Raw genomic sequence first — 72,089 nt, 5'->3', positions numbered from 1 at the left:
CTTATCCTACCATTCGGCTAACGACCCTCCTCCAATCTAGGAAGTGGTGGTGAGAGTGGACACCCATTAAACTGCTATTTTATAGGTAGCAACCTTATAACCCCCCCCCCCCCCCCCCCCCCCGCCCCGCCTCTTATAGATCGACTTCGTGAATGAGGCCTACTAATGGTTAAGACTAGCTTAATCTTATACATACATATTATTAATATTATAATAGTATAATACTATAAGGTTGAATTTTAAACTTGTAAAATTCTAGGGTTTAGAATTTAAATATTTCAAAATTAAACTTTTAATAAAAAATTTAAATTCCAAAACTTGAGGGAAAGTTTTGAAACTTTTCAAAAATAACTAGATCAAATTACAAATAATTTAACAAAACAATTAATTAGTGATTAACTAAATTTGACCTAATCCAATTACATAGCAAGATAATTTAAACAAATAATTCAAATAATTAGGGTTATCATATAAGGCAATAATTATCTAATTAATTTGCAATTATCTACTATTTTGATAGGGATAATCATATAAGTTTATTAAAAATCGAATTTTATTAATCAAAAACATTTTTGGTAATTATCCCAATCCAAAATAGGCCAAAATCCCGAGATTTGCACTCTGGCCCGCCACCACGTCGTGCCAATCTATGCCACGTCGTGGTCACCAAGCAGAAGCTAAAAACGAAAACCTTTTGCTTTGAACGATTAAGATATGCATCAAATACAAAAGAAAAACAACCTAAGCTCTAATACCACTGATAGGTTTTGAGTAAAACAACATTCATATGGTGTTCATGCAAACCTTAATGCTTGGATCTATGTTTTTCTACTTGTACATGCATAATTGTCCAAGACTCGCATAAACCCTAATCTAGCATATCATAAAAATAGAAATCATATGTAATAAACTAGTTAGAACATTACCTTTGATTGTAGCTTGAAGAACTTGAGCCTTTGAGAACCTTAGCACCTCAAATGTTGTGCCTCTAATAGATCACACACACCAAAACAATTGGATAAGGCAAGAGAGAGAGAGAGAGAGAGAAGGGAAGGCTAAAAATCGGCTCCTGGAACTCTTAGGGTTATGTGTAGCTAAAAATCGGTAGCCGGAAGGGTCCTTATATATGTGAGCAGTTGGGGTTTCAATCATACACTTATCCGGCTGCTTAAGCTCTAAGCAGCCCATAAGAATCTTATGGAATCCCTACCTTGGACGAATTCTTAAGGCCGTATCCCCAAGAATTCGTCCACCCTATCTCTAGGGTTTCCTTACCCTATTTTGCAAATATCCAATAATTACAATATCAGTCCCCTAGGTTTTAATTAATATCTTTTGATCACAAAATTAATTCCTAATTAATTATTGACCAATATTAATTAAAAAGTATGATTTATTTTTTAATACATTATTGATATAATATATTAGTAAACCATAATAACCTCTTTCTTTATTATTTATCTAGTCAAGTTGCTTTGGTGAAGGCAACCCAAAAGGACCATACTACAACCGGGTCAAGTACATACCAAATATAGTTATGGGATTAGACACCTACTCCAACATGATTAGCATACACGAGTGCTGCAAGGTTGGTGGAAGTTTAATGAGCGAGTTCAGTTCTTGGTCGGGATGACACCTGGGATGGTTGGCCACTCTTGAGAGAGTGTGGTCTGGGCGAAGGTGTATCTGAGATGTTGGGAGATAGATATCGAGGATTTCGAATGAGGATATGTTTGATTTTTTTTTTTTTGCATTTTAGTGCCAGTCGACTCCACCGCTCGAATATTGCTCGCTTTGTGCTTTGTGGGACTCACATTGATGGGAGCTAACTATCTAATGAATACATTAAATTACATGCTATGGAGATTAAATAATCCTAAAGTGAAGGATTTGGCCCTATTACGCACCTCTCGTCTGAGTCTAACCGTTGTAGCGTTGGGTCCTTTAGTCAAAAGACTATTTAAGTTTTGTTGCATGTAACTGTATTCATGAAGTGGTTGGTTGGCATTGATCGAAGCCCATCCGCAGTTGATGGCTGGGAGATGGGGGAATCTAGGAGAGCCTAGGAAGTATTTTAGCACAATTTTCTGCTGTTGAGCTAGTATCGAAAGTATTATTATGAGTAGGTCTCAGAGGACCCGAGTTGATTCTTGAGGAAAGTATGGATAGGTGTGGAAGTTTATTGGGCCCGTACTACTGGAAGCACATGATCCATACTCGAATCAAGGAAATTTTTAGGGATTTTAAGGACTGGTCGGGAGAAAATGGAATGGTTGGATACCATAATTCGTGGCAGTAGCTCTGTATTTGTCGATCTTGGTTTTGGTTGCTCGGGCATGGGGTTGGGTTGGTAATGGTTCGACCCCAGTGATGATGTTTTTTTTTGTTAATTTGGATTGTTTGGTGCAGACATAGATGAGCTTGTTGGTTTTGAGGTCTCGAGGGTTTTTCTCAAGACCGTACATTCGAGTCGTGGGACTTAATGATGGATCGACCATTATGATTGGATTGGGGATTTTAATGGGAAGTAGAATGGTTGACTTGTGGTTTGGTATGTCGCTATATATAGAAGAAATTTTGCTCTTTCAGTCTTCCGGGTTCAGAGGAGGAGTAATCAGGCTTGTGAATTGCAATGTTGGGATGTAACCCAGTATGGGGACTGTTGGTCGTGGTGTTTAGAGGCAGGTTGCCAGCTCGGTAGTGCGCATGTGGGTGTATGTAATTTGGATGTTGGTGATGTGATCAAGGGTCCATGTTCTTAGGTGATAGGCAGACCAGGTACCTATTTAGCGGTTAGGATTGCATGCAAGGAGTGTATGTTTTAGGATCATAAGTCTGTATCAGGTTATGATCTTGTAAGGGAACCTAAATATTAAGTGGTCATGACTGGGAATTTCAGAGGCCTTCAGCTAAAATTCCGAATTCTCTTTGGATTTGTTTGATTCTTATCTGGAAGATCATCCTGTGTATATTATTCACTCTCGGGGTCAAATATGGTGGTACCTGGTTGAGCCGATTTGAGTTAAGGTTTGGTTTCAACACCCGTAGGCTGGTAGTTTGGACCCTAAGTGGGGGAGAACTGGGTATTATGCTTGGTGGATCATCGTTCTGTTTGGATTCGTGGTATTGGAGAATGTCCTTTTTGGGTTCTACGGTGCGAGTGTGTGGGGTCTTGATTCAGGGTTTGGCCAAGGAAGAGGTATATAGAGGTGGGTATTCTAGGAGCTCGCTGCAGCTATTGGTCCCTTTTGGGGGTGCTAATGAATAAATAAGGAGCCGCTGGGATTACTCAGGATGAAAACCGGTGACGGAAGGAAATTGTCATCTAGTGGTGTGAATTTCTAATTATAATCTAGACTGGGCATTGATCGATTAAAGAATCAATTTCAGAAATTGGTACGATCACAATTTTTGGTCGCGTCGTTTGTCTTTTAGCAGAGGTTCTCTAAAGGATTGGAGTAGTGGCAGTTGAAGTTCTATGGATGTGTCCACCTATCACCAAATTTGGTATGTTCTATGCTCCTTTGGTCTTTGGGTATGCTTACCCTCAATGATGGTGTGGAATTTTGATTCATAGCAGGCTTGGATTGGGTGGTATTCATGATTAGTTTAGAAGTCTTCTCGTGTTTGTTGCGTATTGGTGGAACCTGTTCAGTCTCAATCAAGTATGGAATTTTGTTTCCATCGATCATGAGGATGTCTTCTGTTAATGTTTTAGGTTCGTCATTCGATAGAGCTTTGATATCTCTACTCTTTTTGATGAGGTTATGGGTTTCTTAAGGGTGTGCATTGTGTTAATTTAGTGTGTGTATGTAGGCTGGACAAGACAGATTTGGGGCTTGGTTCGAATTATGTGCATGGTTCCTTTGGGTGGTAGCCTTTGAATTGGATCAAGGGTGCAACCGTTATCCTGTTCTCGAGTCGTGGGAGACCATGATTTTGTTAGGCTTTACATTGGTTGTAACTGGTTTTGTGAAACGGATTGGACGTTGCTTTGTTGTGCGGTTAGTGTTGAGAGGATATTGTTTAGGTCCCTACAAGGAAGTGGAAAGAGTTAAGAGCCCTTTCGGCCGTGGTGTGAGTCGCGAATTCCAAATATAGGTTGTGGGATCAGTAATTTATTGCTTGATTGATGGATTTCTTCTGATTATGGTGCTTTCGATATTGGTGCACTGATGGAAACCGGGAGGCTCAAAATTAGCAAGTTTGGATAAAGGGAACAATTAAGGGTTGTTAGGAGTATCGGTCGTGTATCAGAAAGTCTCTCAGAATGTTTGCATTATAATCACGATTGCTCACAAGCTGTTATTAGGGGTTGAGAAGATTTGGAAACCGGTTATGAAGTCTCAAATCAAAGTTCTTCGTTAATGTATCAGGTGTTTTTCTTGATAGGGGTACATTTGAATTGTGAAGGATTGGAGGTAATGTGGGATTCCTGGAATTCTCTTCTTTGCTCCTAGGATCAGTGGGTGGAGTGGCGTGTCAAGGAGTCACAGGTTAATTAAAGGGTTTTGGTACATCTTATGGACTTGGGATTAGTGGGAAATTTGTGATTTACGTGTCTGGGTTATTCCAGATAAGGTATTGAATTCCTGGTATTGAGATGGTTAGTGATGGTGTCTTTTATCACGGATCTGGTATGTGGTTGGGGTTATGTGTTCTCGGGTATCTATAAATTCTTTCAGGCTGGATAGGTTGTTTGGTTCGGGTTGTGAAGTTGAGTCCTCATGGGGGCAGTTTTGATTGGTGCTGTCTATCATGGAGTCTGACATTGTTCAGGGTTCTTAGTTTCAGGTATAGCAGTTGGGTATCTTCTATTTTGGATTCGACATCAGTAAGGGTGGGCAGTCATCAGAGCGGGGTGACTTCCCCAGTCATTTTTTTTGGAATTCAGGGATTTCAATCAAGATCGGCAGTTCAATAGTGGAGATTGTAAGGGATGATTTCAAGGACGAAATCTAATTTAAGTGGGGGAGAGTTGTAACACCCGAAATTTTGAGGAGCAACTTTGGGTATAACCACCTTCTGAGGATTTGACACAACATGTTGGAGGCACCAACACAGTGTGTCTAAATAAGAAAAACACGACTTTCATTATGGCCAACACGACGTGTTTATGCCATAACACAGCATGTTGGCGGCTAGTGAAGAAAACGCTAATTTTTAGGGTGTTGCACCCTATTTAATCTCCTTAAGCCCCAAGGGTTGGTCTCCTTACCATCCTCCATTGCCACTAAAACCATAAAATTGATCTTTAAGTCTCTTGGTGGTGTTCTTGAGCTAGTAAGAAGTTCTTGGTGCTCATTTATGGTCTTTGTGAAGGAAGGGGAGATCTTGAAGTTTCTTTCCTTAGGGAAAAGGCTTTAGATCCAGAATCATCATCTTGTGGGGAAGCTTTCTAAGGTATCAAGTTTGCATTTTGTATTGTATATGTTTAGATTTCTTCATATTTAGATTGTTGTTTATTTGATCCATTTTTGGGTTGTTGGATGAGTTAGGTCGTTTCAGGGCATGTTCTTTCAGATCTTGGTTTGTTTTGGTATCCTTAAGCATAAAGGTGCAAACTTTATGAGAGTTTTGGTGTCATGCATGCCTTAAGTCAATTATTAAGTCCTTTTATGCTTAAGAGCTTCATTTAGACATGCATGAACGTAACCTTGGCAACTTTACATGGTTTTCTAGCTCAAGGAAGTCAGATCTATGTTTTGGGGCTATGTCTTTATGGACTAAGTGCTTATTGGTTAAGCCCTCGCACTATTAAGCTTATGGATTGAGTTGTTGGAAACTTTATCCTTTTGGACCACATAGGGCTAGATCTAAGCTTTAGAGCTCTTGGTATCGGAGAAAACAACTTATTGTATTAAGCTATTGAGTCTCGGGAAAACACAACTTGTTTGCAAGCCAACACGACGTGTTGGTTGGGGTTTTCCCGATTATCTGAATGATGGAAGAACATGGCGTGTCCAAGGGGCAACACATCATGTTTGGTCAACATTGGGTTGTTGTCTTTGACTATGACCAAGCACTACTAGAAAAAAGGCCTTTTACGACGCTCATTGCGCGTCATAAACCGCTCAGATGACGCGCAAATGCGTGTCAAGGAAGGCCCTGTCATAAAGAGAGACGACGCGCTTTTGCGCATCGTCTATAGACGACGCGCATTTACGACGCGCATTTATGACGCGCATTTACGACGCGCGGTTATGACACGCAATGCGTATCAAGGAAGGCCCTGTCATAAAGGAAGACGACACGCATTTGCGTGTCGTAACCTTACGACGCGCATGTTTATGACACGCAATGCGTATCAAGGAAGCCCCTGTCAAGAAAGACCATGTCATAAATAAAGATGACACACAATTTTGCGTATCATAATTTTAAATGTTTAAAAAAAATATTATTTATAGATTTACTAATTTTTCATATTAAATAATACATTAGAAATCTCATAATAATAAATAAAATACCATAAATAACAAAGATAATTCATTTCACTAATATGTCAAATACAAATAATTATTCCAATAGTGAGTAAATGTTATAAAAAAATGAACTCATTTATATACAATTGCATTATCTAGCTTACTATGTGCCAACAACTTCTATCTTTTTCCTTCTCTGCATAAACTTCATTAGCAGCATCCTAAAGAACTTCTATCTTTTTCATCAGCAACATCCTCATAAACTTCTATCTTTTTCCTTCTCTGTATAAACTTCTATCTCACACTCAATGTAGTTTTAAACATCAGGTTTAAAAAATCAACTTTAAGGTTGTCTTGTTAAAGAGAATGACTAGAATAGATTTCCCTTTTTCACAAGGCATGTGCTTGCTTGCACATATATATGGAATCATTCTAACAAAAAAAAACTGTTCATGTCAACTACTCCAAGGACTATTACGTAATTTAACATGAAGAATTTTGTCCAGATGAAAGGATTGACTTTAAACTTTATAAAAATCATTTAACAGAACTTACCTGACCATGAAGCGTGTTGATCCAGGATCTCCTTGCCTTCCTGCTCTGCCACGAAGCTTTGTAAAGCAAGAAATAAATTAAAAAAGTGATTCTGAAAGTATATGCTAAATTTATGTAAAACCTTAAAACACAATACTGATGCAAAGTTACCTGATTATCAATTCTTCGGGACTCATGCAAAGATGTCCCAATGACATGGAGACCACCAAGTCGTTTGACTTCCAATCCTTCATGAAAGCAATGAATCTCACAGTCCTTTAGAACTGATAAATAGGCAATTGCAATGCAAGGACCAAGAGGGTACATCTCTGCCTGTTCTTCCACAAGCCTTTGCAGTTCATCTAAACCCATTGACTGGCTCATTTCAATTGACTCTGAAATTATAGATTTTGCCTTCTCATATGTCCAACTCTAGTTCTCACTTTTGCCCACGTATTTAGCTGCGTTATTTACCCAAAACCATATACCATTCACATTAACGTTAGGGCCAAATGAAAGAATAGCTACCTATTTCTAATTACCAGCATCCTACTCTCAGTTTTTTTTCGTATCAAGACATTGTACTTTATACTTTAAAAAATCTACCCATACTCCAAATTTTTCTTATTAGGACATTATAACTCAAAAAATCTACTACCTAAAATCATATAGCAGTGAGAATTGCTTTGTATTTGAATGAAATTTCTATAACTGGGTAGATTTTTGAAAGTAGAATGTTGTAAGAGGAAGAAATGAGGGTGGGATGCTATAATAAACAAATCAAGCTACATGAAGTCATAGATTACTAACCCATTAGAGCCGTCTTGGCTAGCAAAGCTAATGATGATGGTCCAATTTTCATTTTTGATAACACCTACACAACCGGAAGATAACTGATTACTAGGGGCTAAGGAGGGCACAACAATAATACTTGAGAAATTACCTTTTGTGACTTTGGGTCCTCAACCTCAACATCAGGAGTATCATGACTCATATGTGAAAGTATGCTTTCCTCTATAACTTCCTTTGCAAGCATCTGAAATTAACAATATTAACATAACGTTAACCTATTATTCGGTGCGCCTTGCATTATAATAATATGACATTTGCCAATTTGGGATTGAGAGCTACAATTATTAAATGAAAATTAACTCCATCTACAAGAAAGATATTGATTATCGGACCCACCTTGGGGTTACCTCCCAATATAATGTTTGTGCCCCTTCCAGTCATATTTGTAGATATGGTGATAGCATATTTTCGTCCAGCTTGGGCCACAGTTTGAGCCTCTCTTGCAGCATACTGAAAACAATAATCAAGTTGCCATGTTACATACATGGTTAACCCAAAATCCTATCTATTTTCATTGATAAATCCTACAAAAAGTAGACAACAAACCTCTGGTCGTGCATTGAGGACATTGTGGGGAATCTTGCTAGCCCTCAACAAAGCAGACAAATATTCTGAGTTCTCGACACTGCACCAATAAATAAATAAATAAATAAAGATAAGAAAATATATTCACACTTGGTTGCATGCATAAAGATGCAGAATGAATACCACAAAATCACAAGTGAAGAATGAATTTCATTGAAGTAGTAGTACCTAGTGGTCCCCACTAAAACAGGACGACCAACTCTGAACATGCTTTCAACTTCTGCACGAACATATTCCCATTTACCACGAGCATTCTATTTGCAAAACAATTAGAAGCACTGTTAAAGATGATAAAAGGGTAGAATGGTTATTGAACAGAATAATAATTTCTTACTGCAAAAGCTTGGATAGGTAAATCATGACGAATATTTGCCATATTTGTGGGAACTTCAATAACAGGCATCTGGAACATTTTCAAGAACTCCTTTTCCTGTAAATATTGACAATGCATCATAAGTCGAGAAAGATATCCTGTAGTTGATTCAGCTCGAGAACAATATGTAATTCGAGGATAAATGAAATAAATAACAACGTACTTTCATATATCTGTTTACAATAGAATCCTACTTTCATCCTTTTCATATTACAGCAATGGATTTGAAAAATCTAAACAATAATAGCAATGTCTTTCAAAATGAACAGCACTTTTCACGGCTATAATTTGATAGAATTTTTAAAGTACAACATCCTAAGAAGAAAAAAAAATGAAAGTATACAGCTATAACCATAAGTGGTATAGTTTTCAAAGTACAGTGCCTTATGAAAGATATCTTTTTTAAAGAGTATGCTAGTATGGTAGAAAGCAATGAAAGTAGGATGCTATAACACACAAATAGATGAAAACAAGTAGTTATTGTTACTTGTTATATTTTTAGCCCATATAGAAAGTGAATACTTACTTCAGTTTTTGCAGTTCCTGTCATCCCTGAAAGCTTTGGATAAAGCTTAAACATTGATTGGTATGTCATTTGTGCCACTACAACTGAATCAGCCTGCAAAGCCCAAGAGGAATACAAGGTAATAGCTTTAAACAAGAGTTGTCAAAAAGAATGATGATGTGGCAGGCAATCACAATATATACCTGGATTGGTAACCCTTCTTTTGCCTCCACAGCCTGGTGAATCCCCTCTGACCATCGTCTGTTTTCTTCCACTCTCCCTGTCAACTTCAAATGAACATTAATTTACAGCAATATAACTAGTTTTTTCTCCTAAAATAAAAATACGATGTTTTTAATACCTCGTTTATTATAAGAGCTTTCCCATTTTTAACAATGTACTGGACATCTTGGCGATAGAACTCCTTGGCTTTCAAAGCATTCATGACAAATCTACATTATACTAATGATAAGAGTCCAAACAATAACATATGAAAATAAGAATATAAAGTTACCTAGCCCAAGGGTCATTCTCGTCCCATAGATCTTTTGTTTCTAGAGCCATCTCAACTAGGGCTATTCCTTCTTCTGTCAACTCCACTGAATTATATAAATTTGATATTGAAATGAAGCTTAAGTTCATGACTAATTTACCTTTCAAAGTTATATAAATGTGAGTGAATTTGATATTAATGTCTCGAACTTGATATTACTGTCTCCAATCTATCTAGAAATTTACCTTACTATCTCCACCTGGCACCAGACCCTGAAAAATAACAGTTCAGGGTACCAACCTCTGTCATTTATTTTGCAGTTTGTATATCCCTAAAGATGCAGCAAGCAATCCGTGTACTATCACATTTGTTGCAACCAATTTTATAATTTAAAAAAATCAGACTCAAAACAAGAAATAATTATATATTTTGAATTTTATAATAATTATCTGCATATCTTCTAATTGGTGAGGTGAAATGTGTATAAAATAATAAAGAGGTGCAACAAGCCCATAATGGTGAAACTTCGGGGGGCTAAGATCCCCACTACAGAAGTAAACAACCTTAAGTGGAAATTAGTTTATTTTGTTCGCTTTATTTAAAAAAATAAGATTAAGCCAATTATGATTTAAGAATAGTAGAATACCAACCTGTGTCATACATCTAGTTGCTAGGATACAGATCAATTTATTGAAGTATGGGTCATCACCCTGCTTTTTATTTTTTATTTTTTTATAAGATAAAATTTAATAAAAAATTAGTTAGAGACTTTTATAATGATCAGTGAATGAAATTGGAAAGTCAAACTAACCACAGCCCAGTCAAGTGAGTCAGCAAGTGATTTGGATGATGACACATCAAGGTCAAGGCCAACAAAAGCAAAAATGTGTAATAAAGGTTCAAGCATTTCTTTTGTTGGACTAGGATGTCGCTTGTAAACAATATTTATTTACTTAATCAAAATATAATATATCCATCAATGTGATTAGCTTAAATAGTTAGCAACTCTACAGTAACAGATCACAGTTGTGACCGTATTGTTGGATTCTCATATTGAGATAGTAAAGGGAATCAAATCAGTTTAGAAATTGTAAGTAAGTGAGATTCAATTCCTATTACATAAATTAAATTCCAACTCCTAAACACTAAATTAATTTTTTTTATCATTATCAAAACACAATTGGCTGATTACTACTCATGTGTATGTATAATAATAGTAAATTGAATCTAATAGGAATACATAAATTTTTATTTACCTGTGAGGTTGTCACTGTGGTAGGTTGCTTTGAACCTTGTTCATTAATCTTTGGACAATCCCCTTTTGGTTCAAACATTTAGTCAAACACCTAGTGTGCATAAAAAAGTCAGGTACTTATATCATAAAATATTAACAATTCCATGAAAATATATGAGAGAAGGTAAAAAGGCACAAAAAATCGTCCAAAAAGAAGGACCAGTGGGACATGAAACAGGTAACTATGGTTGAAAAAGGAAGAATTACCTTTGAAATAGGCCTACTACGCAGATGAAATAGGCAACAGTGGTGGTATAGTGGTGGTTCTGGGCTGTTGCGAAGGCAGTGTGGTGGTGGCTCAGGGCTGGTGTTGTGGTGCGATGTTGTAACGGTGGAGTCTGAAAGCAAACACAAATTGTGATGGAAGCTATTGTTGTTGGTGATGTCCGATTCATCAAAAGAAAATCATTCTTCGATCAATCTTCTATTTTGTGAAAGAAGATATTACTATTTCAAATGTGTTATGTTTGATTAGGGTTTGCACATAGAAGGAAGTGAAAGTCGATCAGAGAGGAAGGGGTTTGCAGAGAGAAAGAAGGGAGAGAATGAAGTCGATTTTGGTGGGTGTAGAGAGCAGAGAGGAAGAGGAAGCGGGTGTTCAAAATTTTGGGGGATTTAGTTTCCCCCCTTACCTATCAAGGAGTCCCAGAAACGCGCGTTTATTAAAATTATAAAGCGACATTTGTAGAGGACGCCCTTTTTATTATAGGTGCCCTCCGTGTTTTTAATATTTTTACATGAGACACTAATTTAAGGGCACTCAGTAATGCACGACCTAAATCCTTAAATTTTTTGAAGAGATGACACTTTTTTAATGTCGCTCTCTAATGCGTAACATAAATCAAAGAGCGTCGTGTTTTGCGCGTCGTAAAAGGGTCTTTTTCTTGTAGTGAAGTTGGACGGTGTGTGTCGAAATACACCTAATTTTACCTCCTATCTAACTAGCTATTCGACTAAAGACAGTGTACCTTTTCGCAAATCATATAGCACAAATAGTCGTGTATCGAACAAAGGGAACGGTTTTAATCAACTAATGTATCTACTAAATATTAATGTAATAAAAGAAAAAGTTAATTTGGTTTTTATATGATTTTGCAAGTTCAGACAAACTTATTCGCTTAACTATCAAATTCGATCAATTACTAAGAACACTTATGTTTAGTTTGAATCCACTTCTCCTCAATGGTTAGCTACTAATTATGGATAACCATTGTTGGCTTCAAATTATTATATTATTAGTAATTTAAGTCCAAATTTACTAATGTTTAAATAATTCATGTAGAACCATGCATGGTCACACATAATTAATTATGAAGTATGAATGGAGCTATGTAAGATTTATTAAACAAACACAATTAAGGTCATAATTTATGTTCTCCATCATAGCTAAATTTAATTACTTCAATTACTTATCTAAGATTTTGTCGATCCTAGCTCAAGCAATTTAATGATCACTAAATCACTAGGTGTGTCAAGTTCATGTAGTTTAATAGTCACTAAGCTACACAGAACATGAATTCAAGAAATTTATGTATCAAATATTAGCATGTTAGGTATTAACAATCAAATACAAGCATATAACCAACAAGTAAATTCATAATTAATGAACTAATCCATGAGTTGAATCATCATCTAGCTAAACAGAAGTAGCTACATTCGGCCACTCATGGCTGATAAAATAAATCCAAATTCAATAATTAAAGGAATGTTCAACGTGTACCAAATCAAAGTAATGATTATGATCTTCAATTACTTGTTCTTCCATGGATGCATAACACTTGAATTCTCTTACTTGTTTTTCTCTAGAATTCATCTTCTAAACCCCCAAAAATCTCCACCCGAACTCCCAAATTCGTAAGTGCCAAGGAGATATATTTTTCGAAATTATTGCACTTCACGTCGTGAATTAGGACTTCACGTCGTGAATTAAGGGGATTCCTTATCGGACAAGGATTCTGACTTCCCGTGCAGTTATCTTCTAGAAACACCCACTCCACGTCATGTAAGAGAAGTCCACCTCGTGTGTTGATCTTTTCACTGAGTTTTCCTTCTTTTAGTTCTTTAAACCTCCAAAGTTCCGCTTCTTGTTGCTTTTGGTCCTTATTCTTCAAGAGTGCTCATTTTGGCTGAAAAATACAATTCAATCTTATAAGTACCATTTATCTTTGCAAATAACCAAAATATGTATAATGTATTCAAATATTGCCTAAAAATGGGTTTAAATATAGCAATATCAAATACCTCACACTTATCTATTGGTTGCCCTCAAGCAAAACTAATTAACTTTAAGTCAAACTCTCATCACAACATCACATAAGACAATCCATTTTGAACTCAACCATTTTACCAAGAACTCAATGCACATATTTGTGTCTAAAATCCTAACAACTTCCCCAATCCTAGCTACTCACAATCCTTATAAACCTTCACCCCTTAGCTTATACAACACTCATTTCTGCAAGCCTCTGAATCAATCCTCATAAATCTTTCTTAAGCTCAAGGTATTTTGGTTAAGCTACCCAAGCATACATAATCTAGAAAAATTACAACTCTTGATACCAGGAGCGGAGCTAGGATTTACGAATAAGGGGGGCTGACAGCTTCATATCGTAGTATTATATGAAAATATATCACAAAGAAATTTTTGTTTCCATTAATCTCAATCTTCAAAAAATTTCAATTAACTATAAACATCAACTCGTATTCATCCGTTAACCTGTAATTTTGGGTCACACACACCTTGTATTCGTTTGAAAAAAGAATCGGTAGTTCTTTTTTCTCATAATTTACCCAATGATTATAATAAATTAATTAACTAAATTATGAAACCATAATTAAGTTATTAATGACAAGTAACAGTAAATAAAAGTATGCAAAAGATATAAAATTTACCTTAAAAATGAAATCATGTTGATGAATCTGTTTAGCCGGAAACGAATTTTTAATTGCCAATTAACCTCTTTGAATAAAAATAGCCACATTGCCTTTGTTGAATCGTCGAAACAAACGCTGCTTATAAACAAATAGGGATTATAATGAGATAGCTACGGATGAATTGACATAGTTGGGAGTATAAATCAATGGCTAATTAAAATAAAATAGATAGGGATGGAGGCGGTGGTGTTTAGATGTGGGCCTCAACTTTTTTAGTGATAATACCCTCATTGTTTTTATGTATAGCAATTGTTTTCTTTTAAAATAATTGGGAAGGGTCGGACATTGTTAAGTAAACGATGTGGGTTAGAAGTTTAATGGTTAGATTAATTTATTTATAATATAACTAAAGTTTGAAAAATGATTGAGGGGGGCAAAGCATCCGACAGCCCCCTACTGCCTCCGCCTCTACTTGATACCACAATGGAGCTCTTGGAATTCTTTACTTCTTTGATTTTGATCTTTGATTTCATTGAATTCACCATTTATATTGTTTGATTTATTTTGTATCTTCTACTTTTGGATTCTTCAGATTTTTTGATCTTTTGATCTTTATACTTTGATAGATCCAAAAATTCTTGCAACTTTTTAGTAATTTCTCTTTATTTTATAACTCACTTTTTCCTCTCAAATCCTACATGCTTAAGCAAGGGAGCTTAACTTCAACTTTTATTGATTAGTGTAACATTCCTTTGAAATTAAAGTAAATAAATAATAAACCCTAAAACCCCGAGATGTAAATATATCATTTTCTTATGATTTTATTGTAGCCCTAAATTTAGAATAATTTAGCAAGGCGTTGGTTTTGGGGGTTAAATGTCATAAATTTTGGAATATTGGGGGTTAATTGTAATTTCCGTATTGGCATGTAAAGATTTTCAGAAGTCAAGGGGTGTTTGGTAAAGTATTGGACTTAAATTGAAAGGATTTTGGAATGCTGAGGGCTAAATGGTAACTTATGAATTTGTTTTGAAAAGATTCTGAGTGGAAGGGACCGGTTGTGTCAAATTCGTATGAAGTTTGAATGGAACATGGGATTAAACTCGATGCCTTATTTTCCCTCTCGTTGCATCACTGAACCCTAACCCTAGGCAGAAGATAGCCGCCATGTGTAACCCTTTCAGCCGCCACCACCAATCTCGCTCGTTTTTCCGATCAGTCAAGCTGCCGAGATCGCAATTGCCTTCCCTTCCAGCAAGATCGAGCGGCCACTGTGAGTACGTCCGCTGCCACCATTCATCTATTGTCTTCTTCTTCTTCTTCTTCTTCTTCTTCTTCTTGCGCGATCCATAATTGCATCACGTTAGTTACCGGTGCTACTCCGATCGCCCTTCGCTATGTTTCTGTCCAGTAATCGCCGACGTCGCCACTATAGCTATTTCCTCCGTCGACATCCTCCTCCAAGTCCAATGTGTAGCTATGTGGTGGGTGTTCTTCCCGTGTGTGTGTGTGTGGGTGCATGTTTCAATATCTTTGGCAGGTGTTTTTTGGCCGGAGAACGAGAAAATCACCATGGCTGCCAACCATGGTGACTTCCGCCACTTTTTCTTTTCTATCGCCACCAACCACCATGGAAGGTGGCTGTGCATGTGTGATTTATGGTGTATCTATGCGTTTTTTATGGTGTGTTGTTATATGAGCAATTTATGGCCAGAAAACCAAGGAAAACCCACCATCACCACCATAAGGTGGTGGCTGCCACCTCATACTGCCATTATGTCGCCATCAGCCGCAACCTTGTGTGGCTATGGGCTTATGTATGTGTTTGTGTTGATGAGTGAGAAGCGTGTGATGTTTTTGGGCCTAATACCGTAACCACCACCACCGTAAGGTAGTGACGGCCCGCGAACCACCACCAACCACCACTACTCGAGGTAACAGTGAGTGGTGTCTAGCCTAGTGAAACCCTAATTGACCTAAAAACCTAACCATTAGATTAATTGGCTTGTGACTGGGTTGGAAACCCTAATTAGGGTTTAGAAAACCCTAATTTTGGAGATGTTAGTTTTTGATTTGTCGGGACCCGCGTTTGGAGCAGTGGATTGAAGTTATGACTTATGCCTGATTAGATTATATGTTTGGCCTAATGGAGTGATGGACTTAATGGATTAAGTCCATAATGGGTTAAGTAAGAAAACTTAACCCTAATCAGCATTTTATGTGAAAACCCTAATTATGTTGGGCTTCGAGTTGGGCATTTTCTTTTGGGCTTAGGTGTTTGGGTTCTTAGTAGGCCATCCAAGAACAAGTATATGGACTTGAATGTTTGGATGGGCTTTAGGGTAAGGACCATGTGAGGGGTTTGGGCCTAATTTGGAAAATTGGGCCATAATTAGGCCTTGGTTAATTGTTTTGCTTTTGGGCCTTCGGAGTGTGAGTTTGGGCCTTGGTATTGGACCAAGCTAGGTTAGGGGTGAAATGTGCTTTTCACCCCAAGTGTGGGCTTATGGTTATGGATTGAAACTCAAATGCTAATTGGGTTTTGTATTGACGATTGACAGTTCGGGGATTTGTCACCCAATAGCTAGAGAATTATTCGCGACACTTGAGCAGTGCGAGGTGCGTTTTCCTCTTGTTTGAACAGGTCGAAGGCACCGATGTCGGCCTATATTTATGATTGTATGTATTCTGGACTAAGGTCCAATGTCAGGCGGTGCTCGGTGTATGTTTGTTTTTCGGATTACAATCTGATGTCGTGCGGTGCCCGAGGAATGTTTGTATGCTTGATGTCTTTGTGATTCTTGCATGTGTCTGTATTTGTATGTTTCCGAATTAGGGTTTGATGTTGGGAGATGCCCGATGAATGTTTATATGCTTTCCGGATTACGGACCGATGTCGGGCGGGGCTCGAGGAATATTTATATGCTTATGTTATGCGATTATTCTATGTGTATTTGTTGATATGTTTATATGTATACCGAGCTTTGCTCGATGCCGGGCGAGGCCCGATGTCGGAAAATGTCTGATGTTGGGCGGGGCCCGATAAAGGAGTGGGGCCCACAATATGTTTATATGTGATTATGTGTATGGTATGTGGTAGTTTGGGGAAACTCACTAAGCTTTGTGCTTACGGTTTTCAATTTTGGTTTTGGTACTTCTGGTAGTAAAGGGAAAAGCTCGGGATGACTACATTGCACACACCATGATGTTTTAGTTTGGGATGTTTACTCTAATGTTTTTGATATGGATACAATGATTGTAATGTTTTGGATACTTTGACTTATGTTTTTGACGGATGTTTTTATAACTATGTTTTTATTTAATAATTAAAAATGAAATTTTCGGGACCATATTTTATGTATGTTACAGTTAGAGGCATTAGTCTAAGTGTAGTGACTACATAAGCTCTACTGGATAGATTTCAGGGTTAGGCTGCAAAACACATTATGCCATATAAACTACCAGATTACCTTTCATATCTCATGGCTTTTCACAAGGAAATGGGAAGCCATAAATACAATATAACATATGTTGGCTCAATTAAACATTTGAGCTCGTATTGGATCATCCCACATAAAAATAGCAACTTAAGTTTAAACTAGATTCAATTTTTAGATTATTATTATTTCAAATTTTAAAATTTCCTAGCAATTTACTTTTTTCGACCCCTTACCCCACACATATTACATACAATGCCCTCATTATATGCATAAAATAATTTAAATGCAGGAAAATGGAGAAAAAAGAACAGACTCCCCTGGGGTAGTAGTGGCGAGATCGATTATGAAAGTATGGATAACTTCGAACATCTTGAATATGTGAATGTGGATCATCTGAGATATGTGAATGTGCCGACGAAATGTGAATCTGAGACTTGAAAGTTCAACAATGTAGTGTAGAAAATCTTCAAAGCATAGTTGATCAATGTGGGAAAGCATACGCCACATTTTATGGTTTAGAGAAAAAGGAACATCCCAATTATGTAGATCACGTTGTGGTATTAGAATCTACGATGTGTTATCGATTGAAATTGTCTTTGATAGCACGATAGGTTCTAGCTCACGACGTGGAGTTATGGTCCACGTCGTGTAAATTCGGTTTCACAGAATGTATTTGCACAATGATTCTTCGATGCAACTAAATATATAAATGCTTTTAGGCCCTTCCAAATCTCTATGATTTCTTTGACTCTTCCCTTTTCTCTTTATTTTCTTATGAAATTAACCCCATACTCATTAAAAATCATGGGTCTCGAATCTTGAATCTAAACGACACGGCTTTACTCGAACTCTCCAAACTCTATTCTCTCATCATCCTGCTCACGATAACTCACCAAATCTGCAACAAAGTAAGTAATATTGGAAAGAAGAAAATAACCATCCCATAGTAAGTAATAGTGGAAAGAAGAAAACAACCATCCTGTCTCTATTCTCTATTCTCTCAACAAACCCGATAAAGTTGATATCGATATGTTATATCTATGTTCATCTGTTATGTGTATGTCGACATGGTTTATGTGTGGTTTGGTTGAGGCAGTCCTACTTTGTGCTAAAGGTCAACAGACCCATGGCAACCTGGATAGACTGAAGGCCTGTAGGGCAGACCAGTTAGGCCGAAGGCCCATAGAATGGTCCAGATAGGCTGAAGGCCCGATGAGGTAGTCCAGTCATGTTGAAGGTTCTGTGAGCGGTCCAGATAGTCTTCAGGCCTGCGAGGTGGTCCAGTTAGGCTGAAGGCTCTGTATGCATGTTGTTTGTTAATATATGTTATATGTTTGTGTGATGGTATTTTAGGGGGAAACTCACTAAGCTTCATACTTACAGTTTTGGTTTATGGTTTCAGGTACTTCAGTGGAGCGTAGCAAGGCGAATGCGTGACCATACACATCGTTGGTTTTACAACTAATAAGATCTTGGGAGACTCTCATTTTAAATAACATTGAAAACAATGTGTTTTGTAATACTTCTAATAAAAAAAGAGGTCATTTTGAAAATTTTAAATTTGTTGAATTTTTAGGATGTTACAACCTGCGATGGATTTAAGAGTCTATGTTTGATGAATTTAAGAGTCTGACAAAATAAAATATGGTCTTTGATGAGGATCGATCTTTAGAGCATCTCCAATGGGGACATATTTTAGAGCTTTTTATTATTAATTGATAACTTATTTTCATTTAATACCATTGTAATTGATTTTTTTTGTATATTTATATTGATCGCTCAATATATATCGAGTGGTTAATATACTATAAAGCTTTGGACATCTAACCCCTTCTACTTCTATTATATTTTATTTTTACCCCCTTGATTATATCCTAGTTTTATATATTTTCCATTTATTTAACTATTTATTTAATTATTCCTATCATATTTTTTCATTTATAAAATGTTTATATACTAAATTCTAATGATAATGTAATTCAAAATACTTTATATTAACTCATTTTATGTTTAAAAAACAACTAATTAAATATGGAGATTTTATAAAATATTTTAAATAGATGAGGATAAATTAGTTATATTTAAAAAAAAAGCTCTTTAAATAAGCTTTGACATTTAGAAGTCAAGATTAATTATATAATGATATGACATTTACTTAAGTGATAAGATAGTGCAACCATTGAAGATATGCTTAGACCTCAATGTTTAGCATCAACAACCTTAGCCACCCAACCACCATGTTGTTTATGTTTTTTTTAGGTAGATGATTTGTACACAACAATTTTTCTCCATACACAACAATTGATGCTTTAAAATGTTCTACTGTACAACTATATAATACATAAATTGTTGTGTATGGCAAAAAACTGTTGTGTACAAATCACTTCCCTTTTCTTTAACATATAATGAATATAATGTGTTTCATAAGTACACATGTAGGAAAAGACAAAGATTTGCTAATTGATCAATACGGTATGTATTTATATATTTGCTTCTTTTTTTTTGGAACGGCAGAAAAATATTATTAAAAAACAAAAACTAGCAAGAAGCCAGAAAAGTTAAATGAGAGAAGTAGCAAGATAGGGATTATGAAGCCACTCTGTCCAATTTAACATAACCCTACTACATCTATTAGAAATCCAAAAGAAGGATTTCTCAACAACGTCATCAAAAATACACGATTTTTTTGGTAAGACTGTTCCAAAAAACAGACATATTACGAAAACTCCATAGGCACCAAAGGAAGTAATGATGACCGCATCAAAAGCCTTTCGTTGACCTCATCTGAAATTCACATCATCCTCCCAATGAAGAAGAGCATGCACCGAAAACTGGGATGGAGTAGAAATCCCCCACCAAATTGCGACCCTGCCCCAAATATCTCTAAGGTCATGACAACCAAAGAAAATATGGTCTATAGTCTCAACTGCAACCATGCAAATAGGGCACATAATATACGGGACCGGTATACCTCTACTCGACAACCTCTCCCTTGTAGGGATACTAGAAAGCTTAATTCTCCAAACTAGAATATTAAGCTTAATAGGAACCTAATTATTCCATCTCGTGCCCGTGTCTCCCGAAGGCGCCAGAGTAGTATCCAAAGCATACCTAACCTAAGAAATAGAGAAAGAATCATCACCATCCAGAGACCAACCCAGCCTATCCAGGACCTCCTGAAGATGTATCCCCTGCACCACTTCCAAGAACGAAGTCTACTGCGTTTCTTCAATCCCGCCTCTAGGCATTCGCCTAAGATTGTCCGTATTCCACCCAATTAAATAACGATCCCTGACATTAGCTGATCAGTGGATATCCAAAGCAAAAACTCGATGAAATGAAATCGAAAGAGGATTATTGCCTTGCCACTTATCATGCCAAAAGGAAGTAAAATCCCCATCACCAATTCTAATCGGAGAAAGGTTATGGAAATCAAATCCATTATCCTTAAGATCATTGACAATCCTTGTAATACCATTCCAAGGTCCCTTCAACTGACTTCTAGGAATCAGCGGAATATTAGAATTCCCCAAACCATATATACTTTTGACCACTTTCACCCATAATAAATTAGGTTTATGAAAAAACCTCCACTTCTAGCATAATAATAAAGCCCTGTTAAAGGAAAACAAACTGCCAACCACCAAACCTCCAACATCTTTAGGGGCAAACACTTTATCCCACCTAACCCAATGCATACTACGATTACCCAAATCAGCTCCCCAAAAAAACACTGATCTCAATCTCTCCAACTCCTTTATCACAGTAAGAGGCACCAGATAAATAGACATCAAATAACTCGCAACAACCCCAAAACTGCTTTAGTAAGAGTGAATCTCCCGCCAACAGACATACACTTGGCTTTCCACCCCGCTAATCTTTTCCGGAAAGTATCAACCACCGGACCCCAGGATACAATTCTGCTCATATTTTGCCCAACCGGAACCCCGAGACGCGAAAACGGGAAACAACCCGATGAACACCCCATACAATTAGCCATATAAGTAACCTGAGCATCCGTGACCCCCACACCATATAACTTGCTTTTTAGCAGACTGATTTTTAGACCTGATGCTAGGAAGAAACATCTAAGAACACGAACAATATGTAAGGCATTTTCCTGATTCCAATAAGCTAAGAGAACAACATCGTCTGCATAGAGAAGATGGGAAATAGTATTTCCTCCAATGTTGATTCCCCTATAAACATTGGCCAACTGGGCCCTAGTAATGGCCACATGCAAGCCCTCCATAGCCAACACAAAAGAAAAGGAGATAAAGGATCCCCATGTATCAAACCTCTAAACATATGTAATTCCTTAGAGGGAAATCCATTCACCATGACAGACACTGTAGCCGAAGATAGCATCTCCAAAATCCACTTGCACCACAAAGAACCGAACCCCATTATTTTCATGATGTCAATCAGGTATTCCCAAGAAAGAGAATCATACGCCTTTTCAAAATCCACTTTAAAAACTAAAAGAGGATTTTTATAGGCTTTACTCCAAGCTACATTTGTTGGATTAGTGTCTAAGTCCATAACTATTTTGGTATGTACTTGACCCGATGGTGCATGGTCCTTTTGGGTTGCCTTCACCAAAGCAACTTGATTGGAGAAATAAATAAAGAGAGAGGTTATTATGATTTATTAATATGTTATAAGAATAATATATTAAAGGAGAAATCATATTTGTTTAATTAATATTGGTTAATAATTAATTAAGAATTAATTTTGTGATCAAGTGTAATTAATTAAACTAGAGGGGCTGAATTGTAATTATGTGATAGTTGCAAAATAGGGCAATGGTTATCCTTGTTAAAGGATGGACGAATTCAAGGATAAGGATATCCTTGAAACGTTCAAGGCTTAAGAGATAAGGGTTTTTCAAGGCTTATCTTATGGTTGCTTGATGGGCAAGTAACTAGATAAGGATAAGGACTGAAACCCTAATCCCAACCCTATATAAAGACCCCTAAGGCTCATGAATTCGTCTAAGCCTTCCCTAGAAGTCCTAAGGACGAATTCAATACCTCCCCTCTCTCCTCATTTCTTCTCCACTTGTTCTTGGTGTTTGTAAGCCATTAGAGGAGTGACACTTGTGACTCTAAGCCTTCCAAAGTCAATTCAAGGAGGAATTGGGATTGTTATTGCTACATAACAATCAAGGTAATATCATAAACCTAATTTTATGTTAATATGATTATTTGAATGCTAGAATTAGGGTTTATAGTCTTGGATTCAATGCATGTACAATATAGAAACCTACATCCAAGCATTAGGGTTTGTATGAGCACATAGGATGTCTTATGACCAAAACCCATCAGTGGTATCAAAGCCTTGATTGGTTTCTATTGTATTGATGCTTGATATATCTGAAAAATTCTTTTTTTTGGTGTTTTGGAGGCTGGACTCGCCGAGTCTATAGCTGAACTTGCCGAGTCCAAGGTGACTCGACGAGTCAACTCGTCAGATAGAGCTTATCTCGGGATTTCTTGCTGTTTTTGCATTGGGATAGTTACCTTATCATGTTAGATCAATATTAATCCGATTATATGATATATTTGATAATATTTTTGATCTAATTGAAGATATTTATCAATTAATAAGATAATTGTTTCCTTATAAGATAATTAATTAATTATTTTGAGTAAATTGATAAATTGTTTTGCAAGAAATCATTAAATAAATCAAATATGGATAATTATGTGATTAAATGTTAATTTGAATTATTTGTTATTTGATCCTTGTTGTTATGAAAAGTTTCATATTTTTCCCTTTAGGTTTTATAGTTTAAATTTGAACCCAATAGTTTTGTAGTTTTGAAATTTAAATAGTTGAAACCCTAATGTGTTGAAATGTTTCAAAACTTGCCCTCAAGTTTTGGAATTTAAAAGTTGATTAAAAGTTTAATTAGGAATGTTAAATTCTAAAACTCTAGTATTGTTTTGAAAAAGTTCAAATCACACCCTTATGGTTTTGTTAATTAATTAAGGTGTATAATTAAAGAAGTTTAATAAATCCATAAAAGTTTAGGTTTACAATTTAATTGAATTAAAGGTATAATTGTTAAATTAGACCACCTAGTATTTTGAAAGTATAAAATACACCCTATACTATATATAACATCAAAAGTCTAACATTATATATATATATATATATATATATATATATATATATATATGTATGAGTAAAAGTCAGTCTTACCGTTAGTAGGCCTCATTCACGAAGCTGGTCTATAAGGGGTGTTTAAGGAAATTGCCTATAAAATGGCGATTGAATGGGTATCCACTCTTACCCACCGCACTCTTGACTAGTGGAGGGTCGTTAGCCGAACGGGTAGGATAGGACAAAAACCTTCCATTATAAGTATAATGAAATATAAAAGTAACTAAATGTTTTCATAAAATTCCCAATCTTAGCTACTTAGGCAAAAGTGAATTGATGCAATTCCATGAAATTACACTTTGTGCCCTTACGAAGACGTTAGTGGAGCGTGTGTGGTTTACCGGCACACTAAATGGTTCTAAGCAAAGGTAGCAAAGGGTGACTCAATGTTTGTCATAGTTCGGTGGGGCGTGTGTGGTTTACCGGCACATCGAATAGGTGACTGTAACATGTAAGGGCACCATGTAAGTTTGCATGGTTATTCACACCCGCTTTGTGATCCTCGGTATCCCAGTCACAAACAAGAGGGGCATATCGAGATTTAAACATGCCATTGAAATGTTCAATGAATCTCATAGAATCTAGGAGTTTTCATAGATTTAAAACTTAAATTTCTTTTTCGTTTTTCATGGTGGAAATTAGTGAATCGTCGTTCACTTACCTTCAAATATTCTGCAATTAGGGTTACAGCATCCCTCTCCCGAGTTGTAGAATATTGTGTTGGGTCCTAGACTCAGTATTTCATTTGGGTGATCTACTAAGGACTCAATCAATCAACTAACTTGAATTTGTTTTTCTCCCGTTTTGTAGATGTCAAAGTTCGACAACTATGGTCTTCCCAAATCCCGTGGAACAAGCATTCCACATGAAGATGGTATTCCATGATTCAATCGAGGAACGAGAAATCATGCTTCACTTCCTCCTCCTCCTATTGTTCTCCCCAACCCACAAGATCGAAGAATTGAAAGGTTCAATATCACTAAAGCCCTATTGGAAATGAAACATGAAGATGGTAAACCCGTGTGTGCCCACGTTCTAGGAATGAAATCACACATTGATAGGTTGATAATGTTGGGTGTGTCATTCCCGGATGAGTTGGCTGTTAATTGGGTTTTGCAGTCACTTCCTGGATCATATAATGAGTTCAAAAGAAAGTATTATATGATGAATCATGACGAAAACCTCATTGACCTAACTTACATGCTCATTGCTGCTGAATTAGAAATGATTTGGCGAAGCAATGGAGCGTATTTGTTGGAAAAGTCAACCGACCATGCTTCCGAGGACGTTCTAGGAGAACCGACATACGTTTACTGCCAAAAGAAAGGGCGTTGGATACAAGTCTTCCCAAAGAGCCTGAAGAGTCCAGAAGATGGGAGAGTCAAAGATTATGGCTGCGCTTCAGGTAAAATCCACTATCTAACTCCATTAAGTTCCTATTCAATAATTCTTAATACATAATGTAATAAGATTGCATTTGAATGTTTTACAGGATCGGTGAAAAGAAAGGAAGCTTGGTGAAAGAGCAAGATGAATCTAATCACAAGGAATAGATCTTGATCGCATGGACTTGAAGATTAGAATTTGATCTTAGATAGTTATGATAGAGTTGTTAGAAAATTTTCTTTTGAAATACATAGTTTTCAATGGATTTTGCATTGTAAGGACATATGTTTTCCGCTGCTTTTATAAATAAAATAAATTTTCGTTTGACTTATTTATTTATTTGTTTATTTCCTTGCAACGAAATCGTTATGAAAATTGGTGTTTGCATATTTCTACAACAAATGGATATGATTCTTATTTATGGTGTTTATGGAAAAGTCGAGAATTTACCAAATAGGGAGAGTTTCTCATCGCCCAAGTTTCAATTGGACAGAAACTTGGAATCATGCAACGTGGATGCACGATGAATGAGAAATTTCGTATTTGGAAATTAGACTAATTCATTGACAAAGTGTCAAGTGAAGGACTAGGAGATCTAGTACACAAAGTTGTGTGTTGATCAAAGTCCACCATAAGAGTGACAAAATATTCGTCATGATTTACTAAAGGTTTAGTAAATATGATTATACTTATAAAATTAAGTGTAATTCTGAATTGATTGAAAAAGTTTAAATCAATAGTAGAACGAATAACAAGAATCAAGTAGGCAGAAAGATAAAAGTTTCTCCATTCTAAGAAGAAGGGAGAGTACCTTTTATGCTTTATGATAGGTCTTAATGATTAAGAACCATATATCAATTGATCCTCTAAGTGACTCTTAGTACAATTGTATGTCTAAGAAGAGGAATCAAGAATTGAAGAAATGGTTAAATCAAAAAGTCAATCATACTTCGTTCCAAATCAAGTCTTAGAGTTAAGATTATGACATTGAGTGAAAAGTATTAAGAAGGTTTATAACATTCATCAATTGTGGAAAGTTGTGATGTCTTGGATAAGACAAAGAACAACTAATACCAAAATTATGAAGTGTTTTGTTTTGATAAAAGCTACACTAACTCTTGAATAATTGTTTGTCAAGAAATGTTTTGACAAGAGAATCGTATATGTCAAGGAGTCAGTGGGAGTCTTTATAGTCTTGAAAAGTTTCAAGAACAAATCAAATAAACCTTATCGATCATCACTAGCACACGAGTTGAGGTTTACAACCTATCGTAATGACATTATTTGGTTTTTGTGCCAATCTAATCGAGTTAATTATGCATGTGAGTTCTATGAGTTCTCATTTTGAACGCATAAAAGGCAAAGCACCTTAATCAATGAAAGGTACATTGATAGGAAAGGGTGAGCTGCTTAACTACTTGGAAGACGTGGTGGGAAGCTGTGCTACCATAAGGCAAGAAATCAAGATTAAGAAAGTTCGGTCCATATGAGTTTGAATTTGTCGTAAACCTTGGTTTTAACAAATTCACATGGATAGGAACACATACACCATTTAAATCTAAGTGTCATAAGATTTCCTCCTTCATGAAAATGATTGTGAGGAAATGCTTTCACTAAGAAAGATTTTAAGAAGATAGTGATTGTAAAATTGCATTCTCGAATTCAATTATGGTTACGGTATCCCTTTCCATAATTTGAATTGTGAGGTTTGGCAATTAGTCTTAAGTGTTTAGACACACATATAAACTATCGAAGGCAAAGGTGTATAAGTTCAAAAAGCCTTGATAAAAGATTATCAAAGCATTAAGTATTAGAAACATGAACATAAAAAAATTCAATAAGTATTGATTTTTGAAAGTTAAGATGTTTATGAATACATATCAAAGCTAGTGGGAGCATAAGTGTTATGTTTTATAATAATCATCATGATAGTGGGAGCATAAATGTTATGATTGTATGATTATTAAGGCACGTATTGCAAAGTTGGCAATATTAATTATAGAAAACAAGAGTCATACTTTGCAAAGTTGTAAGAGTTGAAAGGTTGTTTTGCTATAATTAAGGGAGAGAATATTATGCTTCATTTCAAATCTAAAGGATTAGGTTGAGAAATGTTAATAAACTTAGTCAAGGGTACATAGTGTGTTCTTAAAATTTCGATTATGATTACGACATTCCTCTTCACAATTCGAATTTTGAGAACATAGCAAATAAAACATTATGCGTCGTGTCCCATACGCTTCGGGTATAGGATCGATTGCAAATGCTTTAATGTTTGACCATTCTAAATTTTTCCAAATGTCTAGCGCATTTAGAGGGAAAAGGACTAGAATCGGTTTTGACTAAAATAATTAAACAACTATCAAAGGACAATCCAAAGTTCGACGAGGATTGGTCGCTTGTGAGTAGTTGGAAGCATGGTGTTGGATGGACCATATTGACATTATTATGAATAGAAAAGATTCTATTAAGAATGAGTTGTCATATGGAAAATATGGAAATGTGTCCATATTGGATGGACCATATCGACATCATTACGAATAGATGAGATTCTATTAAGAATGAGTTGTCATATGGAAAATATGGAAATGTATCCATATTGGGAATTGAATATTAAAAAATCTATGACTAGATTAGAAACTTTTATGCAAAAGGATGTTCATGTTGGAATTTTGAGCAATCTAACACTTCCTAAGTGTGCATGCAACCCTAATAAACCTTGGATCTATGTTTGTCTAAATACATGCAAAATATTAATTTTCCAACGTTCATAACCTATCTAACATGGCATGGGGTACTTTTAAACATAAAAGAATTAGATGAGATTACTTACCTTTTGATGATGAGTTTGATTCCTAAGGAGTTTGAGGGCCAAGCACCAATAGTGTGAATGCCTCAAATGGAATCACAAATCACCACAAACTCTTGGAAAACTTTGAGAGAGTATACACACTTGTATTTTCGGCCACACACAAAGTCACACACACTAGTTCACTAGTTGCCATTTCATGCTCCATAAGCACGCTTATATAGTGTGCATGGTTAGGGTGAAACCCTAATAACCCATGACCTTTCCTTTTCCAAGGATCCATGGGTTAAAAGCTCCATGGACTTCCATCCAAGCCTAGCCCATCAACAAATGAGTGTTAGCCCACACCATATAAAATAAATAGCCCGTAATCTAATTAGTCTTCCTTTTAATCTCTAAATTAATTCATAATTAAATTAAGACTAAAACTAATTAAATAACCTCATATTAATATATTATAACTTATAATATATTAATAAACATATGTGTATAACTCTCATAAAATTATCCATAAATAGTTCGGGTGAGATGCAACCCAAATGGACCATGCCGGGTCGGGTCAAGTATATACCAAATAAGTTATGGACTTAGACACCTTATCCAACAGACTCCCACTTGGATAAGTCTAATAACTATATTTGCATATGTTACTTTAGGAACCAACCAGCAATCATAGCTCTCGAAAACTCTGTTGAACTATGAAGCGCCATTTTAGATAAGTGATCAAATAATCCTTTGTTCTCATGATATCAGTCGGACAAATACATGGAACAACGTCGTACTTATTGTCCAGCAGTTTGTTTCCCAATTTTCCGATTTGTTTGACAAAGAACTTAATCGAACACATCAATTTGGTTCTGACCAGCCGGTACATAGGTCACAACAAAATCATCGAGGGGCCCAAATATCGCTTCTATTTCTAGAAGGAACAGATAAACTTCGACTCATATGCTTGTTCTACTACTTGTTGAATTTGTACACAAAGGCAAGTTTTATAACATCAAGTTACTGATGCGTTTACGTGCAATCAATGCACAACCAACTCATAGGTAACAACTCATATCTCTAGGTTTGAAGATTTATATGATATTACCGTCTCACGATCATTCGAGATAAATTCCATGAAGTGATACAAGTGAGCGTGGGTTTATTCCAATACTCATAACTTATGAGCACTCATGAATGTTGTAGCAACCATTGCTATGACTAAACCCATTTGGCCATCTACAAACTCGATTCATGACAGTCTTGATTCATACCTACTTCCAACATATGAACGACTGTGGAGTGTTTAAATAACTTAGTCATTCGGAAAGAATAATCTAGCTATTTTGGAAGTCAAAACATGCAAAGTGAAACACAATAATAATCGAATCCAATATGGTCTCAGAACCCTTTTGAATATAAATAGAACCACCTTTTATTTATCACCATATTGATTACACATTATTCATTGTATAATGTTTCAAACAATCAACTTAAGACTTGAATAAAAACAACAGTCGTCCCATGCTCCTAGCATCTACACTTTGTTTTTCTAAACAATAGTTATGCCATACTCCAAGTATGCACACTATGTTTATCTATGATCCTTACATTGTGATGTAGATCAATTGAACATGATTCCATTGATACTTTCACAATCCCAAATCCTTATTGTAAATGTGAGAATCCCCGATTCCTATCATTTACCAAAAAATCTGTTAGATTTTAAACTTTCATGCAATGTTCCTCTTGTAATGATTATGCACAAAGTCACCAAAACCTTGTCACCAGTCATTACAGAGTATTCCAAAGAAGGTCAACTTCTATGGAACGGAAGTCTCATATTCAAAGTACATTGCTTTGAACATCCTTCTTGCATTAAGGTTTTCTAATCTTACATAGATTGAATAACTTCCACCTATGGAGACATTTCCATAGTCCCATTTTGACTATCACTTCCAAACAAGAGTTACTTCTTTTCAGAATATGTCAATATGGTCCTTTCCGACAACTTACATCATACTTCCAACTTTCCTTGAGCAACCAATCTTTGGCGAACCTCAGATTGTCCTCGACAATTGCTTAATCACTTTAGTCATATCCAGTTCTAGACTTTTTCCTTCTCAATGCCTTAAGCATTTGGAAAAATTAGAAAAGATGAATATTATAGCACATGCAATCGATCCTATATTCGAAGCATATGGAACACGATTCATGATGTTTGACATAAAGACATGATACTAGACAAGTCTTTTGCTACAATATTTTTTTATTTTCCATGTTTTCAAAATTTAACTATGAAGAGGGATGCCGTAGTCATAATTGAATTTTGAGAACGCAATATATATAGAATTTCCTTAAGTCGAACCATTCAGACATAAAATTCATACATATATCCTTAACTAAAGATGATTAAACTCTCAATCTAAGCTTTAGGATTGAAAAGAAGTATAATTTTCTCTCCCTTAATTATAGCAAAACAATTTTTCAACCCCTGAAACTTCACGAATTGAAACTTTGTTTTCTATAATTAACATTGCTAACTCGCAACACTAAACGTAAAAATCATGCTCCCACTAACATGATGATTATCAGCATAACACTTATGCTCCCACTAGCTCTGACATATTTCCAGAAATCTGCTGGACTTCTGAAATTTAGATTCATACACCCTTTCTTAGATAGCTCACATGTGTAACAGCCCGGAATCTCAGGTATTGTTAAAGTTATGTTTTTGGGGTGTTTTAAGAGGGGACTCGGCGAGTTGGAGCCTAGACTCGCCGAGTAGGACCGCAGACCTGGTCGCGGGTTCGCGACTGGACTCGACGAGTCCAGATATGGACTCGGCGAGTCGGCGCTGTTTAGCGAAAACCCTAACCGTTCAGGTTTGGGACGTATAAAAGGGACTTATTGGCCGTCATTGTTCATTTTAGCCTTCTGAGAGGAACCCTAAATCGATTGTGTGCATCTGGAGCAAGGTTAAAGGCCATTGGTGATTTTGAAGGAGTTGTTGTGCAAGGAAGAGAAGGGCTTGGCTAAAGGAACAGCAAGGGAGTCACGTTCTGAGGATTGGGGACACAGAGAGTACATCATCCAGGTAAGAATTCGAGTATACTCTGCTATGGTGATGTGTTTAGAGAATTAGGGTTGCATGGCATGGACTCGCCGAGTCCGATGAACAGACTCGGCGAGTAGCTTGAAGAATAACTGGGACTCGTCGAGTTGTTCTTCAGACTTAGCGAGTTGAGTCGGGGTGGCCCCGCGATTCTTCCAGGAGTAACTCGTCGGGTCAAGGAGGATACTCGACGAGTAGAAGAGGAATCTTAGAGGATTGGAGGACGTCTAGACTCGCCGAGTCGCCATGGCACTCGCCGAGTCCGGTCGAGTTGACCGTTGACCGTTGACCTGAGTTGACCTATGTGTGTCTTCTTAGGGTCAGTTAGCTTAGAAGATAAAAGTGTTAATAAGAGATATATGATGTTATAGGGAGTTTGTAGCTCGACGGATCGAGCACGAGTGATTTCAGGATTTGCTAGCTTTCAGCATTTACGAGGTGAGTCTTCTCACTATACTGTACCCGGAAGGGTTTGACTGTGCGACCGGAAGGTCGGATATGATATGTGATATACGTGCTATATGTGGTAAGTTAATTGTTATGCGTGCTATGTATGTTTATGTGGGCCGGAAGGCAATATGTTATGGTCCGGAAGGCGATTATGTTATGGGCCGGAAGGCGTTGTGTTGTGGACCGGAAGGTCAGGGCCTGGAAAGGCGTATGTGCGTAAGTTGTATATTGGGGAACTCACTAAGCATTTATGCTTACAGTTGTTATGTATGTGTTTCAGGTACTAGCGAGGACCGTGGGAAGGCGCCGGCGTGATCGGTACACACTGAAGGATGTTTTTATGATATTGGGATTTAGACAATTTGTATTTGACATGACACTTAAATTATTTACGCCTTGTTTGAATGAAAGTACTTTATTTTTAAAATGAAAAATTTGTTTGAAAATTTGCGCTGTTACAATTGGTATCAGAGCCTTGGTTTGAGGGATTCGGGTGCACCTTCGGGGGTAACTGAACTCAAACCGAGGATTTGAGGAAAGTTTTTAAATAAAGGCATAAACTTTTGTAAATGGTTTTGTGGTAAGCAAGAAAGAAGCAGTGTGTACGATCAGTCAGCGCCCGAACGGTAAAGATCCCCAAAATACCTTACAATGTTATGTTATGAGATGAGTTATGATATGAATTGTTATGCATGCTAGAAGACTAGGTATTCATGATAGGACTAGAGTGGCCTGATTTGTGATGCCTTAGTCTAGGAAATTTGTCGATGTGAGATGCTTGATAGCGTGCAGGTAGATAGTGCATATCAAAAGTAGAGTACTCACTATCCGGGGTTTGGGGAGGAAGATTTGGGATGAATACTGATGCGGTGTGGTCGGTAGTATTGGGCCCATACTACCGAAGACACCGGGTCAGTGGGATACCCAAGTAAGAATCCCTGGATATCGGAGACTGAGTAGGGTTGCATTATCGAGTGCGATTATACTCGATGGAGTCTCTGATAGTTTTATGTCGTATTTCAGAGACATCATGGTTAGACCACGCCACGGAGCGAGTTCGAGCGGTGTGAGTGACGAGGAGATTCGTCAGATGATTCACGAGGAGGTAGCTGCGGCGATCCGGGCTGAGATCCCGGAGATGTTTGGGTCTATTAAGACCACCCTGATGGAGACGTTTGAGGAGCGGTACGCCGCATTGACTGAAGATGCAGCCGCTTCAGCTACCACAGTTGTGGCCGCTGCCAGGCCACAGGGGGGTGACTCGTTGCTGTTCCGGGAGTTCAGCAACACGAAGCCACCTGAGTTCGATGGGACGCAGGATCCGATTGCCGCGATGAGGTGGATCGCGGATATAGAGGGGTGCTTCTACACTTTTTCATGCCCGGAGCACCTGAGGGTACGGTTCGCTTTGAACCAGCTCCGTCTGGGAGCGAAGGATTGGTGGAAGTTCGTGACGACGAACTTCACTTTGGCATAGATTACAGCAGTGACATGGGAGGGGTTTACTGCTATGTTCAGGGACGAGTACGTTCCCCCGGTGGAGAAGGAACGATTGGTTCAGGAGTTCTTAACCCTCAAGCAGGGTACTGATTCGGTTGCGGCGATCACGCGGAAGTTTCATGAGAGGGCGATGTTCTGCCCCGAGCTGGTGTCCACAGAGCAGGCTCGGATGAGCCGGTACTTGGGTGTTTTGAGGAGGGATATCCGGGAGTTTGTGTCGAACTCCACCTATCATACTTTTGTTGAGCTTCAGGCGAATGCCAGGAAGCGCGAGATCGAGTTGGAGACCCAGGCCAGGGAGGAGGCCGAGTCTCAGCAGGTGGACCGGCGGTCGGCTCAGTCTCAGCCGGCAGCCAAGTGGACCAAGTCCGCCGATTCGAGGACGGGAGGTCCGAAGGGCCGCACTTGCGGAAAGTGCGGCAAGGGTCACGATGGGGCGTGTCGAGCTGGTGCTTGCTACAAGTGTGGCAAGGAGGGGCACATTGCTAGGGAGTGCCCCAAGGGGTTTATGGTTTGCTTTCATTGCAACCAGACAGGCCATCGGAAGGCCGAGTGCCCTCAGCTTCGTCAGGGATCTGCACCTACTGCCAGGACTACTGAGACGCGACCGGTGAAGGTCGAGGCCCCGAGGGCTCGTGGAAGAGCCTTTCAGCTGACTGCGGAGGAGGTCCGCGCTGCGCCCGATGTTGTGGCATGTATGCTGTAATTCATGTATTTATTTTAAAGTTGAGATGTTATGCTTATGTTATTATATGCGTAGGTACTTTCCTTGTGAACTTTGTGCCTACTCTAGTGTTATTTGACTCGGGTGTGAGTAGGTCCTTTGTATCCTTAGCCTTTAGTCAACATATCAGCGTTAGTCGTGAGTCGTTGAGTCAGCCTCTGAGAGTTTCTATAGCTGACGAGAGAGTGATTTGTGCCACGGAGGTTCTCCGGGGATGCGTGCTAGAGATTTTCGGGGTTGAATTCCCAATTGACCTGATTCCTATTGCGATGGGTGATGTCTGTGTCATCGTGGGCATGGACTGGTTGAGCCGATTCGGCGTTGTCATCGACTGTGAGCGTCAGCTGGTGACTATACGAGACCATAGTGGGGGAGTCCTTTCGGTGTACGGCGAGGGTACCCGTTCAGGATCAGCTTTTTGTTCGCCCGCTAGGGCGAGGCAGTGTCTACAGCAGGGCTGTAAGGGTTTTGTGGCGTATGTGATGGATACGCGGGAGGTTTCCGAGAGACCGAGGTCAGTTGAGGAGGTCCCAGTGGCGCGTGAGTTTCCAGATGTTTTCCCCGAGGAGCTGCCGGGAGTACCTCCTGTGAGGCAAGTGGAGTTTGGTATCGATCTGGTTCCGGGGGCCGCGCCTATTGCTAAGGTGCCTTATCGTCTTGCACCTCCAGAGATGCAAGAGTTGTCCTCGTAACTCCAGGAGTTGCTGGGGAAGGGATTCATTCGGCCGAGCAGCTCGCCGTGGGGAGCACCTATTCTGTTCGTCAAGAAGAAGGATGGTTCACACCGGATGTGCATTGATTACCGGGAGTTGAACAAGTTGACGGTCAAGAACTGTTACCCGTTACCGAGGATCGATGATTTATTCGATCAGTTGCAGGGAGCATCTTGGTTCTCCAAGATCGATCTGAGGTCAGGGTACCATCAGGTGAGAGTGCGGGATGAGGACGTCCAGAAGACAGCGTTTAGGACGCGATATGGGCATTATGAGTTTGTGGTGATGCCTTTCGGGCTCACCAATGCCCCGGCTGTGTTCATGGATCTCATGAACAGGGTATGCAGGCCGATGTTGGATCGGTCAGTGATTGTATTTATCGACGACATCCTAGTGTATTCGATATCTAGAGAGCAGCATGAGGAGCATTTGAGGGAGATCCTTGAGGTATTGAGGTCGGAGAAGCTTTATGCAAAGTTCTCCAAATGTGACATCTGGTTGCGGGAGGTCCAATTTCTAGGACATGTTGTTAATCAGGAAGGGAAATTGGTCGATCCGGCCAAGGTTGAAGCTGTGATGAGTTGGGAGGTGCCGAAGTCACCCTCTGAGATCAGGAGTTTCCTTGGGTTGGCAGGGTACTATCGGAGATTTATTAAGGATTTCTCCAAGATCGCAGTGCCGCTCACCAGATTGACCCGGAAGGGTGTTGCATTCTCATGGGGACCCGAACAGCAGACTTCCTTTGAGACACTTCGCCAGAGGTTGTGCGAAGCCCCGGTATTAGCTCTCCCGGAAGGGATGGAAGATTTTGTAGTATATTGCGACGCATCGATTTCGGGACTGGGTGCGGTGTTGATGCAGAGGGGTCATGTGATAGCTTATGCGTCGAGGCAGCTGAAGCCTCATGAGGCGAGATATCCCACGCATGATTTAGAGTTGGGGGCAGTAGTGTTCGCTCTCAAGATTTGGCGTCACTACCTGTATGGGGTTCGATGTACGATATACACGGACCATAAGAGCTTGAAGTATTTGATGGATCAGCCCAACCTAAATATGCGTCAGAGGAGGTGGTTGGATGTGGTCAAGGATTATGATTGTGAGATCCTGTACCACCCGGGCAAGGCTAATGTGGTAGCCGATGCATTGAGACGCAGGGCGGAGAACACTCCTTTGCGAGATGTATGTTTGAGACTGACTGTGATGACTCCAGTATTGGATACTATTCGTGGGGCACAGGCCGAGGCTGTGAGACCAGAGATGTAGAAGAAAGAGCGGGTCGTTGGGTTAATTTCAGAGTTCGTTAAGGATGGACGAGGGCTTCTGACGTTTCAGGGTCGGATTTGGGTACCGTTCGTGGGCGGTACGCGTATTACTTTGATGGAAGAGGCTCATAGATCGAAATTCTCGATCCATCCCGGTGCTACGAAGATGTATTTGGATTTGAGGAAAGAGTATTGGTGGCCCTGTATGAAGAGGGACGTCGCATGGTTCGTTGAGAGGTGCTTGACCTGCCGTAGAGTTAAGGCCGAGCACCAGAGACCGCATGGCAAGTTACAACCATTGGAGATTCCTGAGTGGAAGTGGGAACAGATCACTATGGATTTCATCACCAAATTGGCGAGAACTGCCAGGGGAGTTGATGTGATTTGGGTGATTGTGGATAGGTTGACGAAGAGTGCACACTTCCTTGCCATCAGCGAGAGTTCTTCAGCGGAGAAGTTGGCGGAGATATATGTGAGAGAAGTAGTATCTCGGCATGGAGTGCCGATCTCGATTGTTTCAGACCGTGATGTGCGCTTCACTTCCAGGTTCTGGAAGAAATTCCATGAGGAGCTGGGTACTAAATTGCATTTTAGTACCGCATACCATCCCCAGACAGACGGCCAGAGTGAGCGAACGATTCAGACGCTGGAGGACATGCTTCGAGCGTGTGTGTTAGACTTCGGGGGTAGCTGGGATGCGTATTTACCCTTGGCAGAGTTTTCCTACAACAACAGCCATCATTCGAGCATTGGTATTCCACCTTTTGAGCTGTTGTATGGTAGGAGATGTCGGACCCCCATTTGCTGGGGAGAGGTGGGACAGAGAGTGATGGGCAGCACAGAGATCGTGCTTCAGACGACAGAGCAGATTCAGCAAGTTAGACAGAGGTTATTGATCGCCCAGAGCCGACAGAAGAGTTATGCAGATAGGTGCCGATCCGAGCTTGAGTTTCAAGTCGGCGACTTCGTTCTCCTGAAGGTCTCTCCTTGGAAAGGAGTGATTCGATTCAGGAAGAGGGGCAAGTTGGGGCCCCGGTATATTGGGCCATTTCGTGTGATTGCAAGGATAGGCCGGGTAGCCTATCGTTTGGAGTTGCCAGCGGAGTTGGGGCAGATCCACGACACTTTTCATGTGTCGCAATTGAGGAAGTGCATAGCCGATGAGTCGGCAGTGGTCCCATTAGAGGATATTCAGGTGGATGCGAGCCTGAATTATGCTGAGAGACTAGTGGCCATCAGGGATCGGAAGATCAAGGTTTTGAGGAACAAGGAGGTACCTCTGGTGTTGGTTCAGTGGCAACACCGGAAGGGATCGGAAATGACTTGGGAGCCGGAACGTGAGATGCGGGAGCAGCATCCGGAACTATTTTCAGAGTGAGACTTCGAGGGCGAAGTCTAATCCTAGTGGGGGAGAATTGTAACAGCCCGGAATCTCAGGTATTGTTAAAGTTATGTTTTTGGGGTGTTTTAAGAGGGGACTCGGCGAGTTGGAGCCTAGACTCGCCGAGTAGGACCGCAGACCTGGTCGCGGGTTCGCGACTGGACTTGACGAGTCCAGATATGGACTCGGCAAGTCGGCGCTGTTTAGCGAAAACCCTAACCGTTCAGGTTTGGGACGTATAAAAGGGACTTATTGGCCGTCATTGTTCATTTTAGCCTTCTGAGAGGAACCCTAAATCGATTGTGTGCATCTGGAGCAAGGTTAAAGGCCATTGGTGATTTTGAAGGAGTTGTTGTGCAAGGAAGAGAAGGGCTTGGCTAAAGGAACAGCAAGGGAGTCACGTTCTGAGGATTGGGGACACAGAGAGTACATCATCCAGGTAAGAATTCGAGTATACTCTGCTATGGTGATGTGTTTAGAGAATTAGGGTTTATGGAACCCTTTTGTGGATAGATTGAATGTTACCCTAGTCCCCCAAACGATTGTAACCCTGTATTGGGACCTTTAGAGGTCCAGAATGTCCCATGCCTGTGCATTTCGGGAATTGATGAAGGTTTTGGATTGGAATCCTTATGCCTTAGGTCAATATGTAAATTATAAGTCTTGGGGTGTATCATGAGCACCAAAATGAGGAACTTACGTGATGGACCAGTCTAGGAAGGCCAGACCTATGAATGGTCGGAGCAGTTCTGACCTTAGGAAGCAGTTTGAGCGGTTGCATGGCATGGACTCGCCGAGTCCGATGAACAGACTCGGCGAGTAGCTTGAAGAATAACTGGGACTCATCGAGTTGTTCTTCAGACTCGGCGAGTTGAGTCGGGGTGGCCCCGCGATTCTTCCAGGAGTAACTCGTCGGGTCAAGGAGGATACTCGACGAGTAGAAGGGGAATCTTAGAGGATTGGAGGACGTCTAGACTCGCCGAGTCGCCATGGCACTCGCCGAGTCCGGTCGAGTTGACCGTTGACCGTTGACCTGAGTTGACCTATGTGTGTCTTCTTAGGGTCAGTTAGCTTAGAAGATAAAAGTGTTAATAAGAGATATATGATGTTATAGGGAGTTTGTAGCTCGACGGATCGAGCACGAGTGATTTCAGGATTTGCTAGCTTTCAGCATTTACGAGGTGAGTCTTCTCACTATACTGTACCCGGAAGGGTTTGACTGTGCGACCGGAAGGTCGGATATGATATGTGATATACGTGCTATATGTGGTAAGTTAATTGTTATGCGTGCTATGTATGTTTATGTGGGCCGGAAGGCAATATGTTATGGGCCGGAAGGCGATTATGTTATGGGCCGGAAGGCGTTGTGTTGTGGACCGGAAGGTCAGGGCCTGGAAAGGCGTATGTGCGTAAGTTGTATATTGGGGAACTCACTAAGCATTTATGCTTACAGTTGTTATGTATGTGTTTCAGGTACTAGCGAGGACCGTGGGAAGGCGCCGGCGTGATCGGTACACACTGAAGGATGTTTTTATGATCTTGGGATTTAGACAATTTATATTTGACATGACACTTAAATTATTTACGCCTTGTTTGAATGAAAGTACTTTATTTTTAAAATGAAAATTTTGTTTGAAAATTTGCGCTGTTACAACATGTGTGTCTAAACAATTTTCAGGACTATGAAAAGGGATGTCGTAATCATAGTCTCAATTGCTTAGGCATTTGCCATTTCTCACAAGTCCATGTTAGTGTGTCGATTAACCACACACGCTCCACTAACAACTTTTGAAAATGCAAATAACACAATTGATATCTACGTAAAATCTACTTAGTCAAAGCGTTTCCTCACCATCATTTTCATGAATCGGAGAGAAACCTTATGACACTTAGATTTTATAGTGTATGAGTTCCTATCCATGTGAATTTGTCAAAACCATAATCACAAGATAAGGTTAGTGACAAATTCAGCCTTACATGGATTAAACTTGTTCAGTCTTGGTTTCTTGTCACCTTGGTAGCACAAGGCCCACCAATGCTTCCAAGTTGAACTCTGATAACTCACATGCAAATTCAACTTATTTGAAGTAGGTACAGAAATAAGAATTATGTCAACACGATAGGTTGCAAACCTTAAGTCGTGTGCTAGTGATAAATTACAGGTTTTACTCTTGATTAAATCTTGAAACTCTTTCAGGATATTTAAGGCTCCCATTGTCCCCTTGACATATAAGTTTCCCCAATCAAGAACCATTCCTTGACAAAACAAATATTCAAGGGATAGTGCGGATTCTTATCAAGACTAACACTTCACACAATTGGTCTTAGTTGGTCTTTGTCTCATCCAAGACATCACAACTTACCAATCTCAAATGTACAAGAGTAGAAAACATTTTACTTTTACATTTGACTAGTGTTAATAAATCTTCCTTTATGTCACTCAAGGTTACAATCTTCGAGTATGACTCTAAGAATTGTTTTGGAACGAAGTATGACTCATCTTCTTGATTTTAACCAATCCAACAATTCATGACCTCTCTTCTTAGCCATAACAATGCACTAAGACGTCCTTAGAGTATGAATTTGTGATATGGTTTCATAATCATTAAGATGATCATGAAATATGATACTAAAGTACTCTCCCATCCTTTCAGATTTGAGAAACTTTTATCTTTCTGCCTAATTTGATTCTGCTCATTTGTTTTGTCATACATTGTAACCTTTCCAATGTTACAGAATTATACTTAACCTCATAAGTATAATCATATTTACTAATCTTTAGTAAATCATGACAAATCAATCTTTGTGGTGGACCTTGACCAGCGCACACCCAGTGTACCTAATTCCTTAGTCCTTCAATTGACTCACATATACACGTGATCAAAGAATTAGTCTTAATTTTCAAAGATGAAAATTCTCATTCATCATACAATACAACTTGTATGATTCCAAGTTTCTGTCCAATTGAAACTTGGGTGATGAAAAACTTTCTTCATTTGGTAAATTCAGACACTACCACAAATGAAAGAATCAAATCCACTTTCCAATATTGCTATTACTGGAAACATATAAGCAACAATTTTCCACAGATGTCATTGTAAGGATATTTTTAAAATAAATAAAATTAAAACCCTTTTTTTTCTTTTATCTTAAAACTTTGCGGAAAAACTTATCCTTACAATCCACATGAAAACCTTGTTGTTATCTATTCATAAGCAATATATTATAACTCTTAAGCAACAGCTCAAAATTCTGATTACCGAACCATGCGATCGAAACCCACCTTTGCAATCAGAATCAACATATACTTACTTTAAGCTTCCTATCTTTTCTTTGATTCTTAAAACATCAGCATGTGACCCATTCACATTATGTAATAAGAATCTCCAAATAGAAACTTAATAGAGTTAGACAGTGGACTTTACTCGAAGTAGAGTCAAACCTCTTGACTTGATCAACCTTATGACCTTTTAGGTGAATAGGGCAGCTTCGCAACCAATGCCCCTTCCTTTGGCAACAAAACACATGGACCCTTTGGTAATGGCACATGGGACTATCTCAGACTTAGCCTTTCTCTTTACCATTTGGTCAACCGAGTTGACTATAGCCGATCCCTTTCCATTGGGAAGAGAAATCTTTTTCTAGATATCCAATGCTACCATTGTCAATGTCCATTTAAGACTTGGGAAGTTGTTCTTTTAATCAAATTTGCTTTACTAGTGTTCCAAATCATTGCTGATTCCACAACACCAAGCAAATAGATAACATCATTAAGGGTCATGTCATAGTCTGCCTCATAATAGTCCCAAAGAGACTCCCTATGTTACTAAGAAAGTGATTGAACATCCAACTTTCACGAGACTTTGACACCCAACTCTCCCGGCTTGTCAATATGTGACTTTATCTCCAAGATGTGAGCACATATAGACTATGCTTGCCAATAGGGATTGAGTGACTTTAAACTTTTCAAGAACTTGTGGGTGAGGGAGAATAATTGGAGGAGGTGGAGGAAGTGAAGCATGATGTTGAGGGACACCATCTTCAAGAGATTTGGGAAGATCATAGTTGTCTGAACCAGACATCTATAATGGGAGAAAATCAAGTTAGTTGATTCAAAGTCCTTAATATAACACCCAATATGAAATATTAAGGCTAGGACCCAACACAATATTTTATAATTTGGAAGAGGGATGCCGTAATCCAAGCTATAAAATATTTGAAGGTAGGCGAATGACGATTCACCAATTTCCACCATGAAAAACGAAATAATTTATTAGGTTTTAATTGGATTTGAAATTCCTAGATCTTTTGAGATTCATTGAACTTTTCAATGGCATGTTTCAATCTCGAGTGTGCCCTCTCAAATTTTGTGACTGGGATGCCGAGGATCACAAAACAAGGTGTGAATAACCATACCAATTCACTTGGTACCCTTAATATTATCACCTAATCAATGTGCCGGTTAACCACACACGCTCCATTGATCTATGACAAACATTAAGTCACCCTTCGTGATCCTTACTAGTCCAAGTTAGTGTGCCGGTTAACCACACACGCTCCACCAACGACTTGGTAAGGTACAAAGTGCGAATTCCATGGGCTAGCACCAAATTCACATTTTTCCTAAAGTAACTAAGATTGGGAATTAAATAAAAAATATTTAGTTACTTTATAATATTCATTATACTTTTAATGAGAATTTAAAGTCATTGTCATACCCGTTCGGCTAACGACCCTCCACCGATCAAGCAAGCGGTGGGTGAGAGTCGACACCCATTAAGTTGCCATTTTATAGGCAACAACCTTATACCCACCTTATAGACCGGCTTCGTGAATGAGGCCTACTAACGGTAAAACGACTTGTTCTTATACATATATATAATAATTAACCATTAATGTTATAAATAGTATAAGTGTTGAATTTTAACTTTTAAAACTCTAAGGGTTGGAATTAAAGTTTATTAAAGTGTGTGAAACTTTACAAATTCCAAAACTTGAGGGCAAGTTTTGAACAATTCATAAACTTTTGGATATTCATAACTTATGAGTTTTAATTAAGTGTTTTAAAGCTTTTAATGAAGAGTCTCTTGGAAATCCATAACTTGAGGACAAGTTATGAAGTCCATAAAAGCATTTATTAGAAAAAACTCTTCAAGAAAATGTAACCTACAACTTCTTAAAAAAACATTTAAAAGAAAAACTCTTGGAATTCCATAACTTGAGGACAAATTAAGAATTCCATTAAAACACATTAAGATCAAGAATTAACTAACAAACAATTTGCAAATAATTCCTATGATCTAACAAAACTCATATGAACATGAACATCCACATCAACAATTTCAAGAATCATATGAACACATATAAACTTGAAATTTTGATTATAACTTTGAAATTGGTCCACCATCATCATTACCACATCAAAAACAGGTTTTATGAGTCCAAAACAGTTTAAGGTAATGATTCTAGACCAATTCCAGCACCAAAACGCGAAGATATGCTGTCTGGGGGTCCAACTCGTCGAGTGCATGAACCAACTCGCCGAGTTGGATGAATTTTGTCTTGGACTCGTCGAGTCCCTTTATGGACTCGGCGAGTCTGCTGTGCAGACAGCACATAAACTTCGATTTTCAGCAATTTGCATCAAGTATTCAAGAAAACAAGCCTAGGCTCTGATACCAGTGTTGGGTTTTTGAGCAATCTAACACTTCCTAAGTGTGCATGCAACCCTAATAAACCTTGGATCTATGTTTGTCTAAATACATGCAAAATAATAATTTTCCAAGGTTCATAACCTATCTAACATGGCATGGGGTACTTTTAAACATAAAAGAATTAGATGAGATTACTTACCTTTTGATGATGAGTTTGATTCCTAAGGAGTTTGAGGGCCAAGCACCAATAGTGTGAATGCCTCAAATGGAATCACAAATCACCACAAACTCTTGGAAAACTTTGAGAGAGTATACACACTTGTATTTTCGGCCACACACAAAGTCACACACACTAGTTCACTAGTTGCCATTTCATGCTCCAGAAGCATGCTTATATAGTGTGCATGGTTAGGGTGAAACCCTAATAACCCATGACCTTTCCTTTTCCAAGGATCCATGGGTTAAAAGCTCCATGGATCATCCATGGACTTCCATCCAAGCCTAGCCCATCAACAAATGAGTGTTAGCCCACACCATATAAAACAAATAGCCTATAATCTAATTAGTCTTCCTTTTAATCTCTAAATTAATTCATAATTAAATTAAGACTAAAACTAATTAAATAACCTCATATTAATATATTATAACTTATAATATATTAATAAACATATGTGTATAACTCTCATAAAATTATCCATAAATAGTTCGGGTGAGATGCAACCCAAATGGACCATGCCGGGTCGGGTCAAGTATATACCAAATAAGTTATGGACTTAGACACCTTATCCAACAGACTCCCACTTGGATAAGTCTAATAACTATATTTGCATATGTTACTTCAGGAACCAACCAGCAATCGTAGCTCTCGAAAACTCTGTTGAACTATGAAGCGCCATTTTAGATAAGTGATCAAATAATCCTCTGTTCTCATGATATCAGTCGGACAAATACATGGAACAACGTCGTACTTATTGTCCAACAGTTTGTTTCCCGATTTTCCGATTTGTTTGACGAAGAACTTAATCGAACACATCAATTTAGTTCTGACCGGCCGGTACATAGGTCACAACAAAATCATCGAGGGGCCCAAATATCGCTTCTATTTCTAGAAGGAACAGATAAACTTCGACTCATATGCTTGTTCTACTACTTGTTGAATTGTACACAAAGGCAAGTTTTATAACATCAAGTTACTGATGCGTTTACGTGCAATCAATGCACAACCAACTCATAGGTAACAACTCATATCTCTAGGTTTGAAGATTTATATGATATTACCGTCTCACGATCACTCGAGATAAATTCCATGAAGTGATACAAGTGAGCGTGGGTTTATTCCAATACTCATAACTTATGAGCACTCATGAATGTTGTAGCAACCATTGCTATGACTAAACCCATTTGGCCATCTACAAACTCGATTCATGACAGTCTTGATTCATACCTACTTCCAACATATGAACGACTGTGGAGTGTTTAAATAACTTAGTCATTCGGAAAGAATAATCTAGCTATTTTGGAAGTCAAAACATGCAAAGTGAAACACAATAATAATCGAATCCAATATGGTCTCAGAACCCTTTTGAATATAAATAGAACCACCTTTTATTTATCACCATATTGATTACACATTATTCATTGTATAATGTTTCAAACAATCAACTTAAGACTTGAATAAAAACAACAGTCGTCCCATGCTCCTAGCATCTACACTTTGTTTTTCTAAACAATAGTTATGCCATACTCCAAGTATGCACACTATGTTTATCTATGATCTTTACATTGTGATGTAGATCAATTGAACATGATTCCATTGATACTTTCACAATCCCAAATCCTTATTGTAAATGTGAGAATCCCCGATTCCTATCATTTACCAAAAAATCTGTTAGATTTTAAACTTTCATGCAATGTTCCTCTTGTAATGATTATGCACAAAGTCACCAAAACCTTGTCACCAGTCATTACAGAGTATTCCAAAGAAGGTCAACTTCTATGGAACGGAAGTCTCATATTCAAAGTACATTGCTTTGAACATCCTTCTTGCATTAAGGTTTTCTAATCTTACATAGATTGAATAACTTCCACCTATGGAGACATTTCCATAGTCCCATTTTGACTATCACTTCCAAACAAGAGTTACTTCTTTTCAGAATATGTCAATATGGTCCTTTCCGACAACTTACATCATACTTCCAACTTTCCTTGAGCAACCAATCTTTGGCGAACCTCAGATTGTCTTCGACAATTGCTTAATCACTTTAGTCATATCCAGTTCTAGACTTTTTCCTTCTCAATGCCTTAAGAATTTGGAAAAATTAGAAAAGATGAATATTATAGCACATGCAATCGATCCTATATTCGAAGCATATAGAACACGATTCATGATGTTTGACATAAAGACATGATACTAGACAAGTCTTTTGCTACAATATTTTTTTATTTTCCATGTTTTCAAAATTTAACTATGAAGAGGGATGCCGTAGTCATAATTGAATTTTGAGAACGCAATATATATAGAATTTCCTTAAGTCGAACCATTCAGACATAAAATTCATACATATATCCTTGACTAAAGATGATTAAAATCTCAATCTAAGCTTTAGAATTGAAATGAAGTATAATTTTCTCTCCCTTAATTATAGCAAAACAATTTTTCAACCCCTGCAACTTCACGAATTGAAACTTTGTTTTCTATAATTAACATTGCTAACTTGCAAAACACTTGCATAAGTAATTGAGTGACCACCCGTTTTTTCTTTTACCCTAGAATTACTTTCTGTTGCATGGTGTGCATGGGGTTTAGACATTTTTGAGACTCTTGGAACAACAGCAAAGAGTTTATAATACCCAAACCAAATATCACATAAGTCTCTAATCATGTGATCTGGATCATTAACATCCTTAAAACGTATAAAACCAAAGCGTTTTCCCAGTCAATACTTCTTATTAGCAATAAATACGTCTACCACTTTGCCAAGACGATTACACATACGCCAAAGGTCACTATTTATTACATAATCTGGGAAATTAGTAACATAAAATGAAGAAATGTGCTTACTCGATTCCTGATTCCCACTCCTGAACATCTGTGAGCGTTGCGGTCCCGATTTCCTAGACCCTGACTCCTTAGGCTGCCAATGATCTGTAAACGCTGATCCCATATAGAGTCTGAGATTCAATTGGCCAATACCCGAATAGAAGAAGGAGATTGAAAACGCCTGAAGTGCTTAAGTGGTCGTACGATCACCTTGCCGACGTTTGGACCTGCCGGAAGGGAATTCAAATTCCAAAATCGCCGAAAGTATTTATACGTTTTAATTCTGTAATTGATAAGAGATTGATATTAATTCTTGCATCAGTGTTTGATATTAATATCCAATGAATTTATAGTTAACATATTAATGGATTTACAAGTTACGTTATTTAAATAGCCAATACAGAAATTAAACCTTTTGTTATGAATTTTAATCAAATAATGATTCTAAATTATGATTTTTTTTGTCATATATAATGTTTCTAAAAATATTTTTATATGATTTACCGTATACGAGTACTCTCCAAGTAATCCAAATATTTGTTACTCCTCCGTCGGCCGAACAGATACCAAGTAACAAGTTCTACAACATTGGTTTTTTTAGAAATGGAGATGGAAATACGTATAAGGAACAAAAATATAAGATGACTCCTACAACGTTTTTTTAGAGACGGCAAACATATTATAAAAACGTATGACATATTTTTACTATATACGATTATGTCTGTCGTAAATCATTAGTATTTGAAAAAAAATTTAGGACATTGTCCATCATAAAATATGTATAGTTCTAATTGTATGTAATATATTCTCATATTTCTAGTAGTGCAACTTGTTGGTGCCTTTTCCATTGTTCTAGTATAACTAGTTGTTCCAAAAAAAAATGTTACAACACTTCCAAGACACCTCATGTAATAATTGTGCTAATCTAAATTTAAGTAATTGATGTAAAAAAAAGTCGCTTTAGAAGATAAATTTTGATTGTTATTGTAAAATAATTGCTTAATGATGAGAAGACAAGATGTATTAATTTGTTGTATCAACTTTTGAGATTCAAATGGGAGGATATCATTTGGCCAAAGAAGTAAAAATATGATATTAGGATGTAAAATAAATATCAAATGGCTCATAGCCTAACGATATTAGATGTTGTTTTCATTTCTTGAGGTTGCGGGAAACATTCTTGTCACGAACATAGATGATATTATGAGTAGTTTAAGAGTATGTTAGATTTATCTTTACGATAAAAAATAAATGAGCAATATCATATTTACCACATCGAGATATTTTCACTTGAAGCCCAACCCCATACTCTCTCAAATTGTGATATTAGAAATAAAAAATAGATTGTGTAACACAACTATAGTCTAGTAGATTGTTTATTAATTGGTAAACGAAATATCATTTTAGTACATATCATTCTTATGCTTGATTTTTGCTTGGTTGGAATCTTGGTGATTGTGGTATATACTAGGTAAAAATCAAGTTGATAACTTGCATGATATCTTCGATAAATTCGATGTTATCATGTTGAAATAGTACCCAGAACGTGTAATACATCAAAAGATAATATGTTCTTATTTTTAAAAGAGAAAACTCTACATAAACATTGTTTTAACTAATGATGGCTAATTAACTTAACATTGTTTTATATATTACACAAATGTAATTATTAACTATATAAGTAATTGTGTGTTCTTCTATTGATTAGTTAAACATATCACAATGTTTCTAATGAAGTGATAAAAGCATAAAGTGGGTGAACGGAAACTAGCATCTCACAGAAAACCACCTCATCCATTTTAAGTTTACCTTCCTCTTTCCTTCGCCGATTGTTTTTTTCGCACAATTATCAACCGGGAGCTCATTTTCTTCCTGTAAAATAATGTCATAATGTAAATATATATATATATATATATATATATATATATATATATATATATATATGATTGGAGATGGTAACTTTAGCTCGGCAACATTTACTAATGGTGTAACATGAGTTGTATCTTATATCTAACAATTCAAATATATATAATAATAAAATAGCTAAAAAGGAAATGGAAGAAAATTTAAAATTGTCATATATGAAAGAAGCTCTACCCTTGTGGCATAAGCAGTCGACGAGCTCGATCTTGATGTACTCCTCTCTTCCATATCTAAAATCAACTGCAAAATGAACGATTTCATCAAATTCTTGAATCATACCATTTTCAAAACAAACAAACAAAATCAAATCTAGCACAAATCATTACAACACGATTAATTGCTCTACATAAATGGTCAAATCCAAGTGAGGTAAAACCTTTAGCACACGACTCTCGAGCATGGAAAGTCGATCAATAAGGGTGCCTTTGTGATGAACATCGTCAAGGGCAGACAATAATGTTTTGCAATTCATCTGCTCCTCGAGCTTCTCTTTATGGTTGTCTTCATGATCATAATCATCATCATCGTCATCATCATCATGACTGCCATTGTTGGTTGTAGTAGATCCAAATCTTGTTGATTTGCTATGTTTTTCCTCTAACATCTGTAACTGAGAAAAGAGTTGGGTGTGTGAAGCCAAGTTCAATAAACAGAATATGAATCAAAAGAAATGAATAGATTACCAGTCGATCGAGACGATCGATTCTTGGGAGAACAGGCAAAGTTGGTTCCATACTCTGGTTGCATGCAAAGTCCTCAGAGCTCAGATTCTGAAGTTTGATAATAATGTAAAGAGAAGGTGGGGGTTGGCTTTAATGGCGTAATAAGTTAAAATGAATGATCGACTAAAATATGAATAAACTTCTAAGGGTGGATTGAAGGTGGACCCTTCAACATTGTTTTATATATCATCTGATTATATATAAAAGAGAATTGAATTGGAAGTTCTTCCCTATCGTTTTGTATGGATTTAAATTTGTACATCAAGTAAACGTACAAGCTATGATGCATTATGTCTAACTTGTTAAAGCTTAATTATATTGTTCTTATTTTCTAAAGAATATTTTATGGGGGAAGAAGAGAAAATCTCGTAGAAAATGGAAAGCCCACGTCTCCATATCCATGCCCATGCCCATGCTCTTATCAATTACACTATTTCCATCCGTTCACATATGATACATGCATATAAAATCCATCGATCTAACATTATTTTTTATATTTTGATATTAAAAAATAAAACTAGCTAGGTCGGTTTTATGATGATAAGTATTTAAAAAATGTGATTTTATCACTTCATATACTTCTGTCACAGCCAACAACGTGAACATGGTCAAACTGATTCATGATTGACACTGTTCAAAATAGATCTAACGGCTCAAAACTAGCATGATCTAATTTAGTTTTTGCATATACGTAAATATAATGGATATGAATTATGATGTGTGAAATAAATGATGTGGCTTTTATACATTATCTCTTCTGATACTTAACTAGCAAGTTGTCATCAAATGGCTGCAAATGTGTCCACGTTGCTGCTTGATATTAATATAGCGTCGATCAAATCCGATGCATAAAAAGAGTCAACTCGGACCGAAACAATAACTAGAGGGTGGGTGTTTGGCTGTACTTATTAACAAACGTTTTTAATTTTTTTAACCTTTTAACTTGCAGTGGTTATAGTTATATCAAAATGGAGTTTTTTTAAAAAATGTTTGGATTAGTTTATCCGATGTCAAAACGTTATAAGTTGATAAACAATTTTTAGTGTTTAGCAAAATGACCAAAAAAATGCTTCCTAGAGATGTTAAACATCAATAAGTTAAAAGGAATTTTGATAAGTTAGGGGTTAGTAACTTATCAAAAATGATTTATCTTTGGTTCCACATAGCTATAAACTGTTTTATACAAACAGTCTATCGAAACACTCATTTTAACTTGTACCGGTGTGAAACCAGTAATAAGTTTAAAAAATTTCTTTTTTTTAAGCTAATCCAAACACCCTCTGAATTCTAGTGTAGTATTGTCTGCATTCTATAAGTTTTTGGTTGATATGAAAACGTTAATCCATGACTTCTAAACTATTAGCTGTTAAGCTCTCCTGCATGTCGGTATCTATCGAGGATGACTAGATTGCATCTGTTATTGGTATCCAACGAAGATGGATATGTTATCTATGTTAACGATAGTTGAAACATAAACATATTGTCATTGTTGCTGAAAGTGTTGATAATAAGGCTTAATTTAAGTTCAATTTTGTGCATAAACATGAAGAACAAATACTTACAGGGATCAATGATAACTTCAATGATGTTGAAGATGATGATGCCACATTATGATCATTTCAGTTTCCGTATAATGGGTGTTTTAGTGATCGATTTTGATACCAAATGACTTCCAGCCCAGCGTATCGGCTGTTTTCCTCTTTTCTTGAGTTGGAGAATTCAAGTCTCGTTTGAAATATAGATGAATTAAGAAGTAGGTTATATTTGCTGATCGATTTTAATGTATGAAATTACGCATACAGAGAAGATTTAGAATAGAGAAATTAAATATCCTCCTATTTTTGTTCCTACAAATCCCTCTACCGGGCCAATTAAATGATGACATGTGTCATATTAATGTATTAAAATATCATTAAATAACCATTAAATGATACACATATCACTATTCAATTGGGTAGGAGGATTTATAGGAAGAAATAATAGGAGGATATTTAATTTCTCTTTAGAATATGAAAGGGAAGAACCGTTAATGCCTCATGTATGTCCTCCTATATGTGTGTTTAATTGATAATTACTTAGAGCCAGACATAATTAATTGGTTCATCAAGTTATGGACATGTGGCAACTCCATCATATATTGTACACATAATTAATCCCCGAGACCTAATATGTCATTATGAAAATGTTATGCTACATAATATATTATACCTAACACATAAAAATCATTATAAAAATTGTCTAAGGCCATACTAAGAGGTTATTTCGATTTTTTTTTGACTTGGTTGATTGACTATTTATATTTATTTATCAGTTTGCATGGCCAAGTGAATTCATATTTCATATTAACATCAAAACAGAAAAGTAAAGCCTAACACGCCATTTAGTAACAGATTATACTTTTTATTTTCTTTTTTGCTTGCAAGAAGAAAGATTTTTATTAATTATTTTCTTTTTTGCTATCCTTCAAAATTTTAGGAGTAGTTGAAGTGCAGTTTTCCAGTGTGTTACCCTGACATTATGTTTTGGGTCTACACATTATTAAGTTTTACCAGAATGAAATGGTGGATAACCTTGACCTAAACTCTTTACATATAGTCATGAGGAGATAATCTCAAAGTGTTCAGATCACGAAAATAAATTTTGTAAGCCTTGCCATGATTGAGACTTGATAGGTAACCTTTTATCAGTAATATTAATTTAGATTTGTTGGTTGTCTGTTAGTTATTCAATTCTGGAAAAGCACTGCGATCACCATTTTATCCTTGCAAAATAGTACACATTAAATGCATAAATATATGTATTTATACTTATAAATGGTGATAGATATCATATGAGTGAAAATAATCTCTAATGAAAAGATATACCACCGTAGGTTAATGGATCTACTTTTTGTTCAATCAAGCTATTATAATCATATGTTTTAATTGGGCTAAAACTGATTCTGAATGAAGTTATGATCTTTCATTCTTTTGAAGCCGCTTAAAAGAGTGTATTTGATTAAATTTACATCCGTCAACTAACTCTAATGGGCCTTAACTTTTGGAATAAGTTATCGATCAAACTGTAATTAAGTTAATTAGGATCGACCAATTATATAATGGAGATAAGAGCATATGTATTAATTTACACTTTATTTTTACATTCTAAAATAAAATATAGTATAGAATGATTAATCTTCAACCTCATTTTATTTGATCATCTATTTTACATACAAAAAATATTCCAAAAATGTTCTCTTTCACCAAGCTTTTTATATTTTTATAATTACCCCTTCTAATTATAAGGTTTTATAAAATTGTCCAACATCTTTTTGTTACGACACCATTACAATAAATATTATTGAATAAATATAACCAAAATATAATGTTTGTAGGAAAATAATTCAAGTTAATTGTCATATTAATAAAACAAATATTTTATTAAATAAATAATTTTGTTTATTGTATATTAAAAAAAAATACACACATCCGTTTATAGAAATAATATACTTATATTTGAAGAAATATTACAATATGTTTAAAGAAATATTGCACATACATTTAAATAAATACTACATATTCATATGTTGGAATATCTTTTCCACAAATGATCAATTAATGCATTTCATAGAATAGAATGAAGTGAGTTTCTTTATTTTTATGCATTTATACTGAGCAAGAATTTGTTGAAATTGAATATCTTCATCGATTGAATTTGTGTATGTCAATGTGAATTTTTGTGAAATATGTGTGTGCCAATTTGAATTTTTCTAAAATATTGTCATATGTCAATTTTATGTTTTATTAAAAACGTTATCGCGTTATAAATTATTAAAAACAATATTAAAATTTTAAATATATTTGAAAATATAACAATGTAGTTAAATATTTCAAATTACATAAAAACAAAATTAAAGTTAAATAAACAAAATACATATATACATACCAAAGTAGATGAATCAAATTTATTTACATAGTTTCCTAAACTATTTAAATGATGTTTATCGACTATCTCAAACTCTCTCATATTAGGAGTGTTTCATCACAAATGAATATAGTAATGCGTACAAGTACGAGGGAGTGTACAACTTTATGTAGGAAAATAGTAAAGTTATATCGGTGCAAGGAAGCATATAGATTTTCAAGGGAAAGTTGTAAAGTCGTACTGGTGTTAGTGGGAATATGACTTTGTGGAGAAAAATGGCAAAGTCGTATATTAATGTTTGACAAGATGATCTTCTCTATTAAGCGAATAAAATACACCAAAAAAAATTATATTTATTTTCACTTCCACAAGTTGTAAAGTAAGTTCAAGCGAAATATTAGGCGGTCTTAAAGGCCGGGGGTCGAATTTCTTCAGCATATAGTAAGATTTCATTAGATTATCCCACGAATTATGAATGTATGATCTTATGTATTTGAATTAGGTTCCATGTAATTTAAATGATGGAGAAGATTATTGAAATATATTTGTTGTTTAAAGTAAATGTTTTCTATTGCTAACAATAAGAAAACATATAATGGAAATATTTCATCTTTAGACATGTTGGATTATTAGTTAGATATTATGGAAATGTGATGAAAAAATGATGAATGTATGATTAATTTCATAAACATTACCTAATTGTAAAGTCGTGGATCAAAGATTTGTGGGTTCTCAAATTAGGTACAAACAAAAAAAGAAGTTGGGTTCTTCCAATTTATATAAACTAGTGTGTATTCATGGTTTCACCAGGGGTTAATTTTTTATCTGATTTAATGTCGATATTTGTTCAGTATGGAGTGAATACAATTGTAACTATTAGTTAGGGACCAAAACTAGCAGTTGCTTAAAGTAAAACAGTAAGGAACCAAAATTGGTAATTAGTTAAAGTATTGTGGTCATATTGTAACTATTAGTTAGGGTCTAAAACTGGCAGTTGCTCAAAGATAGTAGAGAATATCCAAGATAGAGGACCAAAAGTGCTAACTTCACAAACTATTATGATAAAAAGTTGAGGAGGGACCAAAAGTGGCAAAGTGTTGAAACTTTTGTGACAAAACTTTGAAAAAGTTAAGGAATGACCAAAAATGACAAAGTGTTAAACTTAATTTGGAGGAGGTAAAAGGATCAAAATAAAGTGTAGCGACCAAAAGCATCAAACTCCCTAAGGAACTGTGGTAGAAACCAGAAATCACTAAAGTTTATTATTCCTAAGTGTGATGGTCTTCTTTGGTTTTTTGCTCATTTGTTGTTTCTATTTTATGTGTGTATGATGTTTTGAGGAAAGAAGTGTTGTATAGTAGAATATTGAAGAGGGGGGGGGGGGGGGGGGGGGGGGGGGGGGGACCAAAAGCGCAAACTACACAAATTAATCTGGCAAAAACTTGAGGTGTCACATTTGGCAAATGCTAGGGGACCAAAAGTGGCAAAATCTTGAAACTTTTGTGTAACACTTTGTTCATGGTGCTTTTCAGTTTAGACCCTTAGGCGTGAATGTAACAACCCATTATCTTTCAAGTCAATAAAAGTCAAACCCTCTAAATAAAATTCGAGTTTTGTTTATTTTGTTAAGATTATAAGGGTTAAATATGATTTAAAATATATAAATGATGTTTTTCTATAAGTATTTTAATGTTTGGGATATAAACACTTAGACTAAAAACACAATTTTGGGACCAAATTAGGAACCGAGAACATGCGAAAGGTCCTACTCTTCAGACCGAAAACCCCACCGAGAACACCCGCTTGGCTGAAATCATATTCCAACCGAAAACCCTTTCCGACCGAAAACTCCCTTAAGACCAAGAACCCTCTCGATATATATGATTTAACTCGAAAATATTAGTCATTTCTCACTTTTCCAACCGAAAACACACTCATTTTTCTCTCAAGTATCAACCAAGAATCTTCAAAACTTCAAGCAAAATCCTTCAAATCTTCATAATTTTCACCAAGAACACCAAGAACAATCTTCAAATCTTCAAGTTGACCGAAATCCCTCCTGACCAAGAACCACTAGAACGAAATCCCTCCTGACCGAAAACCCTTCCGGACCAAAGATTGATTTCGTCAGAATCAAAAACTCTCCTTTTGGACCCACTTTCACACTGAAAACGCCTAGAACTATCCCGATTAATTCCTAAGGCTTTTGTAAGTATTCATTACATAATTAAAGTGTTGTCTAACACTTTAATGATTATTTAAATATTACTTAATTTATTATTTAAATTAATATCTTATTAATTTAAATACGATATCGTTTATAAATAATATTAGGATACGACTACCTTTACGTATTCTATCCGAGGATCATCGTTAGCACTTCGCGACTCAACTGAGCATATACATTCAAGGTGAGTTCATATCCCTACGTTTTCACGATTTTTAAATTGTTTTAAGGGGGTGGAGGGGATACAAGTAAAACACAGGGAATCTTCTGTTTAAAAATATAAAGTGCTTATTATATTTTCTTACCGTTAACATGTATTTGAATGTGAAATTACTAAATACGCCAAACATCGTTACTGTTAAACTACAAAATACATTAAGTCGCAACGGTTTTTACATCAAAGGAACAAATAAACTATTTTACAAACGTATAAACTATAATGTGTATAGTTTATGGAACAAGGGAAACTACTTTACTAAGATCAGGTTACAACACAGAAAAAAAAACTTATAAACTATAATATGTATAGTTTATGGGACAAACGGATTATTTTTACAAAGTTACATGTTATTTATTGAAAGGTTTTTCGCTTTATTACTGGTAAACTCGTTGAATCAGTTTATGAGACGCCTTCACGTACTTATCTAAGCACCAACCAAGTCTTGACTTATAACCAGAGTCTCTTGTAGGGATAGAGAGATATTTGTGTATAGGCCTGGAGTGACAAATGTCGTTAACATTCCGACACATGAAGAACGTCGCGATCATGCCATCATAGGTTACAATATGGTTATAAGAACTCACATGGAGAAAATGACTCATCTACCTAGTAATATACTTTTTAAAGAGTCTAAAAGGTTATTAACATCACTTCTAATTTATAGAGCATACATATTTTCAGCTAGTTCTATTTATGAATAAAACTAGGTATCATCAAATTAAGTATGTCATTTATATTTGTACCTTTCGGTCTTGGAACATTTAAGACTACAACTCGGTTTTCATGGAAAATATAGGATTTTCCAAGATTAACATCAGTATTTTATAAGTAAACAGTTTGCAACTCAACTTTCTGAAAAGAAATGCGATTACTTATCGAAAACAATGTTTTACAGTAGAGCGGGTGCAACTAGGAACATATTTACAAAAGATTCAACACTTATTTATGAGACATACCAATTACATGAATCTAAACCTCGAATCACAAATTATAAACATAGGAAACTAATAATTTCTGATCTGAAAGTACTATGACTATAACTTATTTACAAAGAAAATATTGGATTTTCTGGGGGAAAACATTAACATTTTCAAAGAACAAAGAATATAGTTTCTATAACAAAAATGCTTATGAACTCACCAACTTTAATGTTGACACTTTTCAAACCACTTGTATTCTCAGGAAAGTTAGTAGTCAGGTTCCTTCACAGGAGTTACAAAGACGGAGCATATTAGTATCACATCTTATCTTTTGCTATAGTTTTAACGTTAAGCAATGTAATGTTTCGAATACAATGTAAATACTATGTTATCAATGCAATGGTTGTTGTTAATTTGGTTACTATTATACATGTTTTGTGATACTGTACATGACGTCCTCCGCCCCCGAACGTTTCCGCCGTCCCGTTTTGGGGGTGTGACAGATTGGTATCAGAGCAGTGTTTATAGTGAACTAAGTATATCAACCAATAAAAGATATACAACTATAAACACATTTGGATAAAAAAAAACGCTGACAAAAAATTGTACTTTTAAAATATATTACTATTTTCATAAAATTATACATACGTGCCTAATATATATACTATAAAAAGTATCACGAGAAGAACAAAACAAAACTATTTAGATGTTGGACACTACAGTCAAACCTAGACAGATATGTAATCATATTTGGGATAAATATAACCTAATCAACTATATTTATTTAAGATACGACTAACATGTGTTTAGGAGTCATAGTGGTTTGCGTGAACTATGACTCCGTTTTGCTTGCAAATAAGATAATAATGCCTTTAAATAATTGTTTGTCCTTTGAAAGTGTGGTTTGCGACCTTCAACTATGCTAAATATAGTTTATTACGTTGGTTTGTCAAGACAATTTATATGATCATATAAATATATAAATACATATAAGTTAACATGTCTAGATGTTTTAATAGTATATATAGGTCATATAAACTTGCATCTAACACAAATATAATAGCTTTAGCATGATAAAAATAATTTCTTGTTTTGACTTTTCTGTCCCTGTTTTTAGAAAAAATATAGAAAAATTATCGTAAGTCGAAATTAGGATCCGTAAGCTCTAAGAGTTTGGAAAATGAGTCTAATTTGTTTATAATTTTATTATAATTTTTAATGGCCTCAAACCAGTATGAAAATGTTTATCTTCACAGACTGGTCCGAAATCATTCCTGAAATGATAGGCAGTTTTGTAAAAATCACCAAATATTGTATAAAATCGTATGAATGTGTGAGAATAGTCATTTTAAAGTTATAAACCTGAACTTTTTGCATGTAAATTAGTTTTGAAAAATATTACCATCAAGGTGGTCAAAACAGTCCGTAATTAGACCAAATCGTTTCTGTTAATAGCTAATTTTTGAGTTTATGTTATACATGTTTGAACACAACACTTATTTTTGCTATTTTGAGTGTATAATCTCAGATCTACAAGTTTACATGTAATATATAAGACAACACATACTTTTCTCATGGTTTTTATGAAGATCTAATTTCTAAACATCATGTTCAAGTAAAAATCCGAAAGTTAAACACATAACACATTGGTACATGAAAATATCCAACGGTTAAACGAGAGTTGACTTGTATCCTCCCCCCAAAAACATGAAAAATACGAATGATATGGGGGTATGAAGCTCACCTTGGGGTTTTCAAGATGTAGATGAAGAAGATAAAGAATTTTTCAATCCTAGCTTGCTTCTTTGAAGAGATCTCGAAATGATGGTTGTTCTAAGACTCATTTTCACGAAAATGGAGTGTAAGAAGAAGGATTTTAGTGTAAAATTGGACATAACAATATATTTTAATCAAAGGCTTACCAAGTTATGAAGCTTGAAGAAGACTTTCTTAAACTTCACACTCACAAACCCACGAATCTTTGAAGAAGAAGAAGAGAGAATCCTTGAGTGTTGAGAGAAAATGCATTGAAGATGAAATTGTGAATGAGGGCGGAGAGAAGGGAGATAGGCCGAGGGGTGAAGAGGTGAGGGAAGAAAGAGAGATGGACTCTTGATAAATTGATGGGAAAGGTCTTGATGTATGGTGGTTAAAAACTTGGAAGTATGTTGTGTAATAATGTGGTGGCAAGCCTAATATCCTCTTAATCCCTTTTATTATTTTATTTTTTTATTCATGGCTATAACCAATTTAAGAGAGGTGTTCGGCCCATTAGGGCCCAATGAGAGGTTATCGGCCCAATAGGGACCGATAAGAAAATATTGGTCCAATAAGGGTTTTGGGTTGAGAATTCTTGGGCTAAGGCCCAAAGATGATTTTATTTGGCTTATTGGATCGAGTTTTTAGGTCTTCATGTGGTTGCTTCGGCTTGGATGACAATGTACACATGTATGAACTTAATATCATAGACGTTTGAATTTCACCAAATGAAATGTTACAAGATTACACAAAGAGTTTTTCTTGTACAAGGGCCAACTTCCTAACCCAAATTTGCTAGTTGTGACATCATCCCCCCGTTAAAGGGAATTTCCTCCCAAATTTCGTTCTAAAGCAACTCTTAGATACTAAGGAAAAGATGCGGGTATCTCCGTTTTGTCTAGCCTCTTCGGTTGTCTCCCTGGTGTTTTCGAGGTCGGTGACAGTGTCGTCGGGCACTTGCCCTTTTTGCTACTCGTGTGTTGGTACCTCAGCCTACACGGGGTGTTCTGTGTTTATGTCTTCTTTTTTTAGGTGAATGGGTGGTTGCAGTTAATGAGAATTGATTACTTGATGTCCCCAAAAGTTGTGTCTCTAACCCTAAGGCGAACACTATTGCCACTATGGTTAAGGTCACGTGATGTGGTTGATCTTAAAACTCTTAGGCTGTTTTGGGAGTTTCTTACTATGGGATTCTGAACTAGTGGGAGGTTGATCTTTGCTTGTTCCTGAGGGCAGGTCAAGTAAGTCTTCGATTCGGGATAGGGGATATCAATCCTTGAGGAAGATTTTGTTTGATTCTTAGTAGTCTGTGATCTTATGGACACTTAGCATTTCCTATTTATGAGTTGGATAGGCATTCTCTAAGGTTCAAGTCTTGGTTTGATAACTCTCATACTTACTAGGTCATTCCATCGACCGGATACCTTCGGTGTTTATGTTGGTGTTAAGTGGTCTTAGTGGTCTGGCTATGAGAATGGCTCCTTGAGTTGAGTCGATCTTCGAACTCAACTTGGCATGTAGGTGATATTTCTGAAAGGACTTTGAAAACATCTTCGGGGGGGGGGGGGGGGGGGGGGGGGTTATAAATCTCTAGGTTACCCTCAGTGTCCTTTGCTTCTTGTTTCCTTATCCTTATTATGGGCTAGGGAAGAGCATGGTATTTCTTGCACGGGTACCTAAGGGTCTAGACGCCCGAGATAATTCGAGGGTTGTCGTTACAAGTTGTAGGTGTTTCGTTAGTCGATTGGTTAAGGCGAAGAGCCTCGTTGGCACATGAATTTCTTATGGTGAGGATAAAGTTAACCCATGTCAATTGACACCGTTGGGCTCCTTATTATAATAGATGTTGGATTGATCTGAAAGGGGTGGTTGTTTGAAATGATAGTGTGTTCTACGTACACATTTGTAATGTTACCAATTTCATTCTTGGTATTACTATTGTGGTTATTTCGTTCTAAATTTTTGGGGTGTCCTAGCAATACGAGTTCCTTGATATAAACAATATGATTTCGGAGTCTGATTTCTTTTAGACCTCTCTATGATGGTTTAATGTAGCCTATTCGTACATAATTTAAATTTGAAAAGATTGTAGACTGAGTGATCATGTCCTAAATCTACAGTCAGACAAGGAACAAGAATTAAGGCGGAACCACGCACTCTAAGTTTGTAGAATCTTAATTACACACGGCCTTATGTTTACACTAAGTTATCATAACTTCCGCAAGGATCTTTAGTTTTTCTATGAATGATATGATTAGTTCGGATGAGGGAGCAATTTATGATTTTTGCTGACAAAAATCTTGGTGAAAATTCGATGCTTAATTTTTTTTGGAAACGTACCAAAAATCTCGGTAGGGTTCCTCACTTCCCCTTCATGTCCAGTTGTTAAACTCCTCCTGCTCCTCCGTCATTCCTATCTGTTGGACAATTCCTCTTGAAATTTCCCATTTCACCGCATGTATGGCATACTGGTCTTACTTCTAGGTTGAGGGTTAGAGTGACGAATGGGGCCGGGGCCCTACAGCGGTGGGTGGTGTGCCCCTTCTTGTTGCATCTATTGCAATGTAATTCACGACAGACTCCATGATGATGGTTGCTGCACTTTCTGCAGAGTAGGAGGTTTCCATGATATAGTCTTCTTAGTGTTGGAGTAGTAGGGCCAGTGGGGGTAGGGGCTGCTACAGCTTGTTGCCTTTTAGTAAGCCCTTGAGTCAAGCAGCTTCCTTTCTTGTTCCCTAGCTTTCACTTCATGACCTTAAGTTTGGATTTTAGGCTGTCGTGGTTAGTTGTCACTCGTTGTTTCCTTGGTTGTTACCATGGTTGGAATTGACGACTCCATTTCCATTTCCATTTGGGTTGTAGGCATTGAGTTGTGCCATGACAGCTGTCACGGAAGCTGTTACAGCGGCTTGGAAGGTTGCGGGGTCTATCTACAGAATTGGTGTTTCGCCGACTAGCTGGTTGTTTCCATGGGAAGACATGACTCTGTTGCATGATGAGAAACAGTATCATGAGTAACTATGGTTATCTGTAGTCGTATCTCATCTATGATTATAGATATGAACCTATGCATGTATGCATATAAATCACATGTTTTGTTGCATGATTCTTGTTGTCTTGACCTACATCCCTATGATGTACTAATGGTAGTATGTAGAAATAGGTATTGTACAAATGTTAAGTTACCCTAATAGATTATAGATATCGGATCCTTAAGTTGGCTCAGGTTACATGAGTTCTTGGAGGGCGTACCTCTCTTGATTTACTACTACTAGCTGTGACGAATTACATGGTAAACCTAGGACTTAGTGTGAATAGTGTAGTGACTCTCATATGCCTAAATAGCATACAAGGTGTCCAACCATTTCACTCATTTCACAAGTGTCCTCTTCCGCTCTCTACTCTGCTAAGGTTGCCCTAGCCTCATCTATAATGAGTTGTCACCTAAGGGTGACCACCTCTTCCTCTAGAGGGCATAGTCGGTTGGTAAGGTCCTCTTGTACTGCTTGCTGGTTCGGTACTGATTCCGAAGGGTGAGGCGTGCTAGTGATCTCTCTGGCGTCTTCACCCTCGTCTGTTCCCTTATCAGATTCTTATCTCTCGTAGTCCATTACTTGGTGTTCCTCGGGGCTTACTTTTGGGTTCTCCCTCGATCCATTCATTTGGCTATTACCGCAAGGTAGTAGGGGTCTTCGGGGTGAAGCTCAGCCATGTTGCATGTGCGGGAATAAGGGTAGGAGATACATGTAGAAGGTTTAAGTATGGAGGTCATATGATATTCTAAAGTACTACTATAGCATTACATGTTTGATCCTAGGGTTTCCTGGTGTACGAAATCGATAATTTTTTAGACTTGTTACTATTTGGTCTCAGAAAATACTGTTGGATTAGTGTCTAAGCCCGTAACCATATTTGTCAAGAACTTGACCCGATTGTGTATGGTCCTTTTGGGTTGCCTTCATCGGAGCAACTTGACTGGAGAAATAATAGAGAAAGAGGTTATTATGATTTATTAATATGTTATAAGAATAATATATTAAAGGATAAATCATATTTGTTTAATTAATATTGGTCAATAAATAATTAAGAATTAATTTAGTGATCAAGTGTAATTAATTAAACTAGAGGGGCTGAATTGTAATTATATCATAGTTACAAAATAGGGTAATGGTTATCCTAGATATAGGTTGGACGAATTCAAGGGATAAGATATCCTTGAAATCGTCCAAAGGATAAAGGATAAAGGGTTTTTCAAGGCTTATCTTATTGCTACTTGGTGGCCAAGCAACTAGATAAGGATAAGGACTGAAACCCTAATCTATACACCTATATAAACACCCTTTTGGCACATGAATTCGTCCATGCCTTCCTAAAGGGTTCTTAGGGCTGATTTCATACCTCCTCCCTCTCTCTCTCTTGTCTCTCCATTTGCTTTTGGTGTTTGTGAGCCATTAGAGGTACTACACTTGTGGTACTTGCTTTCAAGACTTAGGGTTTGAAGATTTGAGTTGTTATTGCAATATAACAACAAGAGGTATGTGATCTAATCTTCTATGTGTATTTCGAAAATACTAGTGCATATTAGGGTTTCTTTATGTGTTCATAATGTTGTGTATCTAATAGTGAAAACATAGATCCAATTCTAGGGTTGCATGCACACATAGGATTGTTTGTTCAAAACCCATCAGTGGTATCAGAGCCTTTGGTTAACTTGTTTTCAATTAGTATTATATAATTGTATGAACTTGACATATTAGGTTTTATAGCCAATAAACCCTAAGAGGCTAGGATTTTCGAGATTAAGGCTCATAAACCCTAATTTGCGAAATATTTGAAAGGGTTTTCAAATCCCTTCCTTTAGCCTCAAGGTTTCAAAATCTAGGGTTTGCAAACCCTAGGATTTTCGAGATTAGCCTCCTCCCCAAGATAAGATCCTAAATTTTAGGGATTTGGATTATCCTATATCTTGTAATTATCCTTTAATGGTTATATATGGTAATTAAAGACTTTAAATTATCCTATCCCATGATTTTCAAAATTTAGAGGGATTAAAAGGATTAGGATAAATTAATTGTTTAATTGGTAATTATCCTTCATGATTTAATTAATCCCTTATGATTTAATAATTTAAATTAATAGTTTAATTCAAGATAATTATTAAATCAAGAGTTTTAATATTTAAAATTTTAATTTAAATAGTCTTAAATTTCGAAAATTTTAAAGTGAGATTAAAACCTAATTGTTTTGAAAAGTTTCAAAACCTGCCCTCAAGTTTTGGAATTTAAATTGGTTGATTAAAAGTTTAATTTTGAAAAATGTTAAATTCTAAAACTCTAATTTTGAAAAAGTTCAAATTACACCCTTATGGTTTTATTAAATTAATTAAGTGTATAATTAAAAGAGAGTTAATAAATCCATAATGATGAGGTTTATATTAAAAGTGTAATTTATAAAATTTAAACCACCTAGTATTTTAAAAGTGTAAAATACACCCTTATACTATGTATAACATTAAAAGTATAATATTATATATGTATAACTAAAATGCTAGTCTTACCGTTAGTAGACCTCATTTACGAAGCCGATCTATAAAGGGGGTATAAGGTTATGGCCTATAAAATGGCCGTTTAATGGGTATCCACTCTTACCCACCGCTTCCTTGATTGGTGGAGGGTCGTTAGCCGAACGGGTAGGATAGGGCAATCCTTTCTTCATTAATAAGTATAATGAATCTATGTAAAGTAACTAAACGCTTTTGCAAATTCCCAATCCTAGTTATTTTAAGCAAAAAGTGAAATTGATGCAATCCCATGAAATTTCACTTTACACCCATGCTAAGAAGTTACTGAAGCGTGTGTGGCTAATCGGCATACTAATTGGTTCTAAGCAAAGGTGACAAAGGGTGACTCAATGTTTGTCATAGTTCGATGGAGCGTGTGTGGTTTACCGGCACATCGAATAGGTGACTGTAACAATGAGGGTACCATGAACATTTGCATGGTTATTCACACACACTTTGTGATCATCGGCATCCCAATCACAAACGAGAGGGGCATATCGAGATTTAAACATGCCATTGAAAAGTTCAATGAATCTCAAAGGAAATCTAGGAATTCTTAATACATTTAAAACATAATCCTTTATGTTTTTCATGGTGAAGAATTAGTGAATCGTCATTCACTTACCTCCGAATTATTTGCATGTTGGATTACGGCATCCCTCTTCTAATGTGTAAATAATGTTGTTGTTGGATCCTAGCCTTAATGTCTCATTTGGGTGTTTCATTAAGGATTCAATCAACTAACTTGAAATTTCTCCCGTTTTGTAGGTGTCTGATTCTAACCGTGGTCTTCCCGAATCCCAAGGAAAAGGTGTTCCTGTTGAAAGTGAAAGCTTGTTCCAAAGTGAAGGATCAATGTGGACTAGCTTGATTTTCACTTCCTTCTCCTCCTCCCGTTGTTCTCCCTGACCCACAAGAACGAAGATTTGAAAGGTTCAAGATCACCGAAACCCTATTGGCAATGGAACATGAAGATGGTAAACCCGTGTGTGCTCACGTCCTAGGGATGAAATCATACATTGATAGGTTGATTATGTTGGGTGCGTCGCTCCCCAATAAGTTGGATGTGGACTGGGTTCTTCAGTCACTCCCTAAATCATATGATAAGTTCATAAGAGAGTATTATATGATGGATCTTGACGCGACCCTCATTGACTTAACTTACATGCTTATTGCTGATGAATCAGAAATGATTTGGCGAAGTAATGGAGCATATTTGTTTGATAATTCAACCAACCATGCTTCTGTGGACACTCTAGAAGAACCCACCTATTTCTGCTGCCAAGAGAAGGGGCAATGGATATGAAGCTACCCAAAGGATCTGAAGAGTCTAAGAGATGGGAGAGTCAAGAAGTATGGCTCTACTTCAGGTATAAAATCCACTATCTAACTCCATTTAAATTCCTATTTTATACATAATGTGATAAGATTACATTTGCATGTTTTGCAGGATTAGAGAAAAGAGAGGAAGTTTGATGGAAGAGAAAGATGAGTCTGATCACAAAGAAATGGATTATGATCGCATGGATTCGAAGATCAAATTTTGAGCTTAGGAAGTTATGATAGATTTGTTAGGAGTATTTGATTACATAGTTTTTTAGTTGAATTTTGCATTGTAAGGACATGTTTTCCGCTGTTTTTATGAATAAAATAAATTTTGGTTTTATCTTATTTGTTTATCCTTGCAATGGAATATATGAAAAATTGATGTTTATGTACTTCTATTATTAGCAAAATGGATTTGATTCTTAATTAGATTATTTATGGAAGTGTCTAGAGTTTACCAAATAGGGAGAGTTTCTCATCGCCCAAGTTTCAAGTGGATAGGAACATGGAATTGTATAACAAGTATTATATGATGAATGGAAACTTTCACATTTGGGAAATTTGGACTAATTCCTTGACAAAGTGTAAATTGAAGGACTAGGAGATCAAATACACTAGTTCATACGTTGATCAAGTCTACCACAAGAGTGAAAAAGATATTCGTCATGATTTACTAAAGTTTAGTGAATATCGTTATACATATAAGATTGAGTATAATTCTAAGTTGATTGAAAGAGTTTCAATCAATAGCAAAATGAATAAGAAGAATCAAGTAGGTAGAAAGATAAAAGTTTCTCTATTCTAAGAAGAAGGGAGAGTACATTTTATTATGTTTTATGATAAGTCTTAATGATTAAGAACCTTATCTCAATTGATCCTCTAAGTGAGTCTTAGTACAATCTATATGTCTAAAAAGAGGAATCGAGAATTGTGGAAATGGTTAAATCAAGAAGTCAATCATACTTCGTTCCAACATCAAGTCTTAGAGTTATACTCCAAGATTGTGAATTGAGTGAAAAGTCTTAAGAAGGTTTATAACATTCATCAAATATGGAATTTGGAAAAAGTATTTTCTTATTCTTGCACATTTGAAATTGGTAAGTTGTGATTTCTTGGATAAGACGAAGACCAACTAGGACCAATTATGTGAAGTGTTTGTCTAGATAAAAGCTACACTAACTCTTGAATATTTGTTTGTCAAGAAATGTTTCTTGACAAGAGAATCTTATATGTCAAGGAGTCAGTGGGAGTCTTAATGGTCTTGAAAGGTTTCAAGAACAAATCAAGAATAAACCTTATCAATCATCCCTAGCACACGACTTGAGGTTTACAACCTATCGTGTTGACACTAATTTTGTTTCTATGCCATTCCACTTGAGTTAATTATGCGTATGAGTTCTACGAGTTCTCAATGGGTTGTATAGGGGCAAGGCACCTTGTTCAATGGAAAGTACATTGAAATGAAGGGGTGGGCTGTTCAAAAACTTGGAAGTAATGGTGGGACCCTTGATGGCAAGAAATTAAGAAGAACAAGTTCTACCCATAAGAAGTTTGAATTTGTCACTAACATTATCTTGTGATTATGGTTATGACGAATTCACATGGATGAGAATGTATACACCACAAAATCTAAGTGTCATAAGGTTTCTCTCATTCATGAAAATGATTGTGAGGAAACGCTTTCACTAAGAGAGATTTTGAAGATAGCATTATGTGATTTGGGTTTATCAAATTCAACTATGATTACGACATACCTCTTCATAGTTCGAATTGTAGGAAATGGCAAATAGGTCTGAACATTATAGACTTATTGATATGAGTCCTAGAATCATTTAGACATATACATATGAGTTGTCCAAGGAAAAGTGTATGAGTTTGAGAAGCTTAGATAAAGTCTTATCAAAGCATCTAGTATTAGAAATATGAACTTAAGAAATTGTTTTCTAGAAGTTCAGTTGATTTCTGAATACATGTCGAAGCTAGTGGGAGCATAAGTGTTAAGATGGTAAAGAAATAATCGTCATGTAAGTGGGAGCATGATTATTATGGTAAGTATTGCTAGTTAGCAATATTAATTATAGAAAACAAGAGTTATACTTTGCAAAGTCGTAAGGGTTGAAAAGTTGTTTTACTATAATTAAGGGAGGTAATATTATGCTTCATTTCAAATCTAAAGGCTTAGATTGTGGAATGTTAATAAATTTAGTCAAGGATACATAGTGTGTTCTCAAATTTCGATTATGATTAAGGTATTCCTCTTCAGAGTTCGAATAGTGAGAACGTGACACATAAAATATTATGGCAGAAGATTGATAAAGCATCATATCTTTATGTAAGACATTATGCATCATGTCCCATACACTTCGGGTATAGGAATAATTGCATATGCTATAATATTTGACCATTCTAAAATTTTCCAAATGTCTAGCGCATTAAGAAGGAAAAAGGACAAGAATTGGTATTGACTAAGATAATTAAACAACTATCAAAGGACAATCGAAAGTTCGTTGAGGATTGGTCGCTTGTGACTAGTTGGAAGTATGGTATTGAATGGACCATATCGACATTATTATGAATAGACAAGATTCTATTAAGAATGAGTTGTCATATGGTAAATATGGAAATGTTTCCATAATTAGGAGTTGGAAATTAAGAATTTATGTCTAGATTAGAATATTTTATGAAAAAGGATGTTGAAAGGAATGCACTTTGAGTGAGAGACATCACATCTATAGAATTATTCTGTAACAATTTTTGATAGAGTACCTTGTGATTTCGTTGGCCGAGTCTTTGGGATTTTTGTTCCGTGACTTCACAAGAGGATCATTGCATAAAATATTAGAATTTGACATATTTTAAAAGATGGAAAGAATTTGGTATTCTTACACTGATTATAAGGATTGAGGATTGTGAAATGAGTTTCATTTGAAAAGTTTTTCAATTGATCCATTTCACAAAGTATGGACCATAGGAAACCAAAGGGTGCATGCTTGGAGCATGAGACAATTGTGGTTATGATTCGAGTTATAAAGTTGATTATCTGAAACATTAAACAATGGATAATGAGTAATCAATATGGTGATTAAATAAAGGTGTTTTATTTATACTCACAAGTTTGGGGTCATATAAGATTAAGTATTATCATTGTGTTTCTCTTTGCATGTTTTGACTTCCAGAATAATTGAGTTTATTAAGAATAATCGAATTATTCAAACGGTCCGCAGTCGGTCACACGTTGGAAGTAGGTATGATTGAAGACTGTCATGAATTGGTTTGTAGATTGTCTAAAGTGTATTAGACATAACAAAGGTTTACTATAACGTTCGTGAGTGCTTATGAATATGATTTTGAGCATTAGATTAAACTCACGCTCACCTAGATTCCTTCGTGAATTTTGTCACGAGCGATTGGTGAGATGATAATATCTTGTATTCTTGAAACCGAGATGTGTGAGTTGTATCTTGCGAATCGGTTACACATTGATAATATGTAAACGCACCAGTAACTTGGTGTTATAAAACTTATTGTTGTGTGTAATTTGGTGAGTGAGTGCAAGCAAACATTGAGTCGAAGTTTATCCGTTCCTTTTACCCAAAGTGGAATAAAAGCGATATCTGTGGGCCCCTCGATAATTTAGTGATGACAAACGTAAATGCTCGGCCGGACTAGGGCTAATTTGATTTGTTCAATTAGTCAGTCGTCGTAAATCGGAAATAGAGAAACAAAAGATAGATTGAGAGAATGATTTCAATTCATATCTCACGTCTATATGATCCCTTATCTAAAGGACATGTTCCTAATAAGATTAGAGTTCGGCAGCGTCTTTGAGAGCTACGATTGCTAATCGGGTAGTACTTACTATTATAGCTACTAGACTTATCCAAGTGGGAGACTGTTGGATTAGTGTCTAAGTCCGTAACCATATTTGTCAAGTACTTGACCCGATTGTGCATAGTCCTTTTGGAATGCCTTCACCAGAGCAACTTGACTAGAGAAATAATAGAGAAAGAAGTTATTATGATTTATTAATATGTTATAAGAATAATATATTAAAGGAGAAATTATATTTGTTTAATTAATATTGGTCAATAATTAATTAAGAATTAATTTAGTGATCAAGTGTAATTAATTAAACTAGAGGGGTTGAATTGTAATTATGTGATAGTTACAAAATAGGGTAATGGTTATCCTAGCTATAGGTTGGACGAATTCAAGGGATAAGATATCCTTGAAATCATCCAAAGGATAAAGGATAAAGGGTTTTCAAGGCTTATCTTATTGTTACTTGGTGGGCAAGCAACTAGATAAGGATAAGGATTGAAACCCTAATCTCTACACCTATATAAACACCCTTTTGGCACATGAATTCGTCCATGCCTTCCTAAAGGGTTCTTAGGTCCGATTTCATACCTCCTCCCTCTCTCTCTTGTCTCTCCATTTGCTCTTGGTGTTTGTGAGCCATTAGAGGTACTACACTTGTGGTACTTGCTTTCAAGACTTATGGTTTGAAGATTTGAGTTGTTATTGCAATATAACAACAAGAGGTATGTGATCTAATCTTCTATGTGTATTTCGAAAATACTAGGGCATATTAGGGTTTCTTTATGTGTTCATAATGTTGTGTATCTAATAGTGAAAACATAGATCCAATTCTAGGGTTGCATGCACACATAAGATTGTTTGTTCAAAACCCATCAAATACTCCTATAGTATTTTTAAACTTTAGGTTTGGTTCTAATGTTCCTATAGCATGTAAGGTTGATAAATTTTAGACTCGTTGCAACACTACCCTCACTCCCAAACACATATTGGTCGTATCTCAAATAAATATAGTTGATCAAGCTATATTTATCCCAAATATGATTACATAACTGTCCGGGTTTGACTGTAGCGTTCAACATCCAAATACTTTTGTTTTGTTCTTATTATGATACGGTTCTAGCAAGTATGTATACTTTTAGAAGATACTTATATTTTTAAGGTATACTTTTAGAAAATACTTATATTTTTAAGGTATACTTTTAGTCAGAGTGTTTTTAGTCCCATTGTATTTATAGTTGTACATCGTGTATGGTTAGATATACTAGTTCACTATAAACAATGCTCTGATACCAATCTGTCACACCCCCAAACCAGGACGACGGGAATGTCTGGGGGCGGATGACTTCATGTACAGTATCATCACAATTGAATATGAATGAAACATAGCAACCAAACATCATACATTTCAACATACCAACATTCATTGTATTACACATCATACTTGTTTAACAATTACACAAAAATAACAAGAAGTAAATTTTCTTGAAGTCGCACCACTTGATTTCATAGCAGAGCTGATTACCTGTTACTAGTTCCCTGAGAATACAAGTCGTTTTGAAAATCGTCAACTAAAAAGTTGGTGAGTTCATAAGCATTTTTGTATAAAAATGGTTTTGCACTTGTTTAGAATGGTTCTCTTAGTACTTTTAGAAAATCCGATATTTTCTATGAAAATGATTTGTAAGTCTCGTTCCAAAACTGTGAATATATGCATGCTTGTCCTTTTTTATCTTTTGTTTGTAAAAGTAAAGTGAACGTTCCCAGAAAATCCGATATTTTCTGCCTGCAAAAGTGTTGTAGTCTTAAACCCTAAGACTGGAAGTGTAAGAAACTGAATACTTGAAAAATGACTTGCAGTAGTATAGCTTAATAAAACCGATGAAGTGTAAGCTTCCCTTAAACCAAAATCGTATTGTTATTCGCTATGTGAGTCGTTATAACCATACTCGATAATGACCAATCCGCCTGTCATGACGCTCTTTAGGCGCCGACATATTTAAGGTAAGGTTTTGTCACCCTAGACGGACCTAGTCTAACTGTACCGAACAGCTCAGGGTGTGGGGTGTCAACCCCGTATAAATCTATACACAAACTCCCGCTCTCCCTCCAGGAGACTCTGGTTATAACTATAGGCTACGGTTGTACACTCGATAGGCGTCAAACGCAATATCCTACAAGAGCCTTAACATATTTTACGTGAACTATGACTTCGGTTTACTTGTAAATAAGATAATTATGCCTTTAAATAATTGTGTGTCCTTTGAAAGTGTGGTTTACGACCTTTAACTATGCTAAATATAGTTTATTAAGTTGGTTTGTCAAGACAATTTATATGATCATATAAATATATAAATACATATAAGTTAACATGTCTAGATGTTTTGAGAGTATATATAGGTCATATAAACTTGCATTTAACACAAATATAACAGCTTTTAGCATGATAATTCAATTTCTTGTTTTGACTTTTCTGTCCCTGTTTTTAGAAAAATTATAGAAAATTATCGTAAGTCGAAATTATGATCCGTAAACTCTGAGAGTTTGGAAAATGAGTCTAATTTGTTCATAATTTTATTATAATTTTTAATGTCCTCAAACCAGTATGAAAATGTTCATCTTCACAGACTGGTCCAAAATCATTCCTGAAATGATAGGCAGTTTTGTAAAAATTGCCAAAAATTGTAGAAAATCGTATAAATGCGTGAGAGTAGTCATTTTAAAGGTATAAACCTGAACTTTTTGCATGTAAAACAGTTTTGAAAAATATTTCCATCAAGGTGGTCAAAATAGTCCGTAATTAGACCAAATCGTTTCTGTTAAAAGCTGATTTTTGAGTTTAGGTTATACATGTTTGAACACAACATTTATTCTTTGCTATTTTGAGCGTATAATCCCATATCTACAAATTTACATCCATATTCTAATAAAAGAATAGGTTGATTCTCCTTTTGTCATGTGTCACACTATTAGCTATTAAGCCTCCTAATTAATGTGATATCACATGGCAACCTATTAATTTCTCATTTCAAATTTCAAATTTGTCACTATAATTTCATTAAATTAAATAACATTAGAATAAAAATAAAATCAAATTAATACAGATTATAAAGTCATGTATTTATTTAAATCAACGATTATAATTTTATATAACTAAAAAATAGTTATTAATTAATAATTTATTTAAAATAATGAGTAAATTACACTAATGGTCCCTATGGTTTAGGGTAATTTACACGTTTGGTCCCTAACTTATTTTTTTAACTCGGAAGGTCCCTATTATTTGTTTTTATTACACGCTTGGTCCTTGTCTTACCTAAAAATACTATTTTGGCCTAGATTTTTTTAATTTATTTTAATAAACACACCCCCGGCCCCACCCATCTCACTTTACCTTATCTACCCAATATTTTTCCCTAATTAAATAATAGTCTTTTTAGGTAAGACATGGACCAAACACGTAACCAAAACAAACAATAGGGATCAAATGCATAACAAAAACAAACAGTAGGGACCTTCCGAGTTAAAAAAAATAAGTTAAGGACTAAGCTCGCAAATTACCCCAAACCATAGGGACCATTTGTTTAATTTACTCTAAAATAATATATTAATAATCTTACGTTTTTATTATGAAAGTTTAATTAATTTTGTAACTGTGGTTCCCACAGGTTATAAACTAGTGTAATATATAAGACAACACATACTTTTCTCATGGTTTTTATGAAGATCTAAGTGACAAACTTCATGTTCAAGTAAATATCCGAAAGTTAAACACATAACACATTGGTACATGCAAATATCCAATGGTTAAACGAGAGTTGACTTGTAGTGTCCCCCGAAAACATGAAAAATACGAAAGATATATGGGTATGAAACCCACCTTGGGGTTTTCAAGATGTCGATGAAGAATATGAAGAATTTTTGAATCCTAGCTTGCTTCTTTGAAAATACAAGTAAAACACAAGCAATCTTGTGTTTAAAAATATAAAGTGTTTATTATATTTTCTTACCGTTAACATGCATTTGAATGTGAAATTACAAAATATGCCAAACATCGTTACTATTAAACTACAAAATACCTTAAGTCGCAACGGTTTTTACATCAAAGGAACAAATAAACTATTTTACAAACTTATAAACTATAATGAGTAT

The 72,089-nt window shown here is 36.3% G+C and overlaps 3 protein-coding genes across 3 annotated transcripts; all 3 read right to left on the bottom strand.

Moving 5' to 3' along the window:
* Nucleotides 1–6,950: 6,950 nt before the first annotated feature.
* Nucleotides 6,951–9,573, bottom strand: LOC111895821 (protein translocase subunit SECA2, chloroplastic-like; the record flags this gene model as incomplete). The annotated part of the gene is made up of 9 exons (XM_052769764.1): nucleotides 6,951–7,033; nucleotides 7,128–7,417; nucleotides 7,767–7,830; nucleotides 7,900–7,992; nucleotides 8,145–8,433; nucleotides 8,562–8,647; nucleotides 8,728–8,823; nucleotides 9,293–9,385; nucleotides 9,475–9,573. Coding segments are annotated over 5 exons (498 nt in total), but the record flags the coding sequence as incomplete, so codon positions are not given.
* Nucleotides 9,574–21,162: 11,589 nt separating this feature from the next.
* On the bottom strand, nucleotides 21,163–21,624 carry LOC111895814 (uncharacterized). The gene has a single exon (XM_023891875.1). The coding sequence runs from the start codon at nucleotides 21,622–21,624 to the stop codon at nucleotides 21,163–21,165; it is 462 nt and encodes a 153-aa protein (XP_023747643.1).
* A 25,462-nt stretch (nucleotides 21,625–47,086) lies between these two features.
* LOC111895828 (uncharacterized) lies at nucleotides 47,087–48,358 on the bottom strand. Its single transcript, XM_023891888.3, has 4 exons — nucleotides 48,166–48,358; nucleotides 47,859–48,092; nucleotides 47,657–47,722; nucleotides 47,087–47,431 (listed from the first exon to the last, which is right to left on the bottom strand). Exons 1-4 carry the CDS (start codon nucleotides 48,214–48,216, stop codon nucleotides 47,327–47,329), a joined length of 456 nt encoding a protein of 151 aa, XP_023747656.1. The 5' UTR covers nucleotides 48,217–48,358; the 3' UTR covers nucleotides 47,087–47,326.
* Between the last annotated feature and the right edge of the window lie 23,731 nt (nucleotides 48,359–72,089).

This window comes from Lactuca sativa, chromosome 3 (assembly GCF_002870075.4).
Source record: "Lactuca sativa cultivar Salinas chromosome 3, Lsat_Salinas_v11, whole genome shotgun sequence".
NCBI lineage: Eukaryota > Viridiplantae > Streptophyta > Magnoliopsida > Asterales > Asteraceae > Lactuca > Lactuca sativa.
Note: the sequence above shows the minus strand (reverse complement) of the source record. Positions and strands in the feature narration are given on the sequence as shown.

What these genes read in the sequence shown, in the direction of transcription:
- LOC111895814 (XM_023891875.1), bottom strand. Translation starts at nt 21,624, where the DNA reads ATGGAGGGCTTGCATGTGGCCATTACTAGGGCCCAGTTGGCCAATGTT.
- LOC111895828 (XM_023891888.3), bottom strand. Translation starts at nt 48,216, where the DNA reads ATGGAACCAACTTTGCCTGTTCTCCCAAGAATCGATCGTCTCGATCGA. An exon ending in TCGATCGTCTCGATCGACTG is followed by an intron (nt 48,093 to 48,165) that starts GTAATCTATTCA and finishes CTCTTTTCTCAG; the next exon opens with TTACAGATGTTAGAGGAAAA. An exon ending in TCGAGAGTCGTGTGCTAAAG is followed by an intron (nt 47,723 to 47,858) that starts GTTTTACCTCAC and finishes TTCATTTTGCAG; the next exon opens with TTGATTTTAGATATGGAAGA.